At 33.4% G+C, this 72,089-nt stretch overlaps 3 protein-coding genes across 4 annotated transcripts in view; all 3 read left to right on the forward strand.

Annotated features, from left to right (window-relative positions):
* Positions 1-9,771: 9,771 nt before the first annotated feature.
* Positions 9,772-39,342, forward strand: LOC125835984 (protein LONG AFTER FAR-RED 3). The gene is made up of 15 exons (XM_049515077.1): positions 9,772-9,912; positions 10,000-10,160; positions 22,866-22,967; positions 31,889-31,961; positions 33,114-33,220; positions 33,304-33,427; positions 34,935-35,129; positions 36,052-36,137; positions 36,698-36,805; positions 37,053-37,148; positions 37,227-37,325; positions 37,453-37,527; positions 37,613-37,744; positions 37,852-37,967; positions 38,902-39,342. The coding sequence occupies exons 1-15, from the start codon at positions 9,816-9,818 to the stop codon at positions 39,098-39,100; spliced, it is 1,770 nt and encodes a 589-aa protein (XP_049371034.1). The 5' UTR covers positions 9,772-9,815; the 3' UTR covers positions 39,101-39,342.
* A 2,953-nt stretch (positions 39,343-42,295) lies between these two features.
* LOC125835993 (integrin-linked protein kinase 1-like) lies at positions 42,296-49,835 on the forward strand. 2 transcript variants are annotated; one of them, XM_049515086.1, is made up of 12 exons: positions 42,296-43,023; positions 43,819-43,893; positions 43,968-44,072; positions 44,489-44,574; positions 46,222-46,342; positions 46,618-46,697; positions 46,832-46,894; positions 47,005-47,123; positions 47,313-47,398; positions 47,790-47,911; positions 48,506-48,637; positions 49,382-49,835. In XM_049515086.1, exons 1-12 carry the CDS (start codon positions 42,589-42,591, stop codon positions 49,386-49,388), a joined length of 1,431 nt encoding a protein of 476 aa, XP_049371043.1. In that variant the 5' UTR covers positions 42,296-42,588; the 3' UTR covers positions 49,389-49,835. The 2 variants fall into 2 exon arrangements, with proteins under 2 accessions (XP_049371043.1, XP_049371044.1); XM_049515087.1 differs by lacking the exon at positions 49,382-49,835 and having other exon boundaries at positions 42,366-43,023; positions 48,506-48,641.
* A 20,170-nt stretch (positions 49,836-70,005) lies between these two features.
* The window catches only part of LOC125835996 (BTB/POZ and TAZ domain-containing protein 3-like), a 5,209-nt gene continuing 3,125 nt past the window's right edge, over positions 70,006-72,089 (forward strand). Inside the window, exons 1-2 of the mRNA XM_049515091.1 lie at positions 70,006-70,091; positions 70,280-70,363. The gene's annotated coding sequence lies outside the window, so the exon portion shown is untranslated. The remainder of the gene's footprint in view (positions 70,092-70,279; positions 70,364-72,089) is intronic.

Genomic DNA, 72,089 nt, shown 5'->3' on the forward strand with positions numbered 1-72,089 from the left:
AATCCCCCTCGTACTAAATACACCCTAAGAGGATGAAATAATAACATTGGAGTCTCCCTTTGCCAACTTCCCAAATAAACCCTCTTTGGAACGTCATAAATTACATGTATAAAGAAAGATTCATTTTGCTTCACAAAAACATGTAAACAAATTATTTTTCTTGAAACTACTTTATCTCTTTACATGATTTTTTAAAAATAAGAATAAATAATTATTTACTCTTTACCTATATAGACTATAGTAACTAGATGAAAATGGTATGTGCCCTACAATTACGTTCAATGATCGTACAAAAGAAAATAATGAAAAAATAACAATCAGAGAAACATAAAACTAAAGTTGTATAAGCTCATTAAAACAATTATTCCGTTTTAGATTCATACAATTTTTACAGATGTATTTGTCCTTCACAACTCTCACTTCTCTAAATAAGGGACCAAAAAAATTAAGATCAACAAAAAATATTTTTTTATATTTTCTCTCCAATTCAAGAGCTTTAGTCGGGAATTGGAAAAAGGTAAACAACGTTAAGGAACTTATTAAAGAATAGTCTAGAAGAAAGATGTAAGTAACAATATGTGAAATGAAAGTAGAACCAATTTATCTCTTGAAATTACAAAAATGCCCTTTTTGTACGCTTTGCTACAGTTGCACCGTACAACTTTTACAGCTATGTTCATCCTTCACAACTCCCACTTCTAAATAAGGGACCAAAGAAATTAAGACCAACATAAAACTATTTTGCTGATAATTTTTCTACAGTTTCAAGAGCTTCGATCGAAAATTAAAAATGATAAGCAACATCATAGAACTTCAAAAAAAAAAAAATAGTCTAGAAGATAGCTATATGTAATAATACATGGCTTTATTAAAGTAAAATCAATTTATTTCTTGAAATTATAAAAATGCCCTTGTTTGTACGCTTTGTTAGTAGTTGTACCATACAATTTTTATAGTTGCGTTCATCATTCATAACTCCCATTTCTAAATAAGAAGAAGCAATTACACAAAATTTAAAAATTACAAACATGTTTACAGGTGTTAATAATAATATTAATATTTAAAATATTTAAATTTTAACATATTTTAATAAGTGCATATAAAAAAATTATTTTTTTAAAGAAAAATCAAGAGTGAGTTTTATCACTATAGTGCACACTCACTAATAAACTATCACTTATTAGTTTGAGAAATATACATCAGTTGTATATGTAACACTTTCTTTTTTATTTGCAAAAACCTTGCCACATAGATAAAATATTTCATCTTGACAAAAATTAAATAAATATTAATATTAGTTAAGAGATAAAGATTAAAGTACTTATCATAAAAAAAGAAATTATTTTTTTAAAAAAAAAATTTAAGAAAGTCTCGCAGCAAGTAGATGATACTATTCTAATATATGTATACCACAAAACGAGAAAAAAATTGGAGCGGAGGGTTATGCGCGGTGGGGTAGAATATATTTTTTAAGAAATTAAAACTATATCTAAATTATTATATGATGGGACCGGGGGGGGGGGGGGGTAAGAATTTTTTAAAAACAACTTATACAAAAGAATATTTTTAAAAAACTAAAAATTGGGGGGGGGGGGGGGGAGTGGTGGAGTGGGATAAAGAAATATTTTACTATTTATTTTATATTTTTTTTTTGGGGGGGGGGGGGGGGGGGGAGGGGGAAGGGGACTTAAATTTTAACTAATATTAATAATTTATTTAATTTTTGTCAAGTTGAAATATTTTATCCATGTGGAGTGTGATGTAAGCGTGGCAACGGGATCAGAATCGGGACGGAACGAAACTGGCCACCACGAGCCGGAACCGGTAATTCCGGGAAAAAATATCAAGACCCGTCCCAGACCGGACCGGACCGAAAACCGGGTACCAACGGCTATATTTTTAAAAAAAATTATTAACATTAAAAAATTAGAAACATTACTCAAAAAATATTAAAACTTTTATAATTTTAAAGTTAAAAATTTATACTTTTAAATTTTTAAATACAAACTTTCAAACTTTAAAAGTATAAAAGTTTAAATTTTACACTTTAAAAGTATAAAAGTTTAAATTTTACACTTTAAAAGTTTGAAAATTTAAATTCAAACTTTAAAACTATAAAACTATAAAAGTTTAAATTTCACACTTAAAACTTTGAAAATTTAAATTCAAACTTTAAAATTATAAAACTATAAAAATTTAAATTTCACACTTAAAAGTTTGAAAAGTTAAATTCAAACTTTAAAACTATAAAAGTTTAAATTTCACCCTTTAAAAGTTTGAAAATTTAAAATTCAAACTTTAAAATTATAAAAGTTTTTTTCACCCTTTAAAAGTTTAAAAATTTAAATTCAAACTTTAAAACTATAAAAGTTTAAATTTCACCCTTTAAAAGTTTGAAAATTTAAATAATTAAATTCAAACTTTAAAATTTAAAAGTTTGAAAATTTAAATTCAAACTTTAAAACTATAAAACTATAAAAGTTTAAATTTGACACTTTAAAAGTTTGAAATTTTAAATTCAAGACAATAATAAAAAAAAAAATTAAGGCGAATAGCCTATACTTTTATTAATATTAATTAAATAGTACAAGTTGAATTACAAAATATTAGTAGAGTATTAAAAGATTTAATCTACACAGCCACCTTCTAGGAAGGGTTCTGTTTGAATTAGACCTCGAATTATTATACTCATACTAATAGACATTTAAATTTAATAGTTCATGCTACCTAGGAAATCTTTTTTTAAATCATTTAACATTTCTCTAGTAACATGATCTGGAATTGGTTGATTAGCTAGTTCCTCCATTGCATCAATGCCGTCGTCACAAAAATCTTGCATTATTTCATCAACGTCACTTTCAAATTTGGTCGGTAAAGGTGGACGACCATAACTCCTTCTCTCGCCATTAATCCAATCTCTAAATAGTACCGATATCTCCAAGCTATCTGCTGCTAATGAATATCTATGCTCTCCAATTTGAAATCTTGTTGCACTAAAAGCGCCTTCCGAAGCTACTGAAGATGCTTGAATAGCTAACACATCTCGAGCAACGGGTTGAAGTTTTGGAAATCCCTGGCCGCGATTGCTCCACCATTCTAGAAGATCAATAGTAGTAGCTTCTGTATTTTGATTAATATATACATCAAAATCATTTCTATCACTATGAGAAAGTTCAATATAAGAATCTATCATATCATCAATATCATCTTCATTATTATATCTACTCCTAGAACATTGAGGCTCTTCATTACGTACTACAATTCATTATATTAGAATTATATAAGTCATACAATTTTTTGGCTTCAATTTTTATACTATCTTTAACATCTTGACAACTAGGTGTTTCATCATCTTCACTATCAATACCCAAATTAAAATATATTTTATCAACCATTCGTGATGCACCTTCATCTTTGTGGGTTTAACAAACGAGCAGTAAATAAATTTGAGGAATAGGAATAAAATATTTTTAAAATTTTTCAATTATTTTCTTAACAGATTCTTCAAATCTTGGTTTATTTTTGAATTTATAAAATTTACTAGAAATAACACAAATATTAGGTAAAACAGAGCAAATAGTTGGATAATAAAGTGCAGATATTTTTTTTTTGTAGTTAAATAAAAAAATTTAAGAATTCTATAAATTCTTTTATGTCATTCCAATCATTATCATCAAGTCTATATGTCATATTTGAATTATGAGCATTCCAAACCATTTGTAAAGGTTTCCTATATTCATAAGTGACTTCAAGCATTTCATATAAAGAATTACATCTAGTACAAACTGATTTTGGAATTTTTCTAGGTGGAAGATTAAATTCATGACAACGATTTTGAAAATCTCTACGTCTAGACTTAACTTGACATTTAAAAATAAAATGACATGCAATTTCAACTTTTATGAAACCATCATTATACATTGCTATACCATCTCTAACAATCAAATTATATATGTGTGCAGCATACCTAATATGAAAACCATCAAAATAAATAGGGCAAAGAGACGGTTTTAGTATTTCAACAGCAGTTCTATTATTAGAAGCATTATCTAATGTGACACTACTTATTTTATCACAAATTCCATAGTTTTGTAAAACATCTATAATTGTTTGAGCTATATAACTATCGGTTTTATGCATTTCACAACATTTATAACCTAAAATTATTTTTTGCAAAGTCCAATTTTCATCAATCCAATGCACAATAATAGTGAAATAATCATTACCATTTACACTACGGCCCAGATCAGAAGTAATAACTATTTTACAATTATTATAATAAAATAAACAACGAAGATATTGAAAATGTTGAGCTTGATAATCAAAGATAGTCTTTTTAATTGTATTTTTAGTAAAACCTTTAAAATGTGGATTATACACAATTTGAATATTTGGCCGGAATGTTATTTTAACTTTTAAAATATTTTTACCCTTTTAACTTTAATACTTTTTAACTAAAAAATGGAAAAAACATCAGTTTATTTTAAAATAAAAAAAATATTATACTTTTTTTTTTTAATTTTTTGGCCATTTAGCACTTCCCAAAATATTAATTCTCAATTCTATAAAATGAAATTTTTTCCAGCCTTTATTTAATAATCCAGAAAATTAATTGACAAAAGATTTAAAAAGAAAATCTCTCCCCACCCCCACCACCCACCTAACCTTTTGCCCTATCTTCTTCCTTCTTCTCTGTGACCTCGCCCGCCATTAATTCCTCCGGCGATAACGAACAAAACAAAAAAAAAACATCCTCAACTTAAATTCATTCTCTTGTCACCCATTATTCTCTATTCCTCTTGAGATTTTTGTTTAAATAAATTGCATCGATAAATTATTTTGAAATCCGCAACGAAGAGAAATCAGAAGTATATTTTAAATTTTTTAATATCATTTTTAGTAAGTTTAATGAGTGGTGATGTTTATTCAATTGGAGTAATCAAAAATAGAAACAGACGAATATCGATCAATTCTTTTAACTTCAATGTTCAATTTTTTACAAATTAAATTAGCAGATTCAATTTTATTTAGAATAAAAATGAAGAAAAAAAAAAGAAACGAAACAGAAGGCAGAGAAGTTAAAATCTTTAGAATGAAAAAATTTAAGATGGTAGAGGGACAACCAACAATAGTTGTGTGAGGCTACATTCAATTTTTGACACTTGGATTTGTGGGTCCATTTGTCATTTTTATCGAGGAATTGACACAGACATACAACTATTATATACAATTGACAACATATATCCAATATTAATTAACAATTAATAGTCCAAAAAAAGAAGAAGCACGTAATAGCCTAAAAGGAATATAACGACTTTTTATAGTTTTTTTTTAAAACCATGTGCAACCAACCAACATTAATTAAGTAGATGTGAGATTATTTTTTCTTCCTTATTTTTAACTCCTATAATTAAGGAAGTTAGCTTTTCAATTTCTTTAAATTCTCAAACTCAACTTTATTATCACTCTATTTTTCAAAAATAAATAAATATTAACAACAGTTTACAACAACTTAAATATATATTTGATTGTAATTTTATAATTTATTTTTTTACCAACCGATAGTAATTAGTTTATTAAAAAATGGTTGCCTACTTTTAGAAATGAAAAAAAGAATATTATTAATTAACCCATTAAAAAAAGGTTATATCAACTTTTAAGGAAGGATTTTTTTAATTCTTTAATTAACTTATCAAAAGACGGCGACTACTTTTTAAGGTAAAATATATATATTATTAGTGCTCAATTAATGTGTATTAATTATCAAATAATTGACAAATAATTAATCAAATAATATAAGAGGCAATGTTTTTTTATTAGAAACTGTAATAACACGTATGCAAAAATTATACAATAATTGAAGTTGCAATTACATAATGTATACATAAAAAAAATCTATATGTATACACAAAAAATTATTCATAGGCAATGTTTTTTATTAGAAACTGTAATAACACGTATGCAAAAATTATACAATAATTGAAGTTGCAATTACATAACGTATTCATCTATGTATTCATTGGTCTGTATTCACCTAATAAATTTGTATACATTTATTCAAATTGAGATTGACATTTATTGGTATACATTGGTTTGTATTCATCAAAATCAACATTCTAATTTTTTTCGAGGATCTTATGAGAACATTCGTTACACATGAAATTGAAAACAAAAATTCCAAATACTATAACCTGAATTTTTGTCTAATTTTTTTAATTTTTTTTTAATTTCACAAATCACGAAATTTCAAAATTAAGTGAAAAAAAAACACTACATAATTATATATTAAAAGAAGATTTTGGGAGATCCAATGGATAAACATACATCTGATTTGCATAAACAAAGTAAATTAAGGAGAATTAAGAAAAAATTAGAAGAGCAACAAATATACATATGAAAAACATTTTAGAATGAAAATAAAAAAAAAGGATTAATAACCTAAATTTTCGCAAAAATAAAATTGAAAAAACTTCAATTCCACAAATGATGAAATTCAACAATTAATTGGACAAGAACAAAATTATATATAAAAGATTATTATTGGAAGTATCCATGAATAAACATATTGTTATATCTGATTTTCGTAAATAAAGTGAATTAAGGAGAAGAATAAAAAATTTGGGAGAGAAACAAATATACGTATAAAAAGAATTCTAGAAAGAAAATAAAGGAGACAAAAAAAAGAAGAAGTCTATTTTAAAATGATTGACAAACAAAAAGGAGAGATAAAAAAGGAATAATAAAATAATAAATTTTACCTTTTCAAGAAAAAAAAGGAGCAATCAAACGTGTTTAGAGAAAAATAAGGGAAATAAAAGTACATTTTTTAAGAAAAAGCAAAATAACTTTTGAATGCCAAATAAATAAAAGAAAGTCATTTTTTGCCAATAAATTAAAACTGAGCTATTTTTTGCCAATAAATTAAAACTGAGCTATTTTTTGCCAATTTAATCTGTAGATTGTCGTGCCATATATTCATTTTTACCTTCCACTCACCACCCCCACTCAGTTCTCCTCATCCGGGCCCCTATTCTTCTTTTTTCCTTTTCTTTACTTTTGTCTTTTTCATTTTTTTTCACAAAATGCAGTTCTTTAAAAATGGAAATGTGAAAGATGATAAAAATATATTTTTTTCTTTTTGTAATTGAAAAAAAGTTAAAACTAAAAGACAATAAATGATATATTAAAGCATGCACTTATATACAAAGAAAATAAATGATATTGATACGATATAATAGAAGTTAATTTATTTTATTTGACTATTTTTTATTCACAAAGTTTCTGAGAATATTTAATCGTAATTAAGTATTAATGAAAATATTAGAATTAGAGATGATTGATTCAGCTAAATTTAAGTAATTTTTAGGTATACGTAGTTAAAAACACTTTTTAAGTGCTTAAGCTGAATTTAGAAATAAAAAAATACAAATATTGAAGCAGAGATAATGTATTTTATTTAAAAAAAATATTGATAAATAACTTATTTGTTGGAATAACTAAAATGTCTTTAAAATTGTTAATATTAAAAAATAAACTTATTATCCAATATTTTTAATAGTATCAAACAAACACAAAACACAAATAATAGTATTAAACTAAGTCAAAACTCAAATTAATTGTGTTTCGTTCGCTTTAGAATATAAATTAATTAGATGCAATTATTTTTAATAAATATAAACTATTTATCTAAATAGCATGCAATAATTAGCAATTTGACTAAAAACATAAACTTCTCCATGACTACTTATTAAAAAATAGAGCTGTCAATATGAACTGACCCACTCCATTTGAGCTAACCCATACAGACTTTGAAATTTGACTGGTCAGATCGGGCTAGCCCATTTTTTGTGTGAGCTAGAAAATGATCGGCCCAACCCACAAGTACATGGGCTACGGGCCAACCCTCTTTTCTTAAAAGTATATTTTTATAATTTTTAAATTAAATTATAATTTAAAAATATTATCATAAATATCGACAAGATAATACTACATGATATTAGTGTTACTACTTGTTAATCAAATCCACAAATAAAATTATCTTTATATAATATGTATTAAGTTTGATTTCAAGTAAAAGCATAAATAGCTAAATAGAAATATTAAGCAAATTGTTTTCCAATGATCATAATAAAACACAAAAACTATGATAATATTCCATAGGCTATAGGGCTATGTAGTGATTCCCTAGAAATTTTAGGGAATTTTTATTTTATATAGTACATATTTTATAAACATAATTTGTATTTAAATTGTAATATTTCAAATTTTAAACAGATTTTGAGTTTAGACTCTTGTTATTTTTAATACTCTATTTTATTTTATTTTTTAATAAATTTTTGTTGGCCCACGGGCCGGCCCTATCCATATTTCTCAAGCTCCACAAATCGGCAGGCTTATTCAGACTGGATTAAAAAATCATTTTCTTAAATGAGCTCCAAAAATCATAGCTCAGCCCTATCAAATCACGGGTTAGGCTAGGCTGGCCCAACGGGCCTAACCCATATTGACGGCTCTATTAAAAAATAACAAGAAACTCATAAATAAAAATAAGAAAAAGAAGACCTTTTTTTCCTTTCTGTTTCGATTTTATTTTGCAAGACAAATCTATAAAATAAAATGAAGTATTTGTACCATGAATTCAATCTAAAATTGATTTTTTTTTTAAAAATTGTATTTGAAAGTTAATTTTATTAATATTATTAGATAGAAGATGAAAAAGAAAAAAGATGTGGGTGGATAAGGGAACTGGGTGGGGTGGCGAGTAGGAGGTAAAAGAGTACAAATACAAATTCAAATGTTAAAAATTGAGTAAAACCTCACACAACTATTGTTGGTTGTGCCTCTACCATCTAATTTTTTTCCATAAAATTAATTTATTTTTTCAATTATTAAGTTGGTACATGGGTGTGGGGTGGGTGGGATTGTTTTCTTTTGTGAAGAGATTAAGGTGGAATTAATTATTTTTTTCAATTATTTAGTTGGTACATGAGTGTGGGGTGGGTGGGTTGTTTTCTTTTGTGAAGAGATTAAGGTGGAATTAATTTTATTTTTCAATTATTAAGTTGGTACATGGGTGTGGGGTGGGTGGGATTGTTTTCTTTTGTGAAGAGATTAAGGTGGAATTAATTATTTTTTCAATTATTTAGTTGGTACATGGGTGTGGGGTGGGTGGGGTTGTTTTCTTTTGTGAAGAGATTAAGGTGGAATTAATTTTATTTTTCAATTATTTAGTTGGTACATGGGTGTGGGGTGGGTGGGGTTATTTTCTTTTGTGAAGAGATTAAGGTGGAATTAGTTTTATTTTTTCAATCATTTAGTTGGTACATGGGTGTGGGGTGGGTGGGTTGTTTTCTTTTTGGGAAGAGATTAAGGTGGAATTAGTTTTATTTTTTCAATTATTTAGTCAATGCATGCCAGGTGTCAATAAATAGGTACTAACTTTTCTAAAAATAAGTAAAAAATAAAAATCAGAAGATATTCATGCGCTTAGTAGCAATGACATATATTTATTTTGTCACATCAGTGTTTTGTGTTTAATAGCATATTTTAAACACAATTTTAAAGAGCTGCATATGACTTAAACATATTTTTAAATAAAATAAAAAATATATTACACACACTATGATGAGAATGTAGTAATATAGTAAAAGAGACGTGGGTTTCTCAAACTAATTAGTACTGCTTTGTATATGAAACTCTTAAAAAAAAAAAAGAATTTAGGAGTGTTTTAGACGTATCTCTTTTATCAATTCAATGAAAAAATAAGCGAAGGCTTAGACAGTCAGCAAAACATTCTTTGTTCTTGAGAAGTTGAGATGAATGCATTGTGGGTTATCTTATCTGCTTCTTTTGTCCTCCTTCTTTCCGTAGCTTCAATTCCTCTTCTCAACAACAATGGAAATTACTTGACATGTACGTACTTACTTATTAATGCTTCTATCACCTTTTTCTTTGTTCAATTTTCAACCATTCAAAATGGATCCTTTTATTAATTTGCAGACTTGCTGAACTGGAGAAGTTCACCATTTTTAAGTGAAGTTGCAGATTTGCTGGTGACAAATGGGACCATTTATACCAGTGATGAAGCTCTCCCTTTTGCTGATTCTATGGCTATTCGTAATGGCAGAATTCTTCGAGTTGGGAATTACTCTTCTATAAAGGTTCTTTTTTTTATTTCTAGTTTTCCTTGACTAAGGCTTTCTGGAGAAACCCTTTTTGTAAAGTCTAAGAATTTGTGTTTGAGTAAGTTATACGCGGATTTTAAGAAAGTAGAGAAATTTTGAATCTTGGTCAAATACGTAAAATATACCAAAATGTCGTTTAATCTTGTGCAGTTGTTAAGAAAAGTTGAGTCATTTTTTTTTGAAACAGGCTGAAAAAGAAAGTATGTTGTAAAGTAAGAAATAAAGAAATTGAATAGGAGGAAGAAGAATCAGATAGTGAGAGATTAGAATCTTAGAGAAGTGTATTCATTTCTCTTGTGTGTTCCTTGACCTCTTCAACATCCCCCTCAAGCTAGGTGAAGTGAAAATGTTTTGGAGTCCAAGTTTAGAGCTAAGATAGTGGTGTTGTATCTAGTGAGTCCTGTGGTTAACAAGTTAGCAGGTTGATCCCTTCTTGGAACGTACTTGGTTGTCACCATCTAAGTTGCTCGGACTCTTCACTTTTGGTGTTGCACCCATGTTGACATGACATGGGTGTGGGTGTGGGATCCCTGTCCGATTTGGTCAACCTATTTTGGGTACTTTGACCAAAATCGAAAGTCCGGACAGTTTTAGTGATTTATGTAATCAATACAAAAGCTAAGGTGAAATTGAAGAAAATGGAATTCTTATAGAAATTTCTATGTCACTCCTTTTCCTTTAATCTCAGTCCAAGATTCTCCTAAAGTTCTCCCCGTAATATCTCATAATTTAGGTTTTATAACTCTACTTTTAGATATTGTAATTATTTTTAGGTGAATCCCTGCATCCGTGTCCATATATGGATCCATATCTCCGATTCTTAAAAATTAGATCATGAAGGATCCGACCTCTAGATCCTCACCCATATCGGACATCCGCATCCGAGTCCGAGCAACGTAGGTCACCATTCCCTGATTGATCTTGTCTCTAATGAAGTGGCAATCAATCTCAGTGTGTTTGGTTCTTTCATGGTACACTGGGTTGGCAACAATTTGCATTGCAGCTTTGCTATCTGTGAATATTTGAACAGGTTGGTTGATCTCCACTTCCAGTTCCTTCATCAGTCCCATCAACCAAACTAATTCAGTGACAGTTGTACCCATGCTCCTATATGCAGATTCTGCAGAGCTTCTAGATACTGTTGGTTCTTTCTTGGATATCCAAGATACCAATGAATCTCCCAATTTCACAAAGTAACCTGAAACAGACTTTCTGGTGTGTGGGCACTGGACATGAAGCCAAATCAACATCACAATAGGCTGTAATATTTGTGTTGTGGTTGTTGGATAAGAGAACACCTTGACCAGGTTGGTTTTTGATGTATCTCACACTCCTTAATGCATCTTCCATGTGAGACTGTTTAGGCTGTTGTAGAAATTGGCGCAGTGTTTGTACTCCAAAGGCTATGTGAGGCCTTGTCATAGTGAGGTATAATAACTTTCCTATCTGCCTCTGGTATGTACTTTGATCAGCTAGAGGATCATGCACTTCTTTTGCTTGTGTGATATTGACATGATCATCATACTGCTTTGTTATGAGCTTAGTATTTGTATCAATAGGTGTGATTGCAGGTTTCGCACCACTGAGTCCTGTTTCAGCAATATGCTCTAGGGAGTATTCCTTTTGATGCATAGTATACCAAGTTAGGATCTAGCAAACTCAATTCCTAGGAAGTACTTTAACGCTCCCAGATCCTTCATCTTGAATGCCTTTTTCAACTCTCCCTTTGTTTCTTCTATACTCTTTAGATTGTCTCCAATTATTAGCATGTCAGCATGTCATCAACATAAATGAGTACAATTACTATTCTAGTTTCTGTTTTCTTGAAGAACAAGGAGTGATCTAACTCACTTTGTTTGAACTGAACTCTCCGTAAGGCCTCATATAGCTTTGTGTTCCACTGTCTTGGTGCTTATTTTTATCCATACAGGGATTTGGTGAGTCTACATACTATCTTCTCCCCCTGGCTGTGAAATCCCTGTGGAAGATCTATATATATCTCATCATGAATATCACCTTGAAGGAAAGCATTAAATACATCCATTTGATGTATTTGCCACTGTTTTTGAGCAGCAATAGTAAGAACAGTCTTCATCTTAACCACAAGAGAAAAAGTTTCTTGGTAGTTTATGCCTTCTTGTTGGCTATATCCTTTAGCCACTAGTCTGGCTTTCAGTCTTTCAACTTCCCCTATGGATTTGTACTTTACTTTGTAAATCCACTTACAACCAATTGGCTTCTTGCCTTTGGGAAGAGGAACACTTTCCATGTATTGTTGCTTTCAAGTGCAAATATTTTTGCTTGTATCGCTTCCATCCATCTAGGATCAACAAAAACTTCAGTAAAGTTCCTTGGTTCAGACGAAATGTTGGACATATTTGTTAAATAGGCTTGATATGATGTAAACAGTCCTTCATAGGAGATGTAGTTGGCCAAAGCATAAGAACCCCCCTGAACATTTAAGGATCCAAACTCTTTCATTCATAAGGGTGGTCTTCTATCCCTAGCTGATCTCCTTTGATCTTAAGCATTTTCCCTTGGTTGGACCAAGGTTCATGTCCTCCTGCTGGTTGTTCAAGATTTTCACCATGCCCCGCAGACTCAAAGTCTACTGCAGGATGAAGTCCACCAGCCTAAGTATCCTGAATCAGCTGTTGAGGAATTGAAGTGGTTTGAGTTCTCCATGGTCTTCTAGATTAGAAAGAGTTACATCTGTAGGTTGAAAGATAGTTGAAGTAGCATCTTGTTTCTTTAGTCTGAATGGAAATACTCCTTTGAATATTACATCATGTTGACAAAAAACATGTTGTTAGTCATATCGCATAGAATATAACCTTTCTGTACATCAGAGTAGCCCATGAAAATAGTAGGTTTGGTTCTTGCTTTCATCTTATCAGTTTCTTGTATAACCTTAACATAACACAGACAACCTATCACTCTAAGATCATTTATAGAAGGTTTCCTACCATGAAATTTTTCAAAAGGAGTTTTGTTGTTAGTAACATAGCTAGGCAACCTATTAATAATATAAGTTGCAGCTTAAACACAACAATCCCAAAATTGCAAGGGAATAACAGCCTGGAACCTGATTGCTCTTGTTATTTCCAGGATGTGTCTATGCTTCTTCTCAGCAACACCATTTTGCTGACGAGTATAGACACATGTTGTTTGGTGTATGATTCCTAAGGATGTGAACAGGTTTGTACAAACAGAATTGACAAACTCAGTTCCATTGTCAATCCGGACTATCTTGACTTTTCTATTAAACTGAGTATTTACATAGGTGAGGAACTGTTTAAGAATTACACACACATCAGACTTCACTTTTAGTAAGAAAGTCCAAGTCATTCTAGAATAATCATCAACAATTGTTAAGAAAAACTTATTTCATCAAAAGTAGCTTCTTTATAGGGACCCCAAAGATCCATATGAATTAAATCAAATGTGGAAGAGCATACTGCTAACAGGAAAAGAGAGTCTAGCTAGTTTTGCACATGGACAAATTTGGCAATTATTCACAATTTCATTAATATCTTCAGCCTTTACAACTAAGATCTTCTTAAGAACAGTAGAGGTTGTGAGAAATATTGGAGAAGAATATTATTGAATTGTGTATCTACATTAATACACAAAGACCCTATTTATAGACACTACAATACAATCTTTTACCAAGTAGGATACTATTTACTTATGTTGCTCGGCCTCTTCAAAAATGTCAGCGAGTGCGTGTCGGAATCTCCAAAAGTAGTGTATTTTTGGAGAATCTGACACGGGTGTGGCAACGAAAGTGAAGAGTCCACACAACTTAGCTATTTCCTATTCCTATTCCTATGATTGTTCCTATTCCTATTCCTATTCTAAGTAGGATTGTATATATCTATTCCTATTTTAACATTCCCCTTCAAGCTAGTGCATACAAGTCATATGTACCTAGCTTGTTACAAATGTAAAAATGTAATTAATACGAGGAACGATGAGGGGCTTGGTGAGATATCTGCATGTTGATCACTTGACTTCACAAAATTGGTAGTCAATCTCAATGTGCTTAGTCTTCTCATGAAATATAGGATTTGATGCATAATGTCAGTCAATCTCAATGTGCTTGGTCTTCTCATGAAATACTGATTTGATGCATAATGTCGATAAAAAACATAGTGATAAATTCCCGAATTATAGTTTTGAACTTCCCAAGCCAAGCTTTAGAAGACTGTTTTAGACCATAGAGTGACTTACACAATCGACATACAAGGCTACCAGCCTCCTCCTGTGCAACAAAACCAGGTGGTTGCTCCGTATCACTTTTTTTTTTTTTGCAAAAATAAATCTGAAACAGAAAGTGCTCGAAATTTGATATAAAATATATGGATCGTCTCGAAATCAAGGGATTAGTAGATCTTAAACAAGAAAGTCACCGTAAAATTGGCCAAAACATGCTCATGTGATAGATTACTAGATTTGATGGTTGTAAGCAGGGGCGTAGCTATAGCCACCGCAGGGTGTCCAGTTCGTCGGAAAATTACATTATATATATATGTCAAATTCTACATTTAAAGGATATATATTTAAAGTTGGACACCCTTGACAAAAGTTATGCCTTTGGCGTAGTGGTAATGAGTGTCCATTTGAATGAAGGAGTTCCAAGTTTGAACCCCAAATAGCACAATATTTTCTTATTTTATTTTGACAGCCACACACCATTATTCTTGGACACCCTTGATAAAATTTCTGGCTTCGCCACTAGCTAAAAGTGGTCACAATGAGAAATAAAATTATATGGGTAGGGTCGGAATGACAACACGACCCAATTGGAAAATAGAAATTGCATAGATAGGGTTGAATTGATGTTATGATCCTACTGAAAAAGAGAAATTATATTGGTATGGTCGGAATGATGGCATGACCCTACTCAAATAAGAAAGTAGTCACTGAAAAGATGGCATGGTGTTACACAAATTGAATATGAGAAAGTAGTCACTAGAAAGATGACATGGTGCTACACAAATAAGATATGAGAAAGCAGTCACCAAAAGGATGGCACGGTGCTACACAAATTAAATATAAGAAAGTAGTCACCGGAAGGATGGCACGGTGCTACACAAATTAAATATAAGAAAGTAGTCAACGGAAGGATGGCACGGTGCTACACAAATTAGATATGAGAAAATAGTTACCAGAAGGATGACACGGTGCTACACAAATTAGATATAAGAAAATAGTCATTGAAAGATGGCACAGTGCACGAACACTGATGGATATGGGGTTGACACAAAACAACCCTAGAAAGTTAAAAGCTGATGCACAGTGACCTATATAATTGAGTTTTATTCCCCTGAATATGGGGTTCATGCATATATCATTGGCCCTACTTTTGTTAACATAGTCATTTGCCAGACGGGTGGCATATATTGGTAATACCCACCCGCCGGCAGCAGAAGCTCGTTGATTCTCTACCTAGATCGTATAGGCTTTGATACCATATGAGAAATTTAGAGAAGAATATACACAGAGACTCTATTTATAGACACTACAATACGATCCTTTACCAAGTAGGATACCATTTACTATTCCTATTACTATCCTAAGTAGGATTGTATATACCTATTCCTATTCTAACAGAGACACATGTTGATAAGAATCGAGTTACCAGAATAAACAAGAAAATAATGCGGAAGCGAAATTATAAAGATTAAAGACAGAAATTGAATGATATGTGAAATTCAAGAATAAAATCCCCAATTTCAAAATAAAGTGCTAAATACCCTAATTGATCTTAGTATTCAAAATTAGCGGATTAAGACTAATTATGATACTAATAGAGTCAATTCAAGAACTTACATCAAAAGTGATCTAGACCCCTATTGCGAAGAAATTAGAGACAACAATTAGTATAAGACTAATCACCTTCTTTAATTTACGAATAGAAACCAAAGATATCAAATTAAGAATTAATCTTACCTCTTAAAGAATCGTTCTAATAGGTTGTAAGATAAATCCATAGTCACCACACACAAAGGTGTAAAGAAGAGAAACCTCTCAAATAATATTAATCATGTCTATCTCAAAATAATAAAATCAACCCCTATATATAGGGAAAACCTATCCCAAATAGAATAGGATTTAAATCCTACTTATATGGAAACTTTAAACTAGGAAAACTTTAAACTCGGTAACTTTTAAACTAGGAAACTTTAACAGGAAAACTTTAAACTAGGAAACTTTTTAAACTAGTAAAACTTAAACTAGGAAACTTTTAAAATAGGAACTTTTGACTTTTAAGCGTTCAACTTTTTGGACTCTTTTATTGGGCTTCGTGTGGCCCAATCTTCTTTCTTTTGGGCTTGAATTTGGACACCTCTTTCGTGATAAACATATTCTTGATTTTGTAGTGAAGCCCGTCAACTTTAGTACAAGTAGGCTGACATGGATGCTATCATTCCCCTCTTCTTGAAAACAATTCGTCCTTGAATTAAATCTCTCAAAATCAAGACGACATGCATTAGCAAACAACATCTATTACTCCAAAGCAACAATGGTAGGAACAAAACAAGATAGTGACCATGTGTCCACTTAACCCAATTTATCCTGGCATGTATAAATACACCCTTATAAAGCATGTGAACATCATCATCCCAATAGAAAATTCTCCTACTTATATAAACATAACGAACTCCTTGTCTAGATGCCATTGCGAATGATACATGCAACTTCAATTTAGTTCCATCAATAAAGTACTCCAATGGGCATGACAAAGACAATATAAAATTCCTATCAAATTGAACACTTTTGTGATATAGCCAAGCATCTTCAATTATACCTCCCAAAGATTCTTCCACATAAATACTATTCACCCATTCTTCAATATACATTGTATCCAAATAAGCATTGAGTGCTCATAATCATGTACCTCATCATCACTAGTAGCAAACACCCTTTTCAACTCACAATAACCAATACTCGAAGAATTATGACTCATTACATATAAAGAATCATATTCCAACAAGTTATCACACAAAAACACTTGAACAAGAGAGGAAGAATCATCAAACTCATTCGCAAGCTTCCTCCCACAAACATCACACCCCTTTTTAACAAGTGAGAATCCACAATCAACTATATCATGCACAATTTTAAAAGTGCTCACATTATTCTTATTGAACTTGGCGATTGAAGTTAGCGACTTACTATATAGCAAAATATCATCATCCTCAAAATCAATGAAGTCACCAACATAAGAATTAAGAGTGTTTATAAGCTCTGATACCACTTGATAAGAATCGGGTTACCAGAATAAACAAGAAAATAATGCGGAAGCGAAATTATAAAGATTAAAGACAAAAATTGAAAGATATGTGAAATTCAAGAATAAAATCCCAAATTTCAAAATAAAGTGCTAAGAACCCTAATTGATCTTAGTATTCAAAATTAGCGGATTAAGACTAATTATGATACTAATAGAGTCAATTAAAGAACTTAGATCAAAAGTGATCTAGACCCCTATTACGAAAAAATTAGAGACAACAATTAGTATACGACTAATCACCTTCCTTAATTTACAAATAGAAACCAAAGATATCAAATTAAGAATTAATCTTACCTCTTAAAGAATCGTTCTTATAAGGTTGTAAGATAAATCCATAGTCACCAACATAAGAATTAAGAGTGTAGTTCATTACCTCCAAGAAAACTTTAGGTGTTTTAGGAATACCAAGAATGTGAATAAACCAATTATACATATCATAAATGGTCTTATGTAGCAAAGGAATAACATCTCCTCTTTTTTCCTTTCTCATTGGTGTTAGATCCACAATTGCCTTGTTGAGCTTTTTGTTATGCGCCTTATCTTGGACAGATCCAAAATAATTCTCTTTACCTTTATCGTTCTCATCAATATACACTTTCTCAATTGGACTTGTAGTATCAACCACTTTAGAATTAAGTTCATCCAATGACTTTGATTTTTTAATGCATACTTTCCCATGAGTATCTACAAGAGAGTCAAAACTACTAGAAGAAGAAGTAGGAATGCTAGAGTTAGAATAAGAGATAATCTCACTCAAACTCTCTTGTTTTTCTCTCTCGACCTCACTATCATCCTTTTCTTTTTTCCTCTCATGGTCATCTTTGTTTTCTTTTCTCTCATTCTCACTTTTTTTCTCACTTGACATCCCATTCTCTTCACACAACACAACTTCTCTTTTTTCCTCTTTTGGGAAGTCAGCATGCACTCCTTTTCTCCTCTCTCTTTTCTCTCTCAAATTTCTTCATTGCATCTTTCACGCGATTCTGATCTTCATAAACTTGGGCTGGAGTTAAAGGTGCAAGTGTATATTTTCTTTCGTTTAGCTCAAGAGAAACTCTATTCTTTCTCCTATCATGAATTGCATTCCTATTAAATTTCCATGACCGCCCAAGCATGATGTGACAATCTTGCATTGGAATGACATCACAAAGAACATTGTCGGAATATCTCCCAATAGAGAAAGAAATCATGCATTGCTTGGTCACCTTAAGCTCACCAAAATCATTCAACCATTGCCGCTTATAAGGAGTAGTGTGTTTAATGCATGTAAGTTTCAACTTCTCCACAATGTATGAACTTACCACATTTGTACCACTTTCACTATCAATAATCATAGAGCAAATATTACCATTTATCCCATACCTTGTATGTAAAATAGTTTCTCTCCTTAAATTAGCTATAGTGACATTCTTCTCCTTCAATCGTTTGATCAACGCATCAACACAGTTAATGTCGTTTTGAGTTCTAGCTTCAATTTCCTTACCTTTTTTAAACATCTCAAAAAAATATCCAGGAAACAAATATCTCTCAATTTGACTTTTTTTTTCTCTCTCTATTGATCTCACTCTCTCTTGCCTTTTCCCACTCAAATTACTACCTTTGGATGGATCCTTCAGGATTTATATATAAACCTTATTAGTCACAACCTTTTAGAAGTGAGATGTAGAAAGAAATGAATTTATCAATACCCAGATAAATTGGGATTGATGAGACAAGAAAAAAGACCACTTTGGATTACAATTTTTTTTTTTCAAATTTTCCCTCTTATTGATTTTCCTCTTTGAGGTAGAAAATCAAGAATCAAAACAAATCTGGAGTTTCTTAAAAATACCTTAATTCTCAAGCAATACCTTTTCTTTTTGGCTTTTTTTTTTGCTATGTAGCTTAGCTTAAGCAACTACAACTTAGACAAATTTTTTTTCCCTTTTTTTCTTTTTGTTTTGAAACTCCCACGATATCAAGAACGGAACCTTGATAGAACCGCTCTGATACCACTTGATAAGAATCAGGTTACCAGAATAAACAAGAAAGTAATGCGGAAGTGAAATTATAAAGATTAAAGACAGAAATTGAAAGATATGTGAAATTCAAGAATAAAATCCCCAATTTCAAAATAAAGTGCTAAGAACCCTAAGAGGCCGTTTGGTTACTGGTTAGAGTCATGCAGATATTAGTTATACAGAGTTTAGTTATGCAAGTATTAGTTATAGAGGGTTTAGTTATGCAGGTATTAGTTATGGAGGGTTTAGTTATGCAGGGTTTAGTTATGCATGTATTAGTTATGTATGTATTAATTATACAAATATTAGTTTCGTAGATATTATTTATGTGGGATTTAGTTATGTAGAAATTATATTACATAAATTATAACATTGATTATTTAATTTATTGTAAATTAATATACTTTTTTAAAAAAGTCGGAAATTATAAAATCCATGCTTATAAACAAGCAGTATCCAAAATAAATAAAATGCAACAGTCCCTCGGGGGTGGGGTGGAGGTGTAAAAACGACGAAACTCAAAAACACCCGAGGGGGTCGTTCTGGTTTTTTTTTGGGTGGTTGTGTGTGTGTGTGTGGGAGGGGGGGGGGTAAATAATGTAACTACAAGTTACAAAAATAGATTAAGTCCTTTTTTAAAAAAAGAAAAGATATAACTCCTTAATTTTGTAAATTAATATACATTATTATTTACAAACAAATAAGTAAGAAAACAAATTAAGGGTAAATATGTAATTTTATTATTTTAATTCTTGTATAACTAATACCCTCATAACTTATTCCACCTTCTACCCTGCATAAAATTATACTTAGATTTCTTCATAAGTTATGTAAGTATTAGCTATGTGGCATTACAAAAATACAACCAAACACCACATAAAATCAATACATGTATAACTTTTATACAACATTGGAGACACACCAACCAAACATTGTATAAAATTTATACATGAATAATTTTGATTCTATTTACAAACCAAACATGGTACAAAATTAATACATGAATAACAAAGTTATTCATGTATTAACTTTGCCCTTATCCAGTAAACAAACGGCTCCTAATTGATCTTAGTATTCAAAATTAGCGGATTAAGACTAATTATGATACTAATAGAGTCAATTCAAGAACTTAGATAAAAAATGATCTAGACCCCTATTACGAAGAAATTAGAGACAATAATTAGTATAAGACTAATCACCTTCTTTAATTTACGAATAGAAACCAAAGATATCCCAAATAGAATAGGATTTAAATCCTACTTTTATGGACACTTTAAACTAGGTAACTTTTAAACTAGGAAACTTTAAACTAGGAAACTTTAAACTAGGAAAACAGGAAAACTTTAAACTAGGAAACTTTTTAAACTAGGAAACTTTTAAAATAGGAACTTTTGACTTTTAAGCGTTCAACTTTTTGGACTCTTTTATTGGGCTTCGTGTGGCCCAATCTTCTTTCTTTTGGGCTTGAATTTGGACCTCTTTCGTGATAAACATATTCTTGATTTTGTTTGATGCCCGTCAACTATAGTACAAGTAGGCTGACATGGATGCTATCACATGTCCAAATCTTTTATGCCATATATCTATTCTACATGAGATTTAAGACTATCCACAAAATCTGAATGTTTAACAACCAAGGACATTATGTCTTTTCCATCAATAGCAGAGTTGTTTGTCAAAGTGTATAGTCCATCTACCAATCATCTTTACCTTCCCAGTGTAAAGCTCCCGAAACACAAAGAAGTCAGGAAAGAAAGAAGCAGAACAATGTAATTCACTGTTAATTTTGCCACAAACAGTAAGTTAAACTTGAACTGAGGTAAGTGAAAGACATTAGTAATAGTATGCCCCTTAGTTAGAGTACTAGCTCCTGTGTGTGTGACCAGAGAGTGTCTCCATTAGGGAGAAGCACTCTCTTAGATTGTTAGATTTTTACACTGAGTCGGCATCCAACATATTCAGGTTTGACACTATGTGGTTTGTGGCTCCTTTGTCCACTATCCACTGATGAATGGTGTTTTATATTGTAAACAGTACAGATACCTGTAGTGTTTGCTGAGTGTGAGGATTCTTCAATTTTGTTCAGGAATTGCATAAACAACTGATATTGATCCTTAGGAATAGACCAATTTTCCAGTTGGCACAACTGGTCTTGGTTTAGACTTTAGATGACTTGACTATCTTGAACACACTAATTTAAACGAATTACCTATTAAGCCCAAATTTGACAAATCCATATCCTACAAAATTAAATATTCCATTGTGATATTTGACATCTATAGTATTAAAGAACAGAATAAAAGATAAAGTTGTACTGGGGAGTGATAACACTAAAAGCGAGTCCTTAGAATATTTTGTGTGTTAAAAAAGTATAACAGCTTTGTCTTTATGGTCAACATACACATTTTTGGACATTTCAGCAGGGAAAGTAGGAGGAGCATTTTGTGATGGACACGGTAATAGTTTTAGATACATCCTACCCTCCCCAGACCTCCACTTGTGGGGTTACACTGGGTATGTTGTTGTGGTAGAGTATTAGTTTCAGATAAATAGCAGTAGACCTCTTTTTTCTCCTTAATAATAAAACAGATTGCCTTTAGTTGTTAGCAAGTGCTTAAAATTCATTAATACAAAGGTATATTATATGTTAGGTGTAATAGTGTGGCTGTTTAGGATGAGTAAGAAGGTTTGTATTGGTAAACATTGCAACAAATAAGTGCTACTATTTAGGTATTTTTTTTGATAATGGTGGTGTCCGGGCTAGCTAGCACACACCTCGACTAATTCCACAGGATACCTCCCACCAACAACACGTTACCAGCTAGGAGGACATATGGGAATAAATCACCTAGTGTTTTTGTTTCTGATGGAAGTTGAACCTGAGATAGTCATGATTCTCAACCCACTTCATTGACCACTAAGCCACACCCTTGTCTAGTGTCCTTGGAGCAAATGCAGGTTTTGCATCTAATTCAAGCCCTAAGCAATCTTTGAAGTTCATCAGATTGCAGCTTGCATATAGTTCCATTTATCACTTCTGGTTTTGAAGCTAGGCGTTTACGATTTGATAATGTCTATTCCCTTTTTCAACCGATTGAGTTTCATGAACTTTCCTCTGGATTTATGCGGATGCCTTCATGAGATCACACTAATGAGACCCAATAATATATATCCATGCTAGTGTTTGTCTTATCTTTCAGGATTTGTGTGTACAATTAAGATCTGAAGGTCTTTCAGGACTTGGGTGCGCATTTGATTTCTAATTCATTTATCCCTTCATCTTTTCTCAAATGCTAAAGAAACACTATATGAAGATTCAAGTAGTAGGTGAAGCATACTTTTTCTATTTAGAGCTTATGTTCAGGTTACATGTAACTGCAGGAATTGGCAAGAACTTGGACCAAGGAACTAAATCTAGATGGAAAGATTGTGGTCCCTGGATTCATTGATTCCCATGTGCACTTCATCCCTGGGGGACTAGAGGTTTGCATCAGTCCTACCATCTCATATCTGTATTTCTTGTCAAGCTTAATCATTTTTCTAGGTCCTGGACAAAGTTAAGCTGCAGAGTTGGTGATTACACACTTCATGCTTGGGTGTGCTACTGGGTGCAGGGCATAAATCATCTGAGATATCATACAATGTCATTAAAAAGTGAAAAAGAAACTATCAAACTGGAAAAAGGAATATCTATCCTCAGTAGGAAGAGTGGTTTTGATTAACAGCATATTAGATTCACTTTCCATTTATCGTGTCTTTGTTTCCTATCCCTGTCACGGTAGAGGTAAGGATTGACCAGTTGAGAATGAATTTTCTTTGGAATGATAATGAAAACATCTTTACTATCCTATTTAGTTGAGATGTGTAAGGACATGATGCTTGATGAATGATCCTGTGAGAAGTATCTATACTTGGGAATGTTAGTAAGATTGAACCTTATCTATAGTTATATTCTACACAAAACATGATAATCCTTTCCAAGTGGGACATTATATACATTTAGGGGTCGTTTAGTTGGAAGTATTAGGAAAAATAGTCTATGCATTATGTATGATATTATTTAGTACTATGTTTGGTAGGAATTTTGGGCTTATGTATAACTAATCCATGAAATAGTTATACATCCTACATGGTATTATGTGATATATGACTAATATCTCCCATTTGGTGGTATTAGTAATACATAGGATTTAATACCATGGGATTAACTATGTAAAGACAAAAATACCCCTCAAATCCTTTTAGTCATTTTATTTATTTTCTTGATTTTATGTTTTATATTTGTATTAGTAAATTTATTTAAATAAATTAGCTAACAAATTTTATTATTTAGAGAGTTGTTAGTTGCTAAATAAATATAAATCGATATAATATTTGAAATATAAGTTGTTTAACATTTACTAATTGAAAAGGCAATATATCACCACATGACATTTGTAATCTTAATTGAATGTATTATTTGTTGATATATATATGTGATTTTCTAATTATTTGTATTTTGAACAATTTATAAAATTGCATTCATATTAAAATTGCAACTTGCAATTTTTATGTGTAAAATGTAGATGGTTTATTTAATGTTACTATTGTTTATCGTTTTTTCAGTTTTAAAAGTAGATGGTCTATTTTTTGTAAATTGAAAATTGACGTTTTGTGAGTGATCAATTTATTAAGATGAAAATTATTTACCCTCAAATAATTCCAGCGAGAAAATAGCAAATTTGACAACAAAATTGTTCTTATCTTAGCTAGTTATAAAGCCATAAAAATAATATTGTCCAATAATTATCTACCTTGACCTAATTACATAAAAAAGAAAATCTCCTAATAATTCAAAGGTATAATTGAAAAGAAGTTTTTTTTGTAGAGTTTTAATTCAAACACATGATGAGGTGGGAAGCAATGCACCAAACATTTGATAAAAAATAAACCCTGCATAACTAATCCCTGCGTTATTAATCTTTGTACCAAACAACCCCTAATATTCTAGCGCCCCCTCAAGTTGGTTCATATAAGTCATATGTACCAAGCTTGTTACCAATGCAACTAATAGTCTAATACGAGTACCAATGAGGAACTTGGTGAAAATATCTACACGTTGATCATTTGACTTCACAAATTTTGTAACAGTCTCTTGAGAGTTTTTATTTTTTTTGATAAAATGACAGTCAATCTCAATTTGCTTAGTCCTCTCATGAAATACTGGATTGACGCATTATGAAGGGCCACTTGATTATCCCATACAAGTTTCATCTGGCTGATTTCTCCAAATATGAATTCTTTGAGCAGTTGTTTGATCTAAACTAGCTCACAAGTTGCTATGACCATTAACCGATATTCTGCTTCTGCACTAAGATCGAGCTGCCACATTTTGTTCTTACTCTTTCAAGACATCAATTTACCTCTTACTAAAACACAATATCTAGATTCCAGGCATAGAACATCTATCAAAAGGTGATCATGCCTGATCAGCATCTTTATATACAATGATCTGCTCATGCCTCATTCCTCAAAGAGTAGTCCTTTGACTTGTTTGATTTTATATACCGCAGAATGCAGACAACTGCATCCTAATGACTATTGCAGGGAGAATCCAAAACTTGACTTACGACACTCACATAAAAAGAAATATCAAGTTTAATTATTGTTCGATTATTCAACTTGCCAACCAATCACCTTTATCTTCCAGGATCACAAAGTGGTTTCCCCTATCCTAGCATGAGTTTAGCATTCAAATCTATAGGAGTAGTCCTTTGACTTGTTTGATTTTATATATCGCAGAATGCAGACAACTGCATCCTAATGACTATTGCAGGGAGAATCCAAAACTTGACCTATCACACTCACATGAAAAGAAATATCAATTTTAATTATTGTTCGATTATTGAACTTGCCAACCAATCACCTTTATCTTCCAGGATCACAAAGTGGTTTCCCCTGTCCTGGACTGAGTTTAGCATTCAGATCCATAGGAGTGTTAATGGGTCGACATCCTGTCATTATTGTCTACTTAAGAATGTACAAGGTATATTTTTGTTATGAAAGATGCCTGATATGTGGACTAAATGAGTCATACTATCCTATTATTGCCGGTGATAATGATATCATCAAATATAAACTACCAAATAACTACACAAATTTGGAGTAGAATGCCGATAAGACACAAAGTGATTAACTTCACTATGAGTCATGTCAAACTCCTGAATTATTATGCTGAACATGCCAAACTAGGCTCGAGGAGATTGTTTTAGCCCATAGAGTGACCAATGCAATCAACATATAAGGCTATTAGATCCCCCCCTCCCCCCCGAGCAACCAAATGAGGTGGTTGCTCCTTATAAACTTCATCCTTACGGTCACTGTGGAGAAAAACATTCTTAATATCCAACTGATAAAGAGGCCAATGACGTAGAACAACCATGCACAGAAAAAGGCGTACAAATGTTATTTGACCTATGTTGCTCGGACTTCTAAAAAATATTATCGGTTGTGTGTCAGATCCTCCAAAAGTAAGTATTCACTCAAACCACTGGGTTTAATTAGAGAATGTACAAGAACTAACACAGGAAAGACAATATTCTGACTACCTAATTGCAGGAAATAATCAATATAATTAACTCTGACTAATCCGAATTGAAACACAAAACAATTTACAATGTTCTTAAAAATCAGCACCAAGGAATAATGCATGAACTTCACCAACTCTGGATCCCTTCCACTCATTCCTCTTTATACCCAAAAAAAGAAAGAAGAGAGAAGCATGGCACTTTCTAATTGTTATAGAATGTACATGGACACATTTTCATATAGAATATATAGCACAATCATAGATAGAGATATTTAGGGATTTTTTTATTTTGTTTTCCTTTGATAGATTATCTATACACCTACAAATAGCTCTCCTTTTGGATTAATACAATATTGAAGATTGCTCCATTCTCTTTGTATTTTGTTAGAATAGCCGAGGTTTTGTTTTGTTCCTTCTTTTCTTTTCAAATACTAGTGTCGGTCAGCTTAGAAAATTGTCCGTAAGTGACTTGGTTGCTCACGTCTGGTACTGGAAGGGTACTTGGAACTTGATATTCCAATCTCACAACCAACCTAGGGAGGACCACCTCACCCGATCTGTAAGAACCCAGAATCCGGTGGCTGGCAGGGAAGAGTGTGAGGCTCATGCTCCAGCGAACTATTTTCGGCAGCTTCTGCATACAAGGCACGTGGGGGCGTGTGTAACGTCTGAATCAGATCAGATTTTTATTTACAACATCGTCTCAATATTTCCGGTCAGGTTTTGTGGTCTCTTGTTCAACAGACCTCAGTTGGGTTGATTTCCAAGCATTTCAGGTTCCTTAAACTTTGTTTTCCTTTGGTAAAATCGATCGACATTGTATTTGCTTATTTTGGTGTCAGATTACTGCTAAAATTTTGGTCGAAGTTTCCTCTGTGAATCTCTTGCTTGATTGATTGTTTACTCTAAGTGAAGAATTAGTCTGATTGGATCAACCGAGCTCTATTAATTCTTGAGCATCTGGAAATTTGTTGGGATATTTCTACTTCGTGGAATTTTGCTGGTTTCACCTCTCAATTTATTTTTGATACAATGAGTATTTAATTGGAACAATGACTGATCATAATCTAGTAACTCAAAGGTCTGAAATTCTTGGTTCTTCTAGTTCATCATCTGACAAAAGGTTTTGGTTTCGGTCGAGGAGTTTGCTAAATTCTCTCAATATCTAAAATCCACTTCAGTTGCTAAGTCCGATAAAGTATGTCTTGTTACCGCTTCAAATAAATGTGTCATTAATTCAGGTGACACAAATCACATGACAGGTAATCCTAATATCTTTTCAAGCTTTCGACCACACAAAACACCAACGGATCAACTTGTAACAATGTTTGATCTGGAACTGTTAAACGAACCTCCTCTATTACCTTGCCATCTGTGTTAAGTCTACCAAAATTGGCTTTCAATTTGATATCTGTCAGTATACTTACCTGAGTATACAAAATTTCCATCAAAAGAGTGTGTTTGAGAAGTCTTTTAATGCTACATTCATAGCTCTAATCCCTAAGAAACCTGGTGCAGTTGAGCTAAAAAACTTCAGACCTATTAGTCTGATAGGAGGAGTCTATAAAATCATCTCCAAGTTGCTGAATGAGAGAATGAAGACAGTGATGGGGAAATTGGTTGATGAACACCAAATGGCTTTTCTGAGAGGTAGGCAAATAATGGATGCTGCACTGTTGGCTAACGAATTGGTAGACTCCAGGGTAAAACAGAAGAAACCAGGGATTCTATGCAAGCTAGACATTGAGAAAGCCTATGACCATGTCAATCGGAATTTCCTCTTAAAAAATCTTAAAGGCATGGGATTCGGTAACAAGTGGATCGGATGGATCAAATACTGCATCTCAACGGTGAAGTTTTCCCTCCTCATAACTGGAAACACTGAGGGATTTTTCCAGTTTGAGAGAGGTCTTAGACAGGGAGACCCTATGTCCCCTTTCCTATTCTTAATAGCCATGGAGGGGTTGAATCATATGTTCAGGAAGGCAAAAACTAATGGGTGGTTGAGAGGATTTAGTGCATTTGCTGGGAGAGGGGAGGAGTTGGAGATCACACATTTGTTCTATGCTGATGATGCTCTCATATTCTGTGAGGCAGAGGAGACACAAATAAGACACATAAGGGCTATACTCACTATTTTTGAGGGCATTTCAGGCCTCCATGTCAACTGGTTGAAGAGTCATCTCTTCCCTATCAACCAAGTTGACAATCTTCTTGAGCTAGCTAAGACATTGGGTTGCCAAGTAGATGCATTACCAACAAAGGATCTGGGACTACCTTTGGGTGCCAAGAACAAAGAGCTGGAAGTGTGGAATGTGGTGTTGGAGAGATGTGAGAAGAAACTAGTCAGATGGAAAAGCCAGTATTTGTCACTAGGTGGCAGGGTAACTCCATCAAGTCAGTACTGGATGGATTGCCTACTTATATGATGAGCCTACTTCCAATTCCCAAGAACATTGAGAAGAAAATAAATAGGCTAAGGAGATCCTTTATTTGGCAAGGCAACAAGGAAAAGAGAGGCTACAACTTGGTAAAATGGGATACTCTCACACTCAGCAGAAACCAAGGTGGCTTAGGACTTAAAAACCTAAGTCTTCAGAACAGTTGTTTGCTCCAAAAATGGCTATGGAGATTCTGTACTGAAGATAGAGCCTTATGGACGAGATTTATAGCAGGAAAGTATGGTTTACTTAACCAATGGACAACTGAAGAGGTTATGGGCACATTTGGATGCAGTGTCTGGAAGACCATTAGAACAATATGGCCACATTTTAGAAACAACATATGCATCAGTGTTGGGGATGGAATGAAGACACAGTTCTGGAATGAAATATGGATATGGGAGGACAGTTTGAGAAACCTATTCCCTCACCTATATACATTGAGTCTACAAAACAATGACACTGTGGCACAAGTATGGAGTCAAGATGGCTGGAATCTGCTGTTTAGGAGAGCATTTAATGATTGGGAAATCAAGGAGGTTGCTATGTTATTAGGGGTCCTTAATAATTTTCCATGTACTTCTGATAGTTCTGATAAGCCAGTATGGAAGATACACAACAAAGGGGTCTATACAGTGAAATCATGCCACTGGAAGATGAACCATAATGTCTCACGAACTGAAAGATGGCCCTGGAAACTGCTTTGGAAGGTGAAATGTCCATTTAAAGTTTCATGTTTTGTTTGGCTACTAATCAAGAAGGCATGTCTCACTCATGAGGTCCTACAGAAAAGAGGCATGCAAATCTGCTCAAGGTGCTTTATGTGTGAACAGGAAGCTGAAGTGAACAACCATCTATTCATACACTGCCAAATAGCTACCAGTTTGTGGAATAGGTTTTTATGCATTTTGGGGGTTAGTTGGGTGATGCCAAAGACTACATTGGAGCTTCTGAACAGTTGGCTAGGAGTTGGAAGCAGAGGTAAAAAGGAAGAATGGTGGAAGCTCATCCCATCATGTATCTGGTGGTCCATATGGAAGGAAAGAAACACTAGGTGCTTTGAAGGACAGAAAATTACTTGTCAGAGGATTAAAACAAACTGTATTAATCTTCTATTTTTTTGGTGTAAACAAGATTTGGTGGGGGGGTGGGGGGGGGGGGGTAGAAGTAACAGAGTTCTTAGGAAACTTGTAATCTGATAAACTGTATGGGGTGGGCCCATCACACTATGGGATGTAAGTTTCCAAATCATCATTTCTTGGATGATGAATTTTTTCTATGAATACAAAGTTACCCTTTTCTCAAAAAAAAAAAGGCAAGATGGAATCATGTTTCAAATGCTATGTCTATGCTTTCCGATGTTGATCAACAGAAGAGTTATTACAAAGGATCAAGCTCTCAGATTTTTAGCCTTTGAACTCTTTTTTTTTTAAATGGTAGTGTTGTATTCTTTAGGATTAAGGATATGCTGGTGACCTGCAAACAGAGGGGAACAAAAGAAGAGGAAGGAAAAAAAAATACTTACAAGGATCCTAATAATTCTACAATCTGTTCTGTTTCCTCTAGACCTTCCTCTTTACACCAAAAATAAAAGGATACAATACAATCCCATCTAACCTTCTGAATGGAATTGGACCTATCTTCAAAGTTTCTACTATTTCTTTCTTTCCATACTATCCACCAAATGCAATGTGGAATTATCCTCCACCATGCCTTTTGTCTCTTGCCCCCCCCCTCCCCCCCCCCTTCTTCTTATCCAACAACTCAACAAGTCTGTAGTATGCTCGTGCATGGTCCAGTTTGTCTTTATGAGACTAAGGAAGATGACCCAAATTTGTGTTGTAAAGTTGCAATGCAAGAATAGATACTGGTTGGTCTCCGCTACGTTCCCGCATAGTGAATACCAGAATACCAAGATACTATAATCTTTCCTTTTCTCCTTAGCATTTCATGTGTCAGACACATGCAAGCCCTTCTAGCAGTGTAGTTAAAGGCACGCTTCAAGCGCGCTTAAGCCCTGAAGCGAGGCTCAAAACGTGTTGTGCGCTTCGCCTTGCTTTATGTGCGCTGCAGTGTCATCATCAAGGTTCTAAGGCAAACTTTTCCTTGCCAATGAGCCTCTTTTGAAGAAGTGACACTAAACAATTGATATTTCACTTTATCATAAAAAAAATTCAATTTATTTGGTCATATATTTGTCATTCATGTTTATAATTATTAGTCTTGGACTTAACATATATGCTTGTATTTTTTCTTCCTTTGCGCCTTTTTTCATTAAAGCCCACACTTTATTTGCGCTTTGCACTTAGGCCCCCACAGACCTTAGAGCTTTTTTGCGCTGTTCGCCTTTGATAACATTGCCTTCTAGCGACCAACCATTTTTTTTTGATAAAAGTAACAGTTAGTCTATATTTATCCATAGGTATACTACCTCAAAAGTGTAGTTCCCCTTCAAAAGTGTTGTAGTTACATAGGATCCTATACCTACCAAGTTACAGCCAGTCTATAGTTGTGCTGATTACTTCTGAGCTATCTAAGACTACTTGTTTACACCAAAAATAATACAGAGCTAAACAGTTAAACTTAAATCTTTGTATGTTGCTCTGCTTTCCTTCATGACATCTCTGGTTCCTCTCTAGCCATACTGTAGCGACCAACCATGTAAAGCATTTTATTTAATTGGTGCTAAGGTTCTCCATACCTTTATCCACAAACTCTGCTTAGAGTTGCGTTGCTGGGGACTTTCCATTTTGTGTGCCCTGCTAACCGTGAAAACCTCATCTTTACTATGTGTCCATCTGAAAGAATCGGGAGCATTGGTGATGCCAGAGAATTTTTCTAATAGCTCTAGCAATTTGGCCACTCTCTCCACTTCTCAGTCATTCAAAAACCTTCTGAAGATCAGATCCCACCCTTGTGCTGTCCAACATTCATTGATATTTGCATCTGGATTACTACATAGTAAGAACAGATCTGGAAAGGATTCTTTCAGAGGAATCTGTTTGTTCCACGCATCTGCCCAAAACTTAGTTCTCCTGCTATCTCCCACTTCAATGTACGTATTAGCTTCAAGTTTTTGCCATAAGTTTCTGATAGTTCTCCAGACCCCCACCCCATAGGAATCAACACTAACATTACTGCACCAAGGATTGTACTCACCATACTTGGATCTGATTACATCCTTCCATAAGGCTTGCCCCTCTCCATTATACCTCCATAACCACTTCATCAAAAGGCAATTGTTTTGAACTCTATCGACACTTAGACATCATATGCTTGTACGAATAGCTTCTGAAGCACTCTACCGGTCAAATGCTATTAGTTTGTTATAGTAGTTCCTCTACAAATTAAAGCATAATATTGTATTTCTCCTAACCTGTTATTAACATTGGCAGATGGCACGAGTGGAGCTTCGTGGAGTAAATACAAAAGATCTTTTTGTGGACAAAATTAGAAAAGCAGTTGCAAGTAAGTTTGTGGTTGTCCAGCTGCTCATAAAACTATAATGTTTGTCACTTTGACATGTTCCACTTTACCTTGGCTTATACCAAGATCAACCCCTTTCTTTTCACTTGATAAAAGATTGTACATTCCTCCTTGGCGGCAAACATTTTCAATTACTTTCCCATTTATTACAAGTTTTAAAGGAGCTGATTTCATAAACTGAAGGTTATGTATAAGGAGTAAATGTCACATGATTTCAGCTTGCTATAAATAATTATTGAGGAAATGGAATATAAACTGTAGTTTACTCAAAAACAGTATTGTTGAAAGCTCAATTGACGAGCATTTAAGACCTGAAGCTTGGTGTAGCTGAGGTTGGCACTTCACTTTGCTCAGATGGTGCTTAAGTTCAGGCATCAAAGAGCTAAAGCATGTGTCTGATTGCTTCTGGACTCTGTTCTGAAGAGGGGGACTTCAAATAATAGATATAGCTGGCAAAATGCTATATAGATGTATATGCTAGTGATTGAGAACAGGACACTGTAAATATGTATAACAAACGTAGTTACTAAATTAGAAAGAAACTGAAAGTTACATATTTGCATCTGAAACATAAATTGGTTCATTCTTTTACATGCTCAATTTAGTTTTGAATTTTTCGTCACTTTGGATAAAGGTTATGTATAAGGAGTAGATGTCACATTTTTTTTGAGAAAGAAAAAGATACAAGGAGTAGATGTCACATCACATGATATACCCTTTTCAGCTCGCTATAAATTTTGTTAATGCTAAAGATTGTTTTTCACCTATCAGATTCAAATTAGCTATATCTATCTTTTTTTTTTTTTTTGGAATTAACATATTTGTTATTCTTTCTTTGAAATGATCTCCTCCCTCTAGATTTTTTGAGAATAGCAAACCTTTTTACTTATTGAAAATAGTTAACTACAACACCTCTGGGTTTGCTCCTTTTATTGTCATCAGTGACAGATAAATTGACCAAGTGGCACATATGCTAACAAAGAAAAGTATGCACTTAGAAGAAGAGGCTCAATCCTGGAAGTCCATTGAGGATTTTGTCTAAAGAAAATAAATGGATAATATATAGTATTGGCAATCTTGAATTGACACTAATCAGTATCAATTTGTCATGTCTTTTTTTGGAAATTGTAATAGATGTGAAACAAGGTTCTTGGTTACTGGGTGGCGGTTGGAACAATGATATTTGGGGAGGTGATTTACCAATGGCGTCGTGGATTGACAGTATTACTCCTCATAATCCAGTAAGTCATTTTCATGAAATTACATTCTTTTGCTTTAGAATGTACATCAATGTCTTGTTTAAGATTTGGTATTTCACATGCAGGTCTGGTTAACAAGGATGGATGGTCATATGGGCTTAGCTAATACAGTGGCTCTAACACTTGCTGGAATTTCATGTAACAATGAGAATCCAAATGGGGGAGCTATTGTTAGAAATAATGATGGGGGTAATTCACTTCTCATCTTCATATATCACTCTGTTTGTTTGTTCAGCCATGCAGATCTTGTTAAATAGCCACTTACTAACGACCATTAGGTAGGTCAATGGAAATATGATCTCACTTGAACCTAGATTATTTTCAGTTCACCTAAAGGTTCCACCTATAAGCGTTAATCAATAAGGGTCACATTTATTTTTTGAATTATACCTAAATCTTAAGGGGTCGTTTGGTTGGGAACAAGTTATCCTAGGATTAGTTATCCTGGGGTTAGCTATCCTGGGATAACATATCCCACCATGTATATGGGATAACTTATCCCATCACTATAGTATGATATAAATGGTGGGATAAGTTATCCCAAACATGACAACCAAACAAGATACAAAATTTTTATCCCATCACTATTTATTTTTATCCCTCACACCAAACGACCCCTAAGTCCATTGCTATAAATAAATGCTTTTATTTAGGAGAACTTTGGAGGCTCATTACTGTTGATGACTTGATTCTTTAAAATAAATTAAAATTTTCTACTGAATTTGGACCATTACTTGCAACTGGAATTTGTAGGTGTTGCCTTTCTATGTTTTCTATGTTTACAAATCACTGAAATGATTCATTTTCTTATTCTGGTTAACCATGTCAAATAGTTTGAAAGGATTTTTGAGTTTGGAATCATTTTTAATAAAGATAATAGTTTATTGAACTGACGGGAACGCACTTTAAGATATTTACAGAAGTAAAGTATCCCATCCCAAAGCATGAATTTATATAAAGAGCATTCAATCATCAATAGTGATTGGAATGTCATATTTGCACTTTACAGAAGAGAAAATATTCAACTAATGTGTACAAAAGGTATTTTCAACTCCTTCAAGAGCTCTTGTTTTCCTCACCTATCCTTGTCCTATTGGTCCACATGAGTAGAAAAGAGCTACTTTCCATGCTCTTCTTCTCATAGTTTTGGTAGCCGCAACTCAACTTCAAACATTTTCCACGAGATATAGTATAGCCAGTATGTAATGGAGCACCGAATCAATTAATGATTGACATCCTCTCTCACTTTCTTGACATAAAGCACCATCTGATGTACATTATCCTTCTCAAATTCTGTACTGTTAGGGTGGCTCCAATGGCTCTGTTAAAGTGAATTAAGATATTTAGCTCGGTGTATTAAGAACCCTTATTGAAGAGCAAGGGGATTTCCTGTCTCTCCTTTTAGAATTATGACATAGAAAAACTTAAATGTGATGATTCATTCCTCTGTTTTCCCGTTTCTCATATTCTTTATCCATAATGATATTGTTTTGTTGGTACAGTAATCCAAGCAACCTATTGAGCTCTTCCATCTCTAGTCTTGCAGGTTTCTCCTAAAATTCAGAGATTGAAAGCCTTAAAAATAAAAATAAAGTACCCAGATCAACTGCGCCAATTTCAATTAAGTTTGCTAAAATTTGACCTGTTCAAACAAGTTTAGAGAAGATCCTTACTTTATTTGGGTCTTTTACTGCAGAACCTACTGGTCTGTTGATTGATTCTGCTATGAAGCTTGTCCTTTCCCACATCCCAGAAGCCACTGTTTACGAAAGGAGGGAAGCTCTTAAGAGAGCTAGCAATCTTGCATTAAAGAGGGGTGTGACAACAGTTGTGGATTTTGGCAGATATTTTCCAGGGGCTTCACCTGAGCACTCGTGGGAGGACTTTTCAGGTTTCAGTTCCTACACGATATAAGATGGAATAAAATCAATTTACTCTCCTTTTTAGGAATACAATGGTATGGTTATTTTTACTAGAAAGGTCAATGCCTCTTTATACTTATAATACGGAACTTTAAACATTCCAAAGATAAATTACTCGATCATCAAAGATGAAATAAGCAAATTGGATCTGCTTTCTAGCTTTTCAACTAGGATATAGAAGTTTGTCTATTGAACATGTAAAAAAACAAAGCTCAACAACTAAAGTTTCTCTTAATTCTCTTTCACTACCCGAGGTATCGCAATGGACCAGGTTTTTGAGGGATTGCTCCATAACATAGCAGGGTCGAGGTAATGGGGGACTAAGTTGATGTTAAGCATTCGTAGGCCTCATCATTGAAACCTGACCAAAGGAAATTTTTCCAGTAAAATATAACAGTGTATGCCATGAGTGTATTGCTTAGTTTCTTGGCAAGATGTTATTAAGATGATGAAAGAAGTGTGGGAACTAAACCAGTTATTGGAAATTTTATCACATTTACAGAGAAATAAAGGAAATAGAACATTTCTGCTAATATGCAGATTAATTAAGGTTAAGGTAAAACTGCAATGACATCTATTCCAATATATCCCTCCCTCCCCCTGGTTTTCTTGCTTTCTCACTCTTTTGGTGGAAATTGAAAGTTAGGATTCCTCAAAAAATAATTAGACACTGCATCTACTTCTTGGAGGGGAAGGGGAGTCTGAAGGGGGCCGCGGGATGAGAATGAGAAGCCCCAAAGAAACAGTTCGGGGCTGGGTGGTCGAATGCTTAACACTGAAGATCTGCCTCAACTGCCTCTCTATCTGTCATGCTCATTTAGTTATTCTTCTAGCTACGGGTGGAACATTTATGTAGTCATTAGCTTAGTAACACTTCGCTTATAATTGCAGATGTATATAAATGGGCAGATTTATCAGGAAATATGACGACCAGAGTTTGCTTATTCTTTCCAATGGAGACATGGTCGCGGTTAGTGGTATGTCATGATTAACAAAGCTTTACTTTTAGAGTTTTTCCTTCATATGAAGATCTGATTTTTTGACAAACCAGTCAACATTAACTAATACGCTGCCCTTCAGAATATGTAAAAGTGAAAAGGGTCAAATTTTCCCCTCTACTATGCGAAAAGGATTAATTTACCCTCCATTATATTATCAGTCCAAAAATACCCCCACCGTTACTTAAATGATTCAAATATACCCCATCTTTGTTAGGGCTTTCCAAGGTGGAAATCCAATCCTATGTGGCAGTGACATTTTGATGAGGTGGACGCCACATGGCATGCCACCTAGCCCCCCTACCCAGTTTCCCCTCCACTTGTTCTTCCACCGCTAGAACTTTCTTCCTCATACTGTTAAGAATGGATCTTGGTCCTAACCAAATCCCAAAAGCTAGCTCATGAATAGTGTTGGACCTTATTAATATTCTATGGTCATTCTTATTCTTGCTGATATTAAAGTTAGTGGATTATGTTGCATTTCTCATTAAATGCATTCTTACTAAGCTTGATCTTTTAAATCTTGTACTGGTATCCAGGATCTTATGAGCAAGTCAGGCCGCGTGCTGAGCCAATGGATTTATTTGGGCGGTGTCAAGGCTTTTGCTGATGGATCTGTAGGATCTAACAGTGCATTATTTCATGAGGTAAGAATAAGATGCTTTCTGATTTTGAAGAGCCTCTCCGAACCAAAAACTTCTCTCAATTCTCTTTTGTGAGTTCTGTCTTCTCGATGCCTTGTTGGACATAGGTGACCTGCTTGTTTGACGAGTCCTTTTCTGAATATCTGTTCCATTTTCATTCTGCATGAGCGTTTCAAAGTAACAGGGCCCATTGTGATGCAGTCAGACTTCGTTGTATTTAGTGTTCTGATATCTTTCATGTGTCTTGTAGCCATATGCTGATGATCCAAACAATAATGGGTTACAAGTGGTGGATCTGGATGGTCTTTACAACATGACTCTTTCTTCAGATAAATTTGGCCTTCAGGTATTTAGCTCATTTTATCTTTATCTGCCATTTCAACTCTTTCGAAGTTGCAAAATTGGGGCTGATATTACATTTCAGGTCAGCATCCATGCTATAGGTGACAGAGCTAATGACTTGATATTGGATATGTATGCTTCTTTGCCGTCTGAGAAACAAATTAGAGACCGACGATATAGGGTATATCTAATTGCTCTAAAGAGTAGAGATTCATCAATCAAATAAAACTCTACTTGTGAGGTCTGTTGTTTCTTCGAGGAGTAGAATTTCAAGTAATCTCTTAATATTGCAACTTACTACTTCACAGATTGAGCATGCTCAACATTTGGCTCCAGGAACAGTAGCTCGTTTTGGTGAACTATCTGTAATTGCTTCAGTGCAGGTTATTTTTTAGATGGTTGTTCTTTCTCATTCTTTCCTGTTGAGATGTGTTGAATAATATATTATAACAAAATCCAAATGAACAGCCAGATCACTTATTAGATGATGCTGATTCTGCAACTAAAAAACTTGGTTCTGAAAGGGCAGAAAGAGGATCTTATCTGTTTAAGTCACTCCTGACAAACAATGCACAATTGGCATTCGGCTCAGATTGGCCAGTATGTAATTTCTGGATTTCATCTGTTTATGTTTCTTTCAGTAATTCAGTACTCAATTTCTTGTTAGTTACTGCTATGTCGTGTGTTTTGTTGCTGTCCCCTTTCAGGTAGCAGACATTAATCCATTGAAAAGCATAAGGACATCGATGAAGAGAATACCTCCTGCTTGGGAAAAGGCTTGGATTCCATCAGAGTGCTTGTGTCTTGAAGATGCGCTAAAAGCGTAAGTAGTGGTGTTATTCTGTTCCAACTCTTATCTGCTCATTAAGATAATACTTTATGTAGCAAATCTATCATGTTTTTTCTCTGAGCCTGGAACTCATTTGAGCAGGACTAGTGAGAAGCCACTTTAACTGATCAACAGGGAGAAAATCAATATCATAGTGAACTAACTAATCTGCTACTATAGTTCAGCTCTCTGGTCCTTTGAAATTAATTTGACGTTTGCAATGACTAGTGGTAAGAATTAGTTACAGCTAAGGTTTCATTTCATAAAAGGTACACAGTGATAAGATATAAATCTTCATAGAGGCTACAGTAGTCAGTTGAGCCAATGACACGTGCTGGACCGAGTATGTGTTAAATTGTTACTTCGAAATCAAAGTGCAATTCACTTTTTGTAACCAAGGGTGTGTCTTAATCGTTAATGAAGTGGGTTCAAACCTAAACTACTACTGAAATTTAAATCCAATAGAGATAAAAAAAAAACACTAGATAATTTCTTCCCATCATCATAAACCTTAGTGGGCAGAGTTACCCGGCACCTAATGTTAGTGGGAGGTAGCTAGTACCTGGTGAAATAGTTGAGGTGCGTGCAAGCTGGCCCCGACACGAATCATTAACCAAAAAAAAGAAACAGAATAGTTGCAATTTATTTACTCTTTCCCACCAAAATTAACCGTGTCTTCCGATATTTCCTTTTTCAATCTTTATCTGGTGAACAAAGTCGGTGTAACTGAAAGAACTTGGATCCATCTTGAGGTTCATTATGTCCTTGAGTTGTACTTTTTTTCAAAACATGCCTCTTGAAATTCTGTTACCTATCTCTACCTCCCAAGGTAGGGGGTAACGTCTGTGTACACTTTAGTCTCCCCATATCCTACTTGTGGGTTTACATTGGGTTTTTTACCTAATCCTAGCTTATTTTTCTCTGGCAGGTACACCATTTCAGCTGCTCATGCATGTTTTCTTGATAAATATGTTGGTTCATTGTCTCCGGGAAAATATGCAGATTTTGTGGTTTTGTCAACGAATTCATGGGAAGACTTTGCAACTGAAGCTAATGCTGATGTTGAGGCAACATATGTTGGTGGTTCTAAGGCTTACTCCATAAAACCTGAAGATAAAAATGAATAGCACATACAAGTTCCGGCCAGGATGATTGAGAAAGATTCAACCAATTTGAACCGCGACGACAATTATGCTGTATTTGGATACATAAAATGGAAACTGTTAGTGCCAGCCAAGAAGCGCGATATGCTAACTGAACTTGGCTGGCATCACTTTTATAACGAGTCTTGAAACTGTTATAAAGGAATGTGTAAATTTTATTAGTGAAATTGTGTAACTTTGCTGTACTGGAATGTAAATGTTTTAAATCTGTATATGCTTCATATATCCATAAAACTACACATTCACATGTTACTAAAATAACTATGTACTATATACATTTAATATACGTTAAAAATATATGTAGAAAAATGTATACATATTGACACTTCTTTATTTTATTTTTAAAAAAATCTTGAACTTTGTGCCTAATGATTTACCTTTATATAAATTGAAACAGAGGGATTACTAATGTTTAAAAATGATATTTATGTATTATTTTATGCAGATAGTAGTTATACATGGATTAGTTAGTACACTTTCTATCCTACATAAAATAATACATAGATTTGCTCATAACTTACTAATACGTAGATTTCTAACTTATTTCTTATATGTCGTCTACTAAAATTCATGTCGATTACACAAAAAATTAATACATAAATAATTTATTTTTTATCTAGCTATCAAACAATTATAAATGTTAATTTTATATTATAGAAGTTCAATAAATTAGTAAGGTGGGTTGAAGCAAAATTAAGTGACTAGTCACTTCCCATCACTCAATTGAAGAGTGAGAAAAAGTAGTCCTATGCATATACTAGTATTTCAATGGAATCAATTATAAGTGAATTATTGCAATATAACTCAAGCCCCACCATATCCCTCTTACAAATTGAGCAACAATATGTCTTTATCACCTTTTTATTTGCCCCCCCCTTTCATTTGCTTCCACGTTTAATTAGTTTTTCATTTTGTCTTTTACCCTTATGGTGGAGGATCAACATCTAATCAAGTTTGGAGTTGATTAACAATAATAATATTATTATGCTTCAGCGCCCAATAAATTGAGATCGACTACATGAATTTATATTTATTTAAATTTAAGTTCATATCATCATCCTCATCATATAATAAATAAAATAAAATTTAAAATACGTTAAAAATATACTCCCTCTATTTAAATGTTTCTTGAAAAAATAAATGAATTTTTCACTTATTTTTTATGTTTGGTAAGATATAAAAAAATTTCTGTTTCAAAATATTTATATATAATTTATGCAAAAGCTACTAAGGTAGGGGCGTGGTTGTGTGGAGATAAGATGTGTTCAATAGTGATGACAAGACAATCAATATCAAATATACCTATCAAACTTGTTATTCCATAATTCTATTACTAGAAAAGTCATATTACTTTTTTTTTTTGAAAAAATATTTTTTAAAATTTGGACCCCACAAACAAACACAAACACTTTCTGCAAGCATTTCTTTTTGGGATAATACATATATTTGACTTTAAACTTGGCTTCAAATTTTAACTTTGACCTCCAACTTTCATAGTGCACAAATAAGCACTTTAACTATCCAACCTTTTAATAAATAAACACGCGATTTTTGGAGCCAAGAGCGTGAAATGCACACGCTGCCACGTGTATTATTGAGCCACTCAATGGCTGCCAACTAATTAAACACTTTACACGTCCATTTTAGAACTAAAAAAAATAAAATTAATTAAGGGTAGAGTTGTCATTTCAACATTTTTTTCACTGTTGTGTGCCTCAAAAATTACTTCTCACTCGCGCAAAATGCGTGCACATCACGCGTTTTGCCAGGTAAGACACGAGTGTTTATTTATTAAAAGGTTGGATAGTTAAAGTGTCTATTTGTGCACTTTGAAAGTTGGAGGTCAAAGTTAAAATTTGAAGCCAAGTTTAAGGTCCAATATATGTATTATGCCTTTCTTTTTTATCATTAATGTAACTAAAGAGGACCCACGCGTCGTCGTCGTCGTCGCTCGGCTACGAAAAATGATCGAGAGAGAGTTCAGTTTCTTTCCCAAATTTATTTAAATTTCCTGCTCTCCCGTTGCGTGGTTTGCTAATATCGTTATATTCGATGGATTCGATTTTCTTCTTTTCAATATTATTTATGTTTTAGTTGTATATTCTATTTTCAATACTAATTTTTGAACTTATTGATTTTGAAAACATACTTTAAATTTTATTATTTCTTACAAATATGTTATAAATAATAAAGATTAAATAACCATCATAAACTTGTTTAAAAGATATTTTATATTATTGAAGTCAACATCTTATAAACATGTTTGACAATTTCAACTTGCAAGTTGACTGCAGCAACTATATTGGCCGTGGGGAATACATCTCCCCAACTTTAAGGCAGCTTTTGTGATCGTAGACCATTTCAACGTGATCTGCTCATGACAATGATCATCATCATCATAATAATAATAATAATAATAATTTAGTAAAAAAAATAAATCAGTATTATTTTAAATTGCTCAAATTTGTCATTTTCTTATACTTTCGATCCATTCATGCGTTAGAGTATGTTTGAAATTGTACCCTTGTGACAAACTGTAAAAGAAGAAAATAAGAGATATTTTTTGTTTAATTTTGTATGTGGAGGGATGAGATGTTTTTTTTTTTTTTTTTTTTTTTTATAGATGAGGCTATTGTTTTTTTAATTAGAGGTCTCAGGTTTAAATCTTGAATATGAAAAAAATATTGATAGGGAGATCCTTCTCCAAATAGAGCCCTAGTCGGCTTAAATCTAGACTAGTCATGCTTCAACGCGGAAACTATATATCGAATGACAAATAAAATAAAATAAATAGATATTATTGAAAACCTTATTAGTAAAGAAAGATGGATTTTCAGGCATCTCATAAGAATATATTTTTACTATTAGGCATTATACATAAATTTAATTTGACTTTAACTTATATCTATGTATTTGAATTTTAGGTGTGCACATATGAACACTTAAATTTATATGAAATTATACAAATAGACACGTACGTCCTACATTACATGCGTTAAAAAAACACGTTTATGTATTATATTTTTTTTTAAGTATTTAATCATTTTTACAAGAGATCGGTAAAAAGTAACACAAAACTGATAAAAATAAAATAAAATCCTTAATTTTCATTCTTTGTATACTAAAAAAAAATGTTGGATCACACAAAAAAACAAAAAAAGAAAACAAGTGGACTATTGACGCCAAACACATCAGCAGTATAACTTATTTTTCGCAAAAACTGTGTGGATGTTTGTACCTGAAAAAATTTCAGTTCAAACCCATTCCTTTTTCCTCCATTGTAACGCACTTCTCTCTATCTCTCTGAGAATTTCATTCTCAATTATCGATTCACAATTTCAGTTCTTTCGCAACAAAATTATCAAAATATATCTCTCAGCATTTCTCTAATTGTGATGAAATTATTCTAGTTTTGATTCTGGAAGTTTATCTGTGTTAAAGTTGATTTTTTGATGAACGATAAAATGGATATGAAAAAGCGATTAACACGAGGAATATCTAGGCAATTTTCAACAGGTTCATTGAGAATGAGTGGAAAATTCAGTTTCAAAAGGCAAAATTCAATGGATCCAAGGAATAATAATATGCGGTTTAGTTTTGGTAGGCAATCGTCTCTCGATCCGATACGGAGGTGTCCGTCGTTTGAAAATGAGACGATTGCTGTACCGGATAATTTGGATTCGACGATGCAGCTCTTGTTTATGGCGTGTAAAGGTGATGTGAATGGAGTGAAGGATTTGTTGGATGAAGATGTTGATGTTAATAGTATTGATTTAGATGGAAGAACTGCTTTGCATATTGCTGCTTGTGAAGGACATGTAGAGGTTGCTAAGCTTTTGTTGAGTAGGAAGGCTAATATTGATGCTCGTGATCGATGGGGAAGCACGGTAAATTTTTGTGATTTTGTAATTTTTTGGCTCATAAAGTTGTATATGTATGAGATATTTTGTGTTTGGTATGATGAAAGAGGTTATTGAATCTTACCTTGAATTATGTAAAATGTTTTGTGAAAACATGAGCCTGGCATAATGAGTAAAGTTGATTTCATGTGACTAGGAGGTCACAGGTTCGAGCTGTCAGTCGAGCTGTGAAAATAGTCTATTGTAAAATGTAGGGTTCGAGCTGTCAAAATAGTCTATTGTAGATATGTAGGGGAAATCCTTGAGATATCTTATTATGAGAACATTTTCTTATTGTTCGTTTGCTATTATTCTCTTTGATATGTGAATAAATGAAATCAAGTAAATGTGGTGAAATTGTAATTCTAATTTCACCGATGGAAAATAGGCCAGATTGGAGCTGGAACTAAAGTTTCAATTCTGAAGAAACTTTAGCTAAGTTTTTGGATCGACTGTGAAGATATTGTGAGTGAAAGTGTTTTGTATGGAAAATAATTCTGCTACGAATTTCTTCTGTAATTTGTGAAAAATCATGCAAAGGACTACAGAAAGAAGAAAGTATTAGTGACAGAAGATGAGAAAGAGCTTGTGTAGGTCTCATAGAATAAAAAAATTGTTCAAATGGCTTCGGCGAGTCTAACTTGAGGTCGAAAAATGCAGACCTTTGACATTTACAGACTATGTATCTCCTTAATTTTCTAATTTTATTCATCTTTTTGCATTTGGGAAATAGTATTTATGAGGTCCCAAGTGCATCCTTGAACTTCCTTATTATTATGGCAGGCAGCAGCTGACGCGAAATACTATGGAAATAATGAAGTTTATAGTATCTTAAAGGCCCGGGGGGCCAAAGTCCCGGTAAGTGGGAAGATAATTTTCTAATTAAAGTGAGATTTATGATTTATGGGGCTGAGTATTTGTCACGTTGTTAGAAACTCAGAAACACACCAATGACTGTTGCAAATCCTCGAGAAGTTCCAGAATATGAACTAAATCCACTGGAGCTTCAAATCCGAAAAAGGGATGGAATTTCGAAGGTAAGGCCTTTCTTTGATTTCAAAATAAGCATTTGGATGTTTCAATTTTGAGAAATGATGAAAGCATTAAAATGGCACTAGCATAAGCAAAATTCAAAAGTTATAATGGTTATCTCTTTGATTTTAACTAGGAAAACTATACACTTTGAAGAACTTATATTCAAATGTCATCAACTATAATTCACTTGGAAAAAAGTTAAGATCAACAAAAATCATCATTACCTCATAGGAGGCCTAACCTCAAATTTCTAACTTCTGCAAACTTTTGAACGTTTTATTCCCTTATTTTCTTCCTGAAGAAAACCATGAGACATCTGCACTGACTTGCCTCTCATGCAATTTGTGCTTGATTTTGCATTGTTAATTTTTCAATCTTCTCTTAACAACTTTGCTGAAACTCCTTTGCCTTTCAACAGGGTTCGTATCAAGTTGCTAAATGGAATGGGACAAAAGTTTCTGTCAAGATACTTGACAAGGATAGTTATGCAGACCCTGAAATTATGTATGTTGTCAACTTATTTTCTGCTAATCTCCTGATTCACTACCATAATGCACATTTCTATTATTGATTTGGAAATAAGCTTACCAAAGGGATATGCATATTTTGAGCTTCAGCTAGTTACCATGTTGTCTGATTCTCTGTGACTAGCAAAGCTTTGGCATGATACATTAATTTGGATATTAAATTAGTTGTGCAGCTTTGGCGGATGATTTATGCAGCTTCGGTTGGCTTGTCATATGTTGAAACCATTATTTTCTATTTTTCTTCACTTCCACTTGGGCATATTTCATGTATCCCTTGTAGACTTGTTTGCTTGTTATGTAGTGAAGCCCAGGCTGTTTATACAAATTTTGAGGCTCATCGTTTGGATGAATCAGCCTGAGAAAACTAGGAAAAGTTTTCTAGTGTTAGTCAACAACTAATTTCCCAACGAAAGAAATCAGGACATATTGGAGTGCTTTCATGTTTGATTAAGCAGGATGCCCCACTAAGTTGTGTTCTGTTATATTACAGTCTTGTGAGCAGCTTGATCACATCATTATGTGTGCTTACATACAACTCTAACCTTTGTTTACAGATTGTAGATAGTTCTTGTGTTTTTTACGCAAGGTAGATTGTGAACATGGTATTGAGATGGCTCTAATAGGTGCCTTAATCAAGTTCTCATTAGAAAACCAAATCCCTGAAGCAGCTGGAAATACATTTGTCAAAAATATTGAAGTGTATATCCTTCTGATCATCAGGTCACACTGCTTCATGTGAATAGCAACTTCAACAGTCTATATACATGAATCTGATCCTTTGAGCATTTAAAATAAGATAGAAAGATGAAAATATGCATCGCAAAAGGAAATTCAGCCTTCTAGGTAAAAGACTCTTTATATTCACATGTTTCCAAGATGCTGGCAGATTGAGTTGACGATGGATCTGGATCTTTGATTTGTAGTAATATGGAATAAGTTGAGGATCACACTTCGTCATTCTGGAGTCCTTTTTGTTAGGCACTTTTCAAGTTTCATACAAACATTTCTCTAAAACCAACATTTTTTAAACAATTGTACAAGCTTCTTTGTAATTTTCTAATCCCTAGTTAAGGAGACTGGGATTCTTCTACCTCGGTTTGTAGCATAATACATAATAAGTTGATTCTCTCATCTGTTATTTGTGATAGCCACCTTATGCAGTTTACCTCGTTTCATGCTAACCTTTCTCTGAAATTCAAACTTAGGATGCATAAAGCCCAGCTTCTTTTCAGGGTTCATTGTAAGAAAAACTGGTAGCTCTATCCTTTTTCTGGTGTCTTTCTAAATCAAGAAAAACTTATAATCTTCACTCTTGTGTGATTGCCACAAATTTTCCCTCGGACATTGAAGTGATTCTGGGGAGATGCTTTATTTCCAAGTGTCTTGATTCATGAGAGGACAGACCCTAAGTTTTACTTCAGCATTATTAGACCTTTTAGATTATCTTCTGAAGTGTTTCTTGGTCTAAATGTAGAACCAGTTTTTGTTATTATGTTCGTTTAGTTTCTCATTTGAACAAATTATTTTCAAGTTGTTATTTAAGATTGTCAAAATCTTATTGTTTAGCTAACTGTTTCTATTCTTGATGTTAAGGTCGCCTTAATTCCATTTCCTTCACATGCAGAAATGCTTTTAAGCATGAATTAACTTTGTTGGAAAGAGTACGGCATCCTAATGTGGTTCAATTTGTTGGAGCTGTTACACAAAATATACCAATGATGATAGTAATAGAGTATCATCCGAGGGTAAGTTCTCTCTATTTCTCTATCTCACACTGCTCCGCACAAAATCCCTTCTTCACTCTATCCACCTACACACTATATTGTGAATATTGTATGTTATTATGCATACATTAATATTGAAAAATATTCAATCAGCTCTTACATCAAATGTGCAATCAATTTTGTGCTGTGATTTCTCTCCTGGTGTAATTTCATTCTTATCGATTTTATGCGCTGTACTTCTTGTTCTTGGCTTAGCTTTCCAATGGGTATTTCATTCATGTATTGTTGATTTTCAGGGTGACCTTGGTAGCTATCTTCAGAAGAAGGGACGTCTATCTCCTTCTAATGTTCTAAGATTTGCTCTGGATATTGCCAGGCAAGTCTGGTCCCTTTCCTACGTACTGAAAAAATAATTCTATTAGTACATCTGAGATATTTTATTATTATGCTGATAAGATGTTCTAATTTCTTTGGTTGCATCCTGTTTCCATCATATGATCTTATTTTCAGGGGCATGAATTATCTTCATGAATGTAAACCGGACCCAATCATCCATTGTCTTTTAATGCCAAAGTAAGAAAACTAAAATGCTTTATGATTCTCATATATTAAATGACCATTTCTAGTGTACTCGTGTCACGTATCTACTTCTTTTAATGTTTGTAATTTTTGTAAGGTGCCAGAAATATTTTGCAGGACAATGGTGGTTTATTGAAAGTTGCGGGATTTGGTTTGATTAGATTGTCAAACATTTCACCTGACAAAGCAAAGTCGCTGCAACCTCAAGCCATTGACCGTGCAAGTAAATACTTTAATTTGAGCTCATATAGTTAAATTACAATACTCCTTATAAAAGGCAGAAAAAGAGCCTTCTAGTTTGATACTAGTGTCCACTTTAAAATCTTCAGGGGATGGACTTAAAGGTATTCTAATTTCATGACTGAAGGAATTGTAACTACAATAACTGCACTCTCTTTCTTGTTACTTGTAGGTACCTATATAGCACCTGAGATTTATAAAGACGAAATATTCGATAGAAGTGTGGATGTATATGCTTTTGGAGTTTTACTTTATGAGGTACAGATTCAGTTTCAGATAATTTAACTTATGGCTGCCTTTTGTTTTACTACATAATTCTCTTAGCTAACTAGAACATCCGTGTTATGAACTAGCATTTTAACATTCTTCTTATCTTCTATGTTTTTCTTTTTTAGAAAAAAAAAATTCTAGTCAATTTTGACTGCCAAATACAAAGTATTGTAGGTTCCTTCTTTTTCTCCCACTTTGCTGGAACACTTCATGATATGAATGATGTTGCTGTGCTTCATATGCTAACTCTTTTTTTTTTCTTTTTAATCTTTTGGGGCATTTTCTTGAATCAGTCTTCCTCAAATGTTTTTCAGCTCTTATCTTGTGCAGTATACGATTTTGTTTACTGTTGAATTTTGGCTAACTTTGTTGGGTTTAGATGATGGAGGGATCACCACCTTTTCATCCCAAGTCACCTGAAGAGGCTGCTAGATTGATGTGCAAAGAGGGTAAAAGACCATCATTCAAGTCAAAATCTAAGTATCCGCCGGACCTTAGAGAGTGAGCACTGCGATTCATTTTAATTTTCAATACTTGGATGCAATCTATTCTTTTGCCGTTCGTATGCAGTTATAGAGTAGAAACATGCTACTAAATATAGCAGATGTTCCATGTCATACTCCTAATCATTCTAATGGATATGACTTCTTTTGTGAAAGGATTGCAAAAAAGGATTGTTGTTTGCTGTTTCACTTTACAGAAGTAATGTGTGATTTTCTTTGGCTTCTGCTATCTGGCCGCTTAGTCCAGCATTGTGTTGTCGTTTTACTTTAAACTTTCATTCTTCAATTCGATGTTCTTTTCCTACCAGAGATCTTGGGCATTTCTAAGTGGACAATGATATATTCTCCTGTGTCCATCCATCTGATGATAAAATATTCAACTGTACAGTGTGCATTACCTTATTTTAGATTTCCTTATATTTTACTGATCTTAAAGAATATAACAAACCAATTTTGCACAGTCAGGCTGCCTCCCCCCACCATCATCTGGCAAGGCTCTGTCTCTCTAATATTCTTTTGTTGATCATATTGCTTAAGGATAAGTTCAGTGGTGATTTTCATGTTCCGTTGACAAAATTTGCTGAATGTCTAGGTTGATTGAAGAATGTTGGAATCCAGATTCTTTTATACGGCCAACATTTTCGGAGATCATTGTGCGCATGAATAAAATTGTTGCAAACTGTTCAAAACACGGATGGTTGAAAGATACTCTAAAGCTTCCCTGGTAATGCTTCCACTGCACTATTTTTGCATATTTTGGATCCTTTTTCAGTTGTTTACAATATTCAAAGGTCCTTGGACCAAGAAGAAAAGATTCAGCACAGTAGATAACTTCTACAAGAACTAAAATAGCTTCTACACAACGTTTCAAGCATTATGATTTGTACATTATCATGCACTCTGTTTTAATCTCATTTAGTTGTAACAGCATATCCATGTGCAAAGCATAACTAACTTCAGTGGCGATAACTAAGCTCTATAACTAGTTTGTGAAGCTGTAGATTAAAGTAGCTTTTAACTTTCAAGAAACCTGACAACATAAAGTTCGATTTGGTAGTTGGAATGTGTGATAATCTCATCTAAAAGTTTAAGCTATTAAAGAAAGCACACTTATATGTCCTTAATTATGCCTCCAACATGCCCAGTCATGTGGCCAAGCTTGTAGAATTTTTTTGTAATAATGGATGACGGTAAGACTCGAACCCAAGACCTTTGTCTGTTCTTGATACTCTGCTGAAAGCTTCAAAATACCCCCAAAGAGTTCAACAAGATATACCATATTGAAAGCTCTAAGCTGTAAGTAAAGAATAACTTAGGTACATGTGGAAGATTTAGCAATAGTTGTATGGAAGAAATCTAGTAAACTAGAGAGAGTAGATATACCGTCTTGTGACGAGACAATAAAAGTAGATTACAAAATTTGTTTTCCATCATAGGGACCATACCTTAGATGAATTTCTTGATGCAGGTTATAGAGTGAAGCAAACTACATTGACCATGGACAAAGCTTAAGATCTGGAGAAGAATATTGACACAAGATTCTTGTGACTATTCGATATAATTATGTGGATGTGTGGCAGATTATGATATCATACTAAGCCTTATGCTGTCTTTGCAAGAATCGTCGTCCATCGTGTTGTTGGACCAAATAAAAGGAAGAAAGAAGGGTGTGAGTGATTGGGATGAGAATTGAAACTTCATGCACTGTGCTTCTCTAGTTTTGAGTAAAGCTAGAACTAGAGAAGTTCCTTTCTTAGAGTCTGTTTATAAGCTTTCACTAGAAACAACTTGTATCTTGTTGTATAAGGAAAAGAGGAAGAATAATATACTTTTATTTTTCTTGTTTGATATGTTAATCAAACTATCGAGAATTCATTCTGCAACTATTGTATAAATGCATCCCTTATCGCCTTTTCTGTTAACCATCCATAGTAACGAACTTGCAAAATGAATATGTTTATCATAAAGAGATTTTTTGTTTCTGACCATACTTCACATGTTACCTATACATACAAAACCAAAAAAGTGAGCAATTACTGATCTGACTTTTACTATTTTGTTCCAATTTTTTCTCAACCTATGTTTTTCTTCACTTCAATAAATTTGTGATAATTACAGTCCTAACCACTCCGGCCAACTAGTTTATAAAATATGTACAAATTATATAGGTTGTATATATTTTATACTAAATATACCTTTGGAAGTTTGTGTTTTGCACAAAAAGATAAATTTAATTAAAGAGTAAAATATTTATATTGTCTTAAACAAGCCAGCATCAATAATCTAGTGGTAGAAAATGTATTCACCAGATATACATACATCATAATCAATTAAAGGTATCGTGATTTATCCCCGTCTTCGTTCAAGAGTCTATAAAAGTATGTTTCCCATCTTCATTTGTCTCTTCTACTAGCACTTTACCGTTCTCATTTTGATACACTTCTAGTTTTGAGTATAATGCATATCTAGACACTCTTAACTTGTTCATTGTGTCAATTGAACATTTCAACTGATAAAATAATGATTCATGAAATGTTTAGTTGTCAACTGAAATCAAATTGAGATGTCTAAATGTGTACTCTTAAAGTTAAAGTCTTTATCTGGCCAAATTTAAATATCTCTTTATTGTACTATGCCATTGTTATCTAGCTAATTTGGTGTATCAATTATATTGATGCAAAATGTTGATATTATGAACTTGTCAGAGTTAACCTTTTTCTTAGCTTAATCAAGATATTAATTAACGGGAAAATTGTATAAAAATAACAAACTATTGATTCAAATTAAATGTTATAACCACAGTTTCATTTAATTGTAATCGTAGCAAACACTTGACATTCGCCTCTCTCCCCAGAGAATCTCGCTCGCCACTCTCCCTGATCGCGCTCACCACTCTCCCTCGCCTCTCTCACTTTATACAAACACAAATGTATAAATTGTGTTTGTGTTTGTATAAAGTAAGAGAAAATTGTATATGCAAATACAAATGCATATATTTTCGTCCTATACACTTATAATTATACAAATACAGATCTTCCCCTACCAGTTCTCTTTTGCCTTTCTCTCTTTCTCGATTTATACAAACACAAATTATACTAATTACAAATTTTATGCAGATATACAAACACAATCATTGATACATACACATACTAGTTATATATATACAATCATTTTTTTCATATACAAACGAATGCCTCCTTGCGATTTATACAAATCTGATTGTCACCCCCCAAGGCTACCCCTGGACGTGGACACGGGACCTAGGATCATGAGTAACCCCAAGCTAACCCTGTTGGCATAACATGAGCATACTAATAGTAAACTGAAGCAATAAATACTGTGGGGAAGCTAATCATGAGATAAATCTGAAATGATGGGAATACCCATATACTAAATCTGAATAAAGAAATCTGAGAGTTCAACAACAAATGAAATATCAAACTCGAATACTAAGCTGAATATAAACTATGTTTGAATATAGTCTCTAACTGACTAGAAGTGCAGGGACATGCCCCAGCTAAATCTAGCAAAAACTGAAACTAAAGACTAAAAGCATAAAAGACATCATGTCACTCGTCCTCGAAGAATGAGGACTCACCACTAATGCTGCTGAAATGGAGATTGAGAACCGATCTATGCGTGATCTGACTGCTGAGGGCCTGAACCTACATCACGAGAAGATGTAGCACAGAGTATGCGTCAGTACTTGAAAGGTACTAAGCATGTAGGATAGAGTAAAGCTGAATAAAATCATAACTGAACCAAAGCATATATTGAGTAATGATATGATACAAATATGATACTAAACTGAGAATACTGAACATGAAATAACTGAATGCAATGACCAAATTTATAACATATTGAGACTGAATACTGAACTGTACTGATAACATGGTCAATGCATTAGAGTCTGATTGAGCTGTGGGAGCTACCAATAACCGACATAAAACCACGTGAGCTAAACGTGGAGTCCGATGTATATGCCTCCATCGAGAGGACCCATTATACCTTGCCAAGGGTATAAAGGCATGACTGACGTGATCACTAAAATGATCCCACAAAGGGGGCTTACAACCTACGGGGAAACGTAGTTATGGGACTATGAGGGTGACTGACCCTAGTCCAACTCGGTATTACGTTTCTCCCAATTGATTAAGTAATTAGGAAGTTATGACTGAAATTATGTAATATACTGGATAGCTCAAAATATCGACATGCTAACTGAGAATGCAACATTAATATACTGATAATGACACATTTAAAAACTGAGGCATGTATATTTGAAATAATTGAAATATCTGACCTAGCATGTGTAATTCAAGAACTAAAGAAATACATAGCTAAGGTTTTGAAATTCATGCAAGAAACGAAGTAATAACATGATAATCTGATTTGGAACATATACATAACTAATTCATAATAATCTGCTGAAATTCTAGAAACCTTAGGTCTAGTTTTAATAAGGGAATCAAGAATCTGACTGAATTCTAGGGACGTAATGGGTGAAAGGAACCCACTTGTGAAATCCCACATACCTGGTGACGAATTCCACAGAGAAATCTTTTGATTTCGGGGTTGGAATTGATGGAATCTTGTTGTGTTCTTGAACTAGGGTTCTTGACCTCTTTCTCCTTTTACGCTCTAATTTTTCTAAGTTTTGATGAATGATTTGACTAAGGTAAGTTCTAGTTATGTTTCTAGGCTAAAACTGATCAAAATCACGTAGTTTAGGATTTAAACGAAGTAGTTTAGGGGTCCAACGCATAAGGAAAAAACCAAAAGACCCCTGACTTAACTGATGTCGGGGTCATCGACGGACGAGATTGACGGACCGTCGAACGAATGACGGTTCGTGCTGGTCAACCGTCAATCATTACTGGGGGCTAAAATTTGAGGTGTCGATCCACGGATACGGACCACGGTCCGTGACCTGATCTATAGACCGTAGGTCCGGTCGTGGGTCAACACTTTGCCAAATTTTCTCTAGAGTCCTAAGGAAGGGTCGCAGTCGCGAACCACGGACCACCAGCACGAGCCGTGGGTCACCCTACGGTCCGTGGGTGGCAATCGTGGGTTGCACCAGTAACTTCTGTAAATCTGCACTAAGGTCTGTTTTCGGATACATGGTGTTACATTATCTCCATCTTGGGAACACTCGTCTTCGAATGCAGACTAAATAACTGAAATGGAGGGAAAGAGCTGCAACCCTACCACAAAAATACTAAGACTGATTTCTGACTGAACTAAGTTCCAAGAACATGCAAATACGCTGAAAATGCAAGTACAAATTGAAGGAACATGATACTAGGACTGAATCTGCGCATAAATAACTGGAAAGCTGAAGAGGAACTAATACCTCAAGCTGGAGTGGAATCAGAAGGAAAGAGGTAAGGGTACATGGTTGTTTCTGCTTCCCAAGTAGCTCCCTCATCCACAAAACCTTGACTGAAATGACTTCTTTGTTTCTCAACCTTCTAATCTGACGATCAAGAATCTCAACTGGCATATCCTCATAAGTGAGATTATCCTTTACAACCACACTTTCTAAAGGTACAATGGATGCTGGATCACCTACACACTTCTTCAACAACGAAATGTGAAAAATCGAATGCACTGATGCTAGTTTTGCTGGCAACTCTAACTCATAAACCACTTTTCCAATCTTTCTCAGAATCTTGTAAGGGCCTACATATCTAGGACTGAGCTTCCCTTTCTTGTCAAATCTCATCACCCCTTTCATAGGTGACACTTTAAAGAAAACCCAATCATCAATTTGGAACTCTAGTTCCCTTCTCCTTACATCTGCATAAGATTTCTGGCGACTCTGGGCTGTCTTAAGTCTATCTCTGTTGAGTTGCACTTTCTCCATAGCATCATGAACTGAATCTGGTCCTATCAAGGCTGTTTCACCTACTTCAAACCAACCAACTGTAGATCTACATCTACGCCCGTACAATGCCTCATAAGGGGCCATCTGAATGCTGGAATGGTAGCTATTATTATAGGCGAACTCTATAAGAGGAAGGTGATCATCCCAACTACCCTTGAAATCGATCACACAAGCTCTCAACATGTCCTCTAAGGTCTGAATGGTACGTTCTGCCTGACCATCCGTCTGTGGATGAAATGATGTGCTAAGATTAACTTGAGTACCAAGACCTTTCTGAAATGACTTCCAGAAATAAGAGGTAAACTGAGGACCTCTATCTGAGATGATAGACAAAGGAACCCATGCAACCTGACTATCTCATTAATGTAAAGCTTGGCGTAGTCCTCCGTCAAATATGTAGTCTTGACCGCCAAAAAGCGTGCAGACTTATTAACTCTATCAACAATCACCCAAATGGAGTCATGCTGTCTGCGAGTATGAGGTAAACCCGTGATGAAGTCTATGTTGATCACTTTTCACTTCCAAGTAGGAATGTTTATCTCTTGAGTCATACCTCCTAGTTTCTGATGTTCTACTTTCACTTATTGGCAATTAGGGCACTTAGCCACAAAACCTACTATATCCCTCTTCATGCCATTCTACCAAAAGACTTCCCACAGATCATGGTACATCTTAGTGGCGCCTGGATGAATAGAATACCTGGAGTTATAGGCTTCTGCAAGAATCTGTTGTCTCAACTCACCCATATTAGGAACACATAATCGACCTTGGTAGCGAAGCACACTATCTCTCCCTTGGGAGAAAACCTCAACTCTCTGTTGATAGACTGCACCCTTGAGTTCAAGCAATATCGGATCACTTTCTTGCTTTTCATTAACCTTTGCTACCAATAAAGATTCTGATCCATTCTGAATCGTTACACCGCCATCTGATATGCTCATAAGACGAACTCCTAAACGAGCAAGCCTGTGAACATCCTTCGCTAGTTCCTTTCTTTCTTACTCAACATGTGCTACACTACCCATAGATAGTCTATTAAGGGAATCTGCTACTAGATTTGCCTTACCGGGATGGTAATGCACACTCATATCATAATCTTTAAAGAACTCAAGCCATCTTCTCTGGCGAAGATTCAACTCTTTCTGGGTGAACACATACTGAAGGCTCTTACGGTCTATGAAAACATCTACATGAACACCATACAAGTAGTGTCTTCAAATCTTAAGTGCAAACACCACTGCCGTAAGCTCGAGGTCATGAGTTGGATAGTTCTTCTCATGCACCTTAAGTTGTCTAGAAGCATAAGCTATAACCTTACCTTGATGTATCAACACACAACCTAGGCCGACTCTGGACGCATCACAATAGATAACATAACCGTATGAACCCTCTGGTAGAGTCAAAACAGGAATTGTAGTCAACCTAGTTTTCAGTTCTGCGAAGCTTTTCTCACAGTCATCTGACCACTGAAACTTGACCTTTTTGTGAGTCAACTTAGTCAACGGAGAGGCAATGGATGAGAATCCTTCCACGAACCTTCTGTAGTAACCAGCCAAACCCAAGAAACTTCTGATATATGTAGGAGAGGTAGGTCTGGGCCATTGTTTCACTGCTTCTATTTTATGGGAATCCACTCGGATCCCTTCGCTGGATACTATATGCCTAAGGAAAGCAACTGATTGTAACCAAAACTCGCACTTGTTAAATTTAGCGAATAACTGGCGATCTTTGAGAGTTTGCAGGACAACCTTCAAATTACTCACATGCTTTTCCTCATTCCTAGAGTAAATGAGGATATCATCAATAAAGACGATAACGAATAAGTCCAAGTACTGCTTGAACACCCTATTCATTAAATCCATGAAAGCTGCAGGAGCATTGGTTAGTCCAAATGACATAACTACAAATTCATAATGACCATATCGATTTCTAAAGGTTGTCTTTCAAATGTCACTATCTCTGACTCTAAGTTGATGATAGTCGGATATGAGGTCTATCTTTGAGAAATGACTAGCACCCTGAGTTGGTCAAACAAGTCATCAATCCTAGGGATAGGGTACTTATTCTTGATTGTGACCTTGTTCAACTGCCTATAGTCAATTCACATTCTAAGAGAACCATCTTTCTTCTTTACAAACAATACTGGTGCACCCCATGTCGAAATACTAGGTCTGATGAAGCCCTTATCTAGAAGGTCTTTCCACTGCTCTTTTAATTCCTTAAGCTTAGTTGGAGCCATTCTATAAAGAGCAATAGAAATAATTTGAGTATCTAGAAGGAGATCAATTCCAAAGTCGATTTCCCTTTCGGGAGGAACTCCGAAAAGATTTTCTGGAAACTCATTAACTACTAGAACTGACTCAAGAGTTGGGGTTTCAGAGCTTGAATCCTCAACCCAAACTAGATGATAGAGGCAACCTTTAGAGATCATTTTTCTGGCCTTCAGGTAAGAAATGAATCGACCCATAGGCACTAAGCTACTACCCTTCTATTTAAAGATTGGTTCGTCTGGAAACTGAAAACGAACAATCCTAGTTCTACAATCGATTGAGGCATAACATGAATGTAACCAATCCATGCCTAGAATGACATCGAAGTCTACCGTTTTTAACTCTACGAGATTTGTTGAGGTGACTTTCTAAGAGATTGTGACAGGACAATTTATGTATACCTGTTTAGCTATAACTGGGTCACCGACTGGAGTAGAGACTGAGAAGGGTTCTGAGAGAGTTTCTGGACTAACATCAAACTTAAATGTTATATAAGGAGTTACAAAGGAAAGAGTAGCCCCTGGGTCTAACAAAGCATAAACATTGAGACTAAAGACTCGTAACGTACCAGTGACCACATCCGGAGAATCTTCCTGATCCTGGCGAGCCTGAAGAGTAGTTCTGGCGCTGTCCACCACCTGTACCAGAAGAGTTACCTACTGAGTTGGGTGACCTGCTGGTGTTGCTGATGTTGTAGACTGAGCTCTACTAGCATTGCCTCATTGACCCTGTTTAGAAGGACAATCTCTCAACCTGTGACCAGACTAACCACACTTAAAACATCCTTCCTTTCCTGCAAGACACTCGCCTGATGGTTCTTACCACACTTAGGACAATTTGGGTAGGTTTTAGTGCCTGAAACACTTCCTTGAGACTTAGAGCCTGATGCCCTACCTTTCTGATCATTTCGGAACTTAGAGGATAGAATACTAGCTGATGAAGATGTTGGAGCTGAAAATTTCTGCTGAGACTACGAGCGATTTCCACCAACCAATTTCTGTTGAGAATAATCATAGTTTCATATCCTATCATTCTTATTCTCCTTGGCATGTTCCCTAAGCTTATCACTCTCAACCTGTTGAGCATGAGTCATGAGCCTAGAGATGTTCATATCCCCAGTAACATGGCATTCCTAAACTCTGTTTTCACCAAGTCTGTCACTCCATACAGAAATTTATTTATTTGGGCCCTGGAATCAGCAACCATGTGAGGAGCATACCTGGATAGTTGGGTGAACTTGAGTCCATACTCTTGGACTGTCATATTACCTTGCCTAAAGTTCATAAACTCCTGAGAGTTTGACTCACTTAGCTCTCTTGGAAAAAACCTATCAAGAAAGGTCTCACTAAAGCAATCCCAAGTGATAGGCGCTGCATCTGTACCCTTGTTCTCTTTTCACTGAGTATACCAGATATGAGCCATATCCTTAAGCTGGTAAGATGCCAACTCAACCCGATCATTCCCAGTTACCTGCATTACTTCAAAGACCTTCTTGACCTCATCTATGAAGTTTTGGGGATCCTCACCAATCTGCGATCCTAAGAAATCAAGCGGATTCATCCTAACAACATCTCGCACTCTAGCTGCAGGTGACCCAACATTTGCATTTGCCAGAACTGGAACCTGCTGGTTATTCTGGTTGGTCACACTCTGAGTCAACAACTGGATAATGTTCCAAAATTCAGCATTCGAAACTTCCTGATTTGGGACTGGAGGAACTGCGTTTGTGTTCCTGGCATTCGCATTCTTGGCTTAGCTTTACGAGGAGGTATGATCTGAAACGTAGAATGTCGAGTTAGAATGAGGAATTAGATCATACCTTACGCACGATAAGAGTAACAAGAAAAAATGAAGATTTTTCCTAAAGCACTTTGAAACCTCCCTCTCATTAGATGTGGTGCACACTACACACCTATGAAAAAAACTCTACCTAGTACGACCTTTCAAACATCTTAGGACACTTAAATCTAGTGCTCTGATACCAAGTTTGTCACGCCCGAGGCTACCCCCGGACGCAGACACGGGACCTAGGATCACGAGTGACCCCAAGCTAACCCCGCTAGCATAACATGAGCATTCTAATAGTAAACTAAAGCAATAAATATTGTGCGGAAGCTAATCATGAGATATATCTGAAATGATGGGGGAATACCCATATACTAAATCTGAATAAAGAAATTTGAGAGTTCAATAACAAATGAAATATCAAATTCGAATACTAAGCTGAATCTAAACTATGTCTGAATATAGCCTGTAACTGACTAGAAGTGCTGGGACATGCCCCAGCTAAATTTAGCAAAAACTGAAACTAAACACTAAAAGCATAAAAGACAATCATGTCACTCATCCTCGAAGAATAAGGACTCACCACTGATGTCGTTGAACTGGAGATCAGGAACCGATCTATGCGTGATCTGACTACTGAGGGCCTGAACCTACAAAAAGATGTAGTGCAAAGTATGCGCCAGTACTTGAAAGGTACTGAGCATGCAGGATAGAGTAAAGCTGAATAAAATCATAACTGAACCAAAGCATATACTGAGCAATGATATGTTATAAACATAATACTAAACTGAGATTACTGAACATGAAATAATTGAATGCAATGACCAAATTTATAACATGCTGATATTGAATACTGAACTGTACTGATAACATGGTCAATGCATTAGAGTCTGATTGAGCTGTGGGAGCTACCAATAACCGACATAAAACCACGTGAGCTAAACGTGGAGTCTGATGTGTATGCCCCATCGAGAGGATCCAATATACCTTGCCAAGGGTATAAAGGCATGACTGACGTGATCACTAAAATGATGCCTACAGAGGGGACTTACAACCTACGGGGGCACGTAGTTCTGGGACTATGAGGGTGACTGACCCTAGTCGAACTCGGTATTATGTTTCTCCTAATTGATTAAGTAATTAGCAAGTTATGACTGAAATTCTGTGATATACTAGATAGCTCAAAATACTGATATGCTAACTAAGAATGCAACATTAATATATTGATAATGACACATTCAAAAACTGAGGCATGTATATCTGAAATAACTGAAATATCTGACCTAGCATGTGTAATTCAAGAACTAAAGAAATACATAGCTAGGGTTCTAAAATTCATGCAAGAAACGAAGTAATAACATGATAATCTAATTTGGAACATATAGATGACTAATTCATGATAATCTGTTGAAATTCTAGAAATCCTAGGTCTAGTTATAATAAGGGAATCAAGAATTTGACTGAATTCTAGGGACCTAATGGGCGAAAGGTCAAACTAGTGAAATCTCACATACCTGGTGACGAATTACACGGGGAAATCTTTTGATTTCGGGGCTAGAACTGATGGAATCTTATTGCGCTCTTGAACTAGGGTTCTTGACCTTTATCTCCTTTTACGCTCTAATTTTTCTAAGTTTTGATGAATGATTTGACTAAAGTAAGTTCTAGTTATGTTTCTAGGCTAAAACTAACCAAAACCACGTAGTTTAGGGGTCCAACACATAAGAAAAAGACCAAAAGACCCCTAACTTAACTGACGGACGGGACTGGCGGACTGTCGAACGACTGACGATTCGTGCTGGTCAACCGTCGATCAATACTAGGGGCTGAAATTTGGGGCGTCGATCCACGGACACGGGCCATGGTCCGTGACCCGATGTATGGACCGTGGGTCAGCACTTTGCCGAATTTTCTCTGGGGTCCTGGGGAAGGGTCGTAGTCGCGAACCACGAACCACCATCACGGATCGTGGGTCACCCTATGGTCCGTGGGTTGCACCTGCAATTTTTGGAAATCTGCACTAAGGTTTGTTTTCAGATACGGGGTGTTACACTGATACTCCATAGCAAACATAAAAGTTGTTATGGAGCGCATTTATGCAAACTATAGCTATAACATACAAATATGATTTTCATGTTTGCTAAACCTAAAATTTACTCTTAATTAATTAGATTGGAATTTAAGATTTTTAAAATATGGGTGCATCACTAATAAAAGGAGAAAAAATAATATATTAAGTGAGAATTTATAATTGTTCTTTTGGATAAACAATAGCTTATCATTCAATTAAGTGCATCATTTAGTTCTTTTGAAGCATGGATATTTAGCCGATAATATTATAATAATTTAAAAAATATGTACATATAATATATCTAATTTATCGAAAAGAATATGAATTCTCATTATCACTCCTCATTCTATGGAGTCTGATTTTCTGTCCACGTGTTCTAAGTGATCCAATGTCCTATCAATCTATATTTCTGTATTTTTATATCGCTTATGACTGAATACAAGTTATAAAGAGTATATGTATATATCAAATATAACTTGTATCATCATGTATTTTTGTATCGCGAATGAATACAAGTGATACAATTTGTATGTATCAACCTATAAGTATCGATTATCGAATACAACCTGTATCAGACTACATTCATTGAAACAACCTGTATTCATTGAATACAACTTATATCTAGCATCTCTCTCACAAATCTCGCTCACCTCTTTCCTCTTGTTATGGATGGTAAATACTCAAACTACAGCTATACATTTCTAATCATATTCAAATTAGAGTCATTTCAGAAAATTCATTTTATCTTATCCACTTCCCGTAGTTGAAATAAATTAGTCTCAAAATTATAATGTCGAGATAATTTTATACACTAACCAAACCACCCTTCAAGGCTTTTCAGCAATTATACATATAATAGTAGGCATCAATTATGCATATGAACATTAAAATATTGTGCAAGACTTTCCAAAGATAATTTATGGACAGGATTAAAGGATGGGTGGGGCTTCCAATTCTCCAACTTTTCGGTCACCGACCTGGAGAGTGACTGTCTTTTTAGCGCCGCACCCTATCTATACCTGCAAATAAATCCAATTCCACGTGTCACACTTCTATTGCCTATGCGCCTATGATGAGCTGGCCAATTTCTAAATTTAAAATTTATATATATTTAACAAATTTATAAATACAAAATTACCTTGCAATTTTGAGTGAACGCTTAAATTTGTATAAAATTGAACAAGTAAAATGCGCGTTTTACGTGGCATAATACATGTAGGACGTCACTAGGACACAAAATGGCCATGTAGGACACCACATAGGACGAATGCATGAGTCTAGAGGCAGAATCAGAAATTTCACGAAGGGTGTCTAGGTGCTAAAGTGAGTGTGTTCTTTTTAAAAAGTGAAAAAAAAATCCGCCAGAAATTTTACGAAGGGTATCCAGATGCTAAAGTGAGTCTACTCTTCTTAAAAAGTGAAAATTCGGTTAGAAATTTCATGAAGGGTGTCTAGGTGCTAAAGTGAGTATGCTCTTCTTTCAAGGCACCTGAAACCACTAGGCTGCATCATATTGTTGTGTCAAGGGTGTCCAGAATATGTTATTAACCATTTTAGTATTATTTTACTTGTATATACGATATAATTTTCCGACGAAGGGTATCCAATTAGACACTCTGACATGAGTGTAGCTACACCACTGCATGTATCTATTTGCTTAATTTTATGCAGGTGTCTACTAGTTAAAGAGCATAAATGTTAATTGAGACCAAATTAATGAGTATATTTATATTATATATTATGCTTTAAACAAAATCTTTTATATTTAACAGAAACCGTATGTAGGCTACTAACTCCACTCCTATATATAATTCATATGAAAAGAATATCGTGTTATTATAGAGATCACTCCTCAGAAGACAAAAATGAATATATTTATTGGAGAACAAAATTTATTTAAATATAATTGATCATATCCGATTCATCTTTCAAAATCATATTATTTTCTCCTCCACATATTCTGTTGACATACATAATAACAGCAAAAAGTTGAAACTGACATCATCTCACACGATAAGATAATTGTGAGTAATAAACTTTAAATATTGTTTATTCATTCTCAACGTATTATGGGCACATTGGACCATATGAATATATAATCAAAGGCTTCAACAAATATTCCACATGCAAAACTTAAAATAAAAAAAAAACTTGATATATCAGTCAACTTTGTCATCTAAAATAATCGATATGTCTCTTGTCATGAAAATGGCTCATATATACCCTTATTGTTATATAAATGGCTCACATATATTCTTTTCCTCCTATAGAAGAGAAACAAATATTTTTAATTTAATTTTTTGATTATTTTTTTAATTTTTTTTAAATTCATATGAGGTATATTTGATCCTCATCACATGTGTTTTATTTTTGGATTTTTTTTCAACGACTAATTTAAATTTTTATTTTGATAGTCAAATTAATTTATGTTTCACTATTTTTCTTGTAAAATTTATTATAGATATCCCAATTGTTTTACAAATACAAAAACTAATTACATTATTGCCAAAAAAATAGTTTTAAGTTATAATATAGCCACACAAAAATTTGTTTAATTTTTTTTCCTTTACACTAAAGAATGAAAAAAAAAAATAGGAATAAGAAACTCAAATAATGATAATCAAAGGAGTCAAAAAATAATTTATGTATGAAAAAAGTTTAAAATATACCTTGAACTTTGCTAGAAGGATCATATATCTTTAAATTTTTTTTTTTAAAAAAGGATCATAGATACCCTATATGAATTTAAAAAAAATTAAAAGTCAAAAATATAAATTTAAAGCTATTTTTTTCATTTATGTTAGATGAAGGGTATATGTGAGCTCCTTTTATAATGATAGGGGTATGTGTGAGTCATTTATATAACAGTAAGGGTGTATACGAGTCATTATATCTAAAGTCACTAAATATAATATAACAACATTATATTATTGGTTCTAAATTTTTTATTTGTTGTAGTGTTGAGAAATTAATTAGTGTTACAGTATTATCAATTTTTGAACTTACATTTAGCTTTTTTTATATAAAAAAATTTGAAAAAAATTAAGCCTATCCTTTTCTCACTCTTTAATTGTAAAATATCACGTGAAAATGAAATTAAAGACTAGTGGAAGAGAGTCATTTATTGGCAAGTGGATTCTTTTGTGAAAAAAATTAGATAAGAGCATGATTCATGAAGTGTAGAATGCACTTTGTATAAAGGACTAATCATAGTTCATAGCTCTTTCTCATATAGGGATAACAATTTAGCAAATTGAAATAAATTGGAGCGGATTAAAATGGGTTAAGATTTAATTTATGAATTTAAATTTGCTTCAGTTAAGCTGAGTTAGATCACAATGAGTGAAGTAATGACTTATACGTCTAATTTTTATTAAGTTATAACAGTTTTATTTTCTCTTTTATAAATTTTTAGTGCCTAAAAAAATTATGTTTTTTTTATGATTATATATAACATATTAAATTAAAAAAATTAAAAATATTTTGATAAAATTTCTGAAAAATCAATTTGAATGAATTGAAATTAATTGAGTTAATAAATAGGCAGGATAATCATCAATCCAGAATTAAACGAGTTAGATTTCTCCATTACGTGTTTGTCTTGTCTTTCTCTTTTTTGGGTTTTGGACAGAAATATTTGAAAGTGACTAAAAGCTTATCGACCATTAAAATTCATCAATATTATTTATTAAAAGAGGGAGAATGGAAAATTTAAACAATCTTAGTTTCCAAGAAAAAGCAACTTAATGTTTAAAAATAGAAACATAACTTTAATTTTTCTGGATGAAAAAATTCAGAATATTTCAATTATTGCTTTTATTTATTATCTGAATATATCAAAAGAATGTGCGGTCTAATAATATTATTATTTAAATCAATAACGTCATAATATTACTAATATTATTTGAACCACTCCTATCACAATATTCGTAGCATCATTCCCTGTCTCCCTAACTCTTTATTTATATATATACCCATATATGTGCATTTTATTTAGGACAATTTTTTTTGTCTTTCCAACGAGTCTTTTATTTTATTTGGAAGACAATTTCAAATTCATGACTAACACATTATATCTTTTTAAAATTTTACTTATTCACCACTTATTAGTCCATGAAATTGTGATTTTTTATATTATTTTTTCATGTTTAATTGATCAAATTTTTTGAACTTTATTTATTCATGTTGATACGTATAATTAAAATAAGAAATATATACAACTGATAGTTATAATTAGCAACAAATAGCTTAACATTAATTAGCATTTAATAGACAAATAAATAAGATTAAATTTTAGGAATATCAAACATAAAAGTCATATTTGCGCTCTATAGCTAAAGTTTTGTTTTTTGCGCTCCATAGCAAACATAGTTTGCTAATGGAGCATATGCTTTGTATAAATCGCAGCGATTTGTATAAATCAAGCGTCTGTGTCTATGAAAATTGTGTTGTATATGTGTATGCTTTTTGTGTTAGGCACGAGTGGCGAACAAGATTAGGAGAGAGAGGAGAGGGGTGAGCGAGAGAGGGCAGAGAGTGGAGTGAGGTGAATTGTATATGTATATCGGTTAGATAATTGTATATATGTAACTACTAACTACTACATATATGTATCAATGATTGTGTTTGTATATCTGCATAAAATTTGAATTTGTATACAATTGAATCGAGTTAAAACATTTGTATTTGTATATCAAATCTCTCTCTCGCTTTATACAAACACAAACTATACATTGCATTTGTATAATTTGTGTTTGTATAAAATGAGAGAGAGAAAGGCAAAATAAAACTAAGCAGGGGAAGAATTGTATTAGTATAATTATAAGTGTATAGGATGGAGAGATATGTACTTGTATATCCAGTCTCTCTCGCTTTATACAAACACAAACACAATTTATGCATTTGTGTTTATATAAAGTGAAAGAGGTAAGGGAGAGAACAAAGAGTGGCGAGCGAGATTCAGAGGAGAGAGGTGAATGACAATGTGTTTGCTGCGAATTGGAATTAAATGAAACTACAGTTATACCATTTATTTTGAATAATAGTTTGCTATAATGCGCAATTTTTCCAAATAGGCACAAAATGGCCCAAATTAATAAAGGGAAAATTACATAAATCTCATAGTTTTAATATGAAATTACAATTTATCCCTAATAAGTTTCTAATTACATTAATCCCTTAAAAATTTAAAAAAATGGATACAATAATTGAAGCTCGCATACATTAATATGTATCTCGGATATATTAAAAACTAGCTCGGATATATAATATGTAGCTCGAATACATTAAATATTGGCTCGGATACATTAAATACTGGCTCGAATACAATATGCAACTCGGATACATTAAAGAAATAAGGGATTTTGGAGATTTTTAAAAGTAATAGGAGATAATGGAAATAAGTGAAACAAAATGTGTGTATTTCTGTAATTTATCGATTAATAAATAACATTTTAATAGAGTTTTTTAAAATTTTCCTCGTGTAACCAACCATCATTGAACAACAAAAATAACGGAAACGTGGGCAAGTTATTTAATACATAATTTTAACTCCAAATTGATATTAACGATTCAGTTTTCATGAATTGCACCAATCCAAAAACATTCATGCATCCAATATAAAATATCAATAAGGATCTGCAACAAACATCACAAATTATATATACAATACGTAACCACCTAAAAAAGTAAATTATATATTTTTATATGTTTTTTTATTCGTTACTTAATAAAAAAAATTCATGTCACGCCTTGAGCCTATACCCTGGACGTGATCGACACTTGAGAATCATTGCTGGTCCCCAAGCGAACCTTTGGCCTAACTGATTACTTAGCGGAAGACTTACTCAAGTGATAAAAAACTTAAAACAAAAATTTTGAACATTTAAACTCAAAGAAAAAAAAAACTCTACTCAAACTGCCTGTAAAATACTCAATAACATAAGGGGTCGTTTGGTGTGAGGGATAATACCAAATAGTCCCGGGATTAAATTATAGTACCGCTTATTTAGTTGTTTGGTTGGCAAGTTCGGGATAACTTATCCCGGGATTAATAATTAATACCGGGATAAGTTATCCCTCTCTTGGGGTGGTATAGTAATCCCGGGATAACTTATCCCGGGATAAAATAGGTAAATGACAAAAATGTCTCTTTCAACCCTTTTGTTATATCACTTTTTACATTAATGAAGGGCATTTTTGTAAACAAATAAATTGTTCTTAAAATTTATTATTTTGAATACAACAAACCAAACACTCAATAAAAAATAATCTCAACACAACTTATCCCATCATAACTAATCCCAACATAACTTATCCCAACATAATTTATCCCATCATAACTCATTTTCAAACCAAACGACCCCTAAGTGTAATAGTTTGCAAAACATCTCCAGGAAAAGTAAATACTGAAAGACTCCTCAACTCTATCTATCTATGAAGCCTCTATTACTCAAGATGGATGTCGGGGCAAGACCCACGACATCTCAAGACAATTGACTAGAAAATAAATGTGAAGTCCCCCATAATGCAAGGAGGCTCACCCAAACTATCTGAAGGGCAAAGTGATCTCAACGAAATGCTTGTTGATGATCCTGAACACATGTATCTGCATCATAATAAGATGCAGGTCGAATGACATCGGTACATTGAATGTATAAGTATATAATATGACTGAATAAACAAATAACTGAAAGCAACTCAATTGAATCAATACATGAACATGAAGTGAAAATCATTTAAGCTTTAACATGAGATATGCAATAAATGAAATCAGCGTTTGAACATGTGATTTCAAGTTGATTTCATCTCATGATTTTATATCACGAGATGTCTCAAATTTTCCAAAAAAACATGTTGGAATTCCAAATCATGATTTGAAATTTTCAAATATAAAAATTGATTCACAAGTTTATATTTTGTTAAAACCCCACATTTATATCTACAACCATTTATTTCATATGTAAACAAAAAATGTAATTCATACTACTTTTAAACAATTTATATCTCAGATAACAATTATTCTCACCAGTTACCAACATAAAAATTGGTATCCCTTCAAATCAATTCCTACTTTACTATTTATGTTCACCAAATTCATTATTTTAGATCAAATTTATTTACCAACCAAAGTCCAATTTTGAATTGAAATAAAGTCTGATCAATAAATGTTGTATTTTTTTTTTAGAATAACTTTGTGATAGTGTTATGCGTTTTTATAAACTTTTACTTATTTGATAAGTCTTTACGAAGAACTGAGACAATTTTAATACCAATCTATAATTTTTATTTGTATAACTTACATAAATTCATAGTGTAAAACCTAAATTACCTTCTATCCCTATTCTTTTTCTAATTACACAAATCTCATGTTTTTTAGACATTTCAGATACATAATTAAGGATACAAATACATTATTGTTGATACATTATGTATCAATCTGTTGCACTTATTAAGGAAAAAAAAAGCTGAAAAATCAAATTAAGATCTCATAATATCCATCTGTTGGACTAATTAAGAAAAAAAAATTGAAAAAAAAATTAAGATCCCATAAATTGTGCTATTCCATTCCAAATTATTGTCAAAAATTCAATCATACAGTGTAACAAACCAAAAAAATTCAAAACTTAAATTTTTTCTTCATGTTCATTGTTCTCTCCGTTTCATCCATTAGCCAGAAATTTTATACGATACATAATGAATATTTCGATCTTCTTACGTTTCTTCTTACTTTCAATCATACAAAGATAAATCCTAACAGAACGAAGAAGATCAAATTTTCAAATTTCTTCGCCCCCCCCCCCCCCCCCCCCCCCCCCCATTCAGCGAAGAAACCTTTCAGATTTGATTCAAAAAATTTTGTCGAAATTTTGAGTAAGCGAAGAGAGTTATGAAGGATACCAAAGTGTTGGAATTGTTGTTGGACAAACAATTTCTTTTGTGAATCTTCAAGTTCATCAAAGATCCTTTCAATTTTGATTCAAGATTGTTGAAAAATTTGAGATTCAAAATTCTTCTCCCAGTTCATTGAAGATCCTTTCAGTTTTGATTCAAATTGTTGAAAATTTTGAGTTTCAAATTATTCTCCTAATTCATTGAAGCTCCTTTCAATTTTGATTCAAAATTATGATTTTTTTTTAAAAGATACATCATGAAGATCCTTTCAATTTAAATTGATAAGTGTTGTATTTCTACTAGATACATTAAATAAGAAAGTGTTGCCCATAAGATTTTAGGTTTGAGATCGATACATTATTGTTTGGTAATTGTTATGTATCGGATACATTTAGTATGATGCCTAAAAATTTAGTGCATGATACATTATTATTTATGTATCTTATTTTATTTGATAAATACTATATTTTATTTATTTTTAAAATATTATACATGTAATTGTTTCAAATAGCATATTTTTTGTGTGTGATATATAACACAAAGTTTATGTATCAAGTACATTTATATTGAACACGATAAACACTAATTGAAGATTCAACAACATTAGAGTTATGCATAAATACCTTAATTATGAAATACATTGCATAAAACAAAGGCTATTGTAGCAGTGATGTATCGGATCAATGATAACACTAAAAAAAACTAATTTAAGAATCAAAATAAATGAGATACATTGAAAATATGTATCTTTGGTAGTGATGGTCGTGCAATGGCAGATCCAACTTTTTTCTTTCTTTTTGGGGCGTTTTTGAATAGTAGATTTATTAGAACTCGAGCATGCATGCATCCATCTTCGACTTCTTTGCTTTCAAATTCTTCACGATTAATGGGTTGTTTTGATTGATTTTCATAAAAGTTTACATCCTCATAATCAAATTGGGTAAGCCCAATACTAAAAGAGGGGAATTCATATGTATCAGAAATTTGTAGATGAAAAGGTTGATACATGATAAATGATACATTTTGTAGAATTTTTGTATCAATTATCAATACTAACTAAGGTTATGTATCAAAACTAATATTTGAACACGATACATTGTGCATGATAAAATTATAATGTATCATAATGTTGAAACGAAGACATTATACATTAGTTTAAGAAACAAAATAACTAGATACATTAAAAATGTGAACCCATATGTATCAGAAAAGATGAACAACCAAAAAATTAAAAAAAAAGTCAACAATCTAATCAGCGGAAAGCAAAGAAAAAAAACTGATGAAGAAATCCTCATTTGCTCTGGATCAACTCTCGTATCTTTTTTCCATTGTCAACAAATGACGTCACCTATGGATCTCGATCCAAAGCCGTTACCATAGCCACCACTATCTCGACATTTTCCCCTTTTTAAGCGTTTTTCCATAGTTGTTTTATAAGTCAAAGATGTATCCTTCTCGGACTAATTTTGTAAACCCAAAAAACTGAAAGATCGAACCAACGGAATGAAGTGTATCAAGACCGCCATTAGAAATTCCTAGAGCCATTCCAAATGCACTCCAAGATGAACTTTGTGCATTAGCAAGGTTTTTCCACATCTCTTTCATAAAGAGACTGTGAGTAAAAGATTCAGTAATTTTTTAAGATGAAAAAATAAAAAACAAAAGTAAAGAAATCGAAAAGTAAAGTGATTGAAAGAAATCTACCTCTTGAATAACTTGAAATCATTAATTAGAAAGAGAATATTTGAAATTCAAAAATTGACTAATGAAAGTAACTATGGAGAGATTTGTGGAGTGAAAAAAGGAAGGAAAATCTTGGGTAGAAGATTTCAAATTAATGTATCCAAAAAAAGAATTGATGGGAGCAAAAAAGGGGATTTTTGTTATATTTTGAAATGGTAGAAAAAATAAGAAAATATAATAATAAATGATGTGTAGTTAGGTAATTTTCCCTTTTTATTTTACTAACATACCATAATATTAAGTCAAACTTGATTACTATAAAATACATATTACTTAAATAAAGTTTGACCAATTAAGTATAGTCATCATTTTATATTTATACTCCTAGGTATAAGATTCTGTATTTATTAGAATCCCCCCCCCCCCCCCCCGCCCCCCCTCTGTCCTTTTCTATCCCACTTGGCTACACCTCAAATAAGTACTTCTTCCTTCTCTTCTTCTCTTAAACCCACAACTTTGTTTTCTCCAAATATTAAAAAAAAAAGTGTTGTTTTTATCATACCCAAATTCCAATTTGTCCATTCATGTAAGTTGTTTTTTTTTTTGATCATCTACATCAATGGAACATATATTTTTTATCAAAATTATTTTCCTCTGTTATTTTTGGCACCCTTTATTTTAGCTTAATGTGATAAATATTTGAGATCAGAATTTTCTGGATAGGCAAAATTCATGGAAATTTCTTTGATTAATTTTTTTTTTTTAACTGTACAGGTTTTTTGAGCTGAAAGCTTGAACAATTATAGAGGGGATTTTGAAGAGATTTGAAGATTTTATTTTTTTTCTATCTGCTATAAGGTATGTTGTTGTTAGTCTGTAACTTGTTTTTATTATTATTATTATTATTATTATTATTATTATTATTATTATTATTATTATTATTATTATAAGTTAAAAGGATTATCAAGTTTGGATTATTTTATTTTCTGATAGAGAATTTTCTCAGTTTAATTTAACTATATCATAAATTGATAAGAAATAAATTGTTTGGTACTAGTTATGTAGCCTATAATTCAGATATGTTTTTTTTTTCTTCCCCAAGACCATTTATTTTGAAAAAAAATATTATTTTTTTTAATCAAGGGATGGAAATGGAACCGTAGGATCTAGAGTTTTCTCGTAGTTTTTAACTTTCAGAAATTTCTAATTATATTTTTTTACTATAATTTATATGGATTGTTTATCTTGCTTGATTTCTATTGTTATAACCATGATATTCGGGCAAATTGTGTTTGCCTTTGATTTGTTTTATGGACATTTGTCATCTTCCATCAATCATATATATTAGATAACTCTATCCATTAAAACGGAGACATATGAGAAAAATTATGGGTGTGTTTGGCGTGAAGGAAAATAAGTTGATTTTTTATTTATTTTCTAGTGTTTGGTAAGCAAACAAGAAAATAATATACCAAGTGTATTTATGTGTTTCTATCAAAACATTATGGTGGCGGAATGGGATGGGGAGTGAAGGACAAGAGTTCGTTTTGCTAGAGAATATTTTCCAAACATTTTTGACTAACCAAACACCGGAAAATTGAAAAACATTTTCTGAAAACTATATTCCTCCATACCAAACACACTCTTAGTATTTTTTAAAAAAAATCTCTGATGGGATTTAAACCTGAGACCTCGTAGTTTTCAACTTAATTCATTGACCACTAGCTAGTGTTGCTTGGTTTTTGCAATAATTTAAAGATAAAGCCTGCCACATTTTGATTATAGAAAGGAAATTAGTCAAGGAGAGCAAAACTTTGATCTATTAATAAATAAATGTTTGTATATCATTTTATAAGATTTGTGTATTTTATTTGTTTGAATAAAAAAGAAGTTTTTAGGACTTTTCTGGCAATTTCTTTCTTATGTTTTGCTTCTTTGTCTAATGGTACTTGTGAATGTTACTCAATTTTGGGTTTTGAAAAAAGCATGAAACAGGCTTCTAACTTTGAAGGGACGAAAAGTTGGTTAAAGCAAATAGAGAATTTAGTATAAAGTTATTAGTCCTTAAGATATTTGAAGGCTCTTACTGTTTGTTCTTTTTGAGCTTTTATTCCATTATTTCTTTTTACTCCCCTTTATTTGCTTAAACTACAATTTAAAAGGATGCCAATTTCTTTCTTTTTTGAAAAAATTACTTTGGCATGACAAATACTAATCAACAACATAGAATTGTTAAGAAAGGAGCCTTGACGTAGCTAGTAAAGTTGCTACCATGTGATCGGGAGGTTATGAATTCGAGCGGTGGAAACAACCTCTTGTAGAATTGCAGGGTAAGACTGCATACAATAGAACCTTGTGGTCTGGCCCTTTCCCGGACCCCTCTCATAGCGCAGGCTTAGTGCGGTAGCTGCCCTTTTAGCATAGAACTATTGAATTGGGTTGGATTATTTGAACTTGAATTGCTATATTATATGTTACAGTGGGTTAGAGTCCCACATTAGTTGGAGAATGGGTCAGTGGTTTGCTTATATTGACTTGAAGAATTCTCCTATCATGAGCTATTTTGGGGTTGAGTTAGATCCAG

This window comes from Solanum verrucosum, unplaced genomic scaffold (genome assembly GCF_900185275.1).
Source record: "Solanum verrucosum unplaced genomic scaffold, falcon-dt-bn FXZP01000208.1, whole genome shotgun sequence".
Classification (NCBI taxonomy): Eukaryota; Viridiplantae; Streptophyta; class Magnoliopsida; order Solanales; family Solanaceae; genus Solanum; species Solanum verrucosum.

Excerpts from the sequence above, each read along its gene's own strand:
- LOC125835984 (XM_049515077.1), top strand. The coding sequence starts at position 9,816 with ATGAATGCATTGTGGGTTATCTTATCTGCTTCTTTTGTCCTCCTTCTT. Across the intron at positions 35,130-36,051 it reads CTCGTGGGAGGACTTTTCAG|ATGTATATAAATGGGCAGAT; the intron begins GTTTCAGTTCCT and ends TTATAATTGCAG. Across the intron at positions 37,528-37,612 it reads CTGTAATTGCTTCAGTGCAG|CCAGATCACTTATTAGATGA; the intron begins GTTATTTTTTAG and ends CCAAATGAACAG.
- LOC125835993 (XM_049515086.1), top strand. The coding sequence starts at position 42,589 with ATGAACGATAAAATGGATATGAAAAAGCGATTAACACGAGGAATATCT. Across the intron at positions 44,073-44,488 it reads AAAGGGATGGAATTTCGAAG|GGTTCGTATCAAGTTGCTAA; the intron begins GTAAGGCCTTTC and ends GCCTTTCAACAG. Across the intron at positions 46,343-46,617 it reads TAATAGAGTATCATCCGAGG|GGTGACCTTGGTAGCTATCT; the intron begins GTAAGTTCTCTC and ends GTTGATTTTCAG.